The sequence below is a fragment of the Gossypium raimondii genome, chromosome 13 (genome assembly GCF_025698545.1).
Source record: "Gossypium raimondii isolate GPD5lz chromosome 13, ASM2569854v1, whole genome shotgun sequence".
In the NCBI taxonomy this organism is placed as follows: domain Eukaryota; kingdom Viridiplantae; phylum Streptophyta; class Magnoliopsida; order Malvales; family Malvaceae; genus Gossypium; species Gossypium raimondii.
The window spans coordinates 45,249,247-45,321,335 of NC_068577.1; the positions used below are offsets into that span (position 1 = coordinate 45,249,247).

Genomic DNA, 72,089 nt, shown 5'->3' on the forward strand with positions numbered 1-72,089 from the left:
TTTGGAGGGGCCGTTACTGTTTGGGTATGTAGTCAAGTGCCAAAAGGTTGATTTTCGATTTTTTGGGTTTTATTGATTGTGGTTGTGGCTAAATTAGTGGCTTAATTTGGCATTTTGTATTAAAAAATTGGTTTTCAATCATCGTTTTAGGTTTTGGTGTTCTCGTTCTTGAGGCTTACAACGAAACTCAATCAAGAGTGTGTTTCTAACCTAAAACGACCGCGTATAATCTAAAAAATCTAAAAAATAATAAAAAAGGAAAAATCAAAAATATTTTGTTTCTCACGGTTGTGTGGCAAACCGTGTGGGGGCACACGGGTATGTGCGATTACACAGGTATATCAGGTAGACCGTGTGGGGCACACAGGCGTGTGTGATTATACAGGCAAGTCAGGTAGGCCGCGTAGGACACACGGGCATGTGAAATCACACGGACGTGTGGCCCATTTTCTTGAAATTTTCATTTAGTCCCAATTTAATCTGTAATTTGTAATTAGACCCTCCATAGGGTCTGGTTTGATTAAAACAGACCCATAGTGAGGTGTATGTTTTGATACGTTCAGTAAGTGAGTTACATGTATATTGTATGTGTCAATAAATTTTGAAAACATGACTATTTTGTAAATCATCTATAACATTCGTATTCTGTTATCTGTTTTGGTATGATATCTGATTCAACTATGAGATATGTACATATGTTATTATGATTTTGCATAAGGATTGGGGTGGGTTTGGATAATGAAGTGTTTTCAGACAGTATTGCTACAATTTTGGCGGTTAAACCACATTATATGTTTGGCAGCTCAGTTGCATATCTAATAGTGGTATACCACCACTTTTCTGTATGATTGGATGGACGGACTCATATAGTCTAAACTGGTGTGATTAGTTGGTTGGAGATGGTGTGTAGCAGATGGGAGTAGGATTTATTCTGATCTGATATGTTATTTACATACGTGAGTACTACAAGTAAAACTCTATTTTGATATTTGCAATTGTGCATGTGTAGTAAGAAAATTCTATACGTGTGTTAAGTCATACAATGAGATTCTAGCCCACTCGTTAGTTTAATATATTTCATGTAACCATCTAACATTGGACCGGTGACGTGCGGGAGCTCGAATTGCTTTCTCAGTTAATTAAAATATAGTGATTTTCGTAATTATCTATTTTGGAATTTTGGGACTGTAATCTGTTTTTGGGTTTTATTTTGGTTTTAGTTTAATTCGTTGGCAATTGATATTTATGAACGTGATACTGCAAAATCACACAAGTTAACAAAATAGATTTAGGTTTACAAAACTAAAACTCTGAAAATTTTTCGCTACGAAAAAATTAAGTAATTTCTTAAGTGCTTTTTAGTAAACGAATAAATAGCTTTTTACGAATGTTTGCTATATTTATATTTCCTAGACACTAACTGAAATCAAAAGTTTTCAAACGAGAACAAGTTTAAGAGCTATTCTATAAAACAAATAAGATTTGTGTGTAATTTCCAAAATGACATGTAAGTGTTTTACTAAAAACATTACTTTCAGAATTCTCGGTTTCTTAAGTTAAGATTTAACTTCTGGGGTTTTTTTTAACAAATTAATGTAATTTCTCCAGATTTGGCCATAACGTCCAGGTCGAGATTGGAGTGTTACACACACGACCATGTGGCATCAATGGTCTAGTATTTCGGCTTTCTGTTGATTGCGATTTTTCAAGTTTTCGTTGCACACCTGAGTATTTTCTGAGACGAATTCAATCTCGAGATTTCTAAACTTTAAAACAACATTTACCCAACTAATTAGCAACGAATTACTAAGTTCCAACTAACTCTTTCGATAAAAAAATGCTACATACGCATCACTAAACCGAAAATCAACCCCGTTTTTTGGGTGTTCAATCACTTACCCATACAAAACACCCACCACACGCACTTAATTTGTTGGAGAATTAACCACTCCCTGACCGTCACCTAACAAATTTATCAAATCAATTAGAACATGGATTATCATATTACTAACCTCACCCACCTTGTATGTGAAAACAATAATACAAATCAATAGAAAATGTACAAACCAAAAACTTACACTATCCTTCCTTGCTCACGAATACGACACCACAGAATTGATGAAAAAACAGAGGTAGAATGATGATTAACAAACAAAACATAAAAAAAGGGACAATCACCAAAGAAATATGATAAAAATCATGCAAAGTTAGAATAGAAAAGTAACATAGAAAATAAAAGAGGAAAATGTCAAGAAATTTTGGGGAAACAGAGAAAAAAATTAGATGATGGAAGTAGTTGGGTGTCAGAAAAATAAGGAGATTTTTGGGGAAATTTTTATTACAAAATTATTATTTTAGTGAAAAATAAATCTGATAGGATTCTATCTCAACCAACTACCTAACCACTTATCAGCTTATCAGACTTTGAATTTAGCCCAAACACTACAACATATTGCCAATTTGCTCACGACGTAAGGACTCGAACACAAAACCAAATGATAAGCTAAAGTTTTACCACTAAACCAATAAACTCATTTTTTTAACAAATGCATACAAATATTTCTAAACCATATACCCAAAGTTAGGGATTTAAAAATTTTGGAAAAATAAAAGGAATAGAGATTTGAACACAGGACCTTAGGCACACAAATGGAGAACTTAACCAGTAAACTAAATCAATTCACCTATCAATTTCTAAAAATTCAAAACTTAAAATTCTTTAAACAATTAATAGATAGTTTTAATACCAATTCACATTTCAAATACCAAGTTATATACAATGAAATGCATTCAACTATTACCCAAAGCATACCATCATTCACTATAAACTAACATATCATCTATCAACATCTAACATACATTTAAAGTATACCAACTTCAAATGTAAATCATACAAAACATAATTACATGTATTATCAAATTCAGTTCAATATTTCAAACATAGAAAGGTATAGGAGTCCACTAGGTACATGCTTTGTTATATACTATCACAATTCATATCCAATTTTGTGTATCAATTAAATTATACAACTTTCTATTCTATTCAATTTAGTCCCTATCTCGATATTCACTTCACCCTTACATTTTCAACTCAATGTCCATTAATAGTTTACCTTAGTGTTATAAAATGTAATATATCATGAATCTACTTTAACTAAAATTAGTTTCGGGTTATAAAAATACAAACCGGAAGCTCGAGCCACTCATCATTGACTTTCGCCTTCCATTTCCCTTTCGATGATCCTGTGTTGCTTTTAGCTACAAATAATAATTTGGTAATGGTATAATATCAAATCCTATTCAAATTACATTCAATTTCAAGGTCATACATATTTTGATAAATTCATACCAATCGATTCTATCAATCGATTCAAATATAAATTCATTAAATATCTCAAATTGCAATTCATCATATTCAATTTATCAATCAATTTATCATTTCTTCATGATTTAGTCCATATTACACCTTTTGTACCAAATTGTAAATAATTCAAATTAAAACCACAAAAACAATTTCTTAATTCAAGAATATGTTAGAATTATATATAGCCATACCATATAAACTTACTTAGTTAAAACAGTAAACAAGTTGAAACTTTAAGAACTATCAACAATTGTCTTCTCTCGATTATTTTCAATTTGGTCCTATTTTTATCTATACAATTATTCCATTCCATTTATCAATTTCACACATCTTATATCATCTTATTATGTGCATGTATTAGTTCAATTTCATTATTGAATGCCCTAAAATCTTGCATTTGATTCAATTTAGTCATTAAAACCAAAACTAACATAACTTTAAATCTACAACTCCAAATTGAAATCAATTTTACTATTAGCCATTAGAGACCTCATATTTTTCATTTCTACGTCAAATTTTAAAATTTATTCAGCTTAATCCCTAATGTTCGAAACTTTCAATTAACTTCACAATTTTGTCCTTTTTCACTTATATACTTAAAACCTATCAATTTAACACCTAAAACTTTATGTAACTTTATGAAACTTTAATAGTTTAACAAATTGAGACATGGATTAGCTAGATTGAGCTCCTACGATCTCAAAAATATAAAAATTACAAGAAAAGAACTAAATTGAATTAACCAAGTGAAGGTTTAAAACTTCAAACCCTTAGGTCGATTCTTTTCTTCTTCTTCTTCTTCTTGCCATTTTCGATGTTGAAGAATGATAAAAACAATGTTTTCTCTTTCTTTCCATTTGATTGTTTTATTTTATATATTTTATATTTCATTTGATAATATTTTATTTTATTTTATTTATAATTTTGTAACATTTTCCTTACACAAACAAAAAGCCACCATCCACTATAAATTCCTAACGGTATAATTTCCACTTTAGTCCTTAATTCATTTTAATTAATAAAAACTATAATAATTAAACTTTTAACACTTTTACAAGTTAGTCATTGTACCTTAATTAATCACTAATTTGACAAAATTACCTATCCAAAATTCAATTCATTTATAACATAATTAGTAAATATTATTATGGGCTTGGTTTATGGAAATGGAGTCCCAAAGCTGCATTTTCTAATACCACTGTCATTAGGATCATTACACTTATACCTCAATTAACTATCAATTAAACAAAATTACTAGAACAAATTTTAATATATTTCTATACTAGCCTCGTAAATATTAATATTTACAAACACGATTTATGAAAATGACATTTTGGAACCGTAATTTCTGACACCACTAGAAGTTGGATCTTTACAAGACCCATCATTAGCGTTATTTCCCCGTGGACAGTTGTAAGGCTTTATCACCAATTAAGTTATTCTAGAACCTTCAGTGCATCTTCCCTTTTATGGAGCGTCTCCATCATGCACAACAGGCAACTTTTGGTATGTCGACCAATTCGCTCCATCATCTTCTAAGAGCACTATCCGTTGAGAATCTATCCAGATGGTCTCGAGGTAGGCCACTTTGTAACTTACCTATTGAACAAGGGGAAATTGTTATAGCCCTACCTTAAGGATGACACGTGGCAGAACGAATGACAACCTGACAAGAGCCCAGGTAGAAATTGTTATACCCCTACCCCAAGGATGACACATGGCGAAACGAATGACGACCTGACAATAACCCAGGTAGGCCCCCTAGTAGGTGCGGCCTATGGGTGACTTTCCATTCCACATCCCTTGCAATTCCATCCAATCATTCATGGCTAACAATCCGTGAATCCCACTCAAGCCAACTGAGAGGCCACTCGCGTCTAGCCACCTGCTACAAGCAACCTACTATAAACCCTTCATGGAGAGTACTAAATGACCATTAAGGCACAACAACCTCGTACAACCTTAACAAGGAGAATATTAGAACAAGACCAAGTAGTACTATATATGGAGATGGTTGACATGCAACGAACCTGCCACTTAGTCGACCACCTAGGCTGGCCTACCATCCATATTGTTAGTGACATGAGACTACCAAACAAAGGACCTCTCTTATATATACCTTGGAGCATGAGGAGTTGAGGGCCGATATGGGATTTGCCTAGGGTGTTAAAGTATACCCAACGCACCAGCTTTCGGTTCCTTATTTACTTAAACTCAAGTTTTTACTTAAATCAAAGTGTACGAGTCACGCATACATAGTCCGTCATCCATTTATGATTTAGGTATGCCACATTATAAACATCACAAGTGAATAAACCCATAAACTAATTCAGGATCTAACAATGGCTTTTTATCTTGTCATTCATGGTCAGCCATCCGTGAATCCCACTCAAGCCAACTGATAGGCCACTCGCTTCTAGCCACCTACTACAAGCAACTTACTACGAACACTCCATGGAGAGCACTGAAGGACCACTAAGGCGTAACAACCTTGTACAACCTCGACAAGAAGAATGTCAAAACAAGACCACATAGTACTGTATATGGAGATAATTGACATACAACGAACCTACCACTTGGTCGACCACCTAGGTTGGCCTACCATCCATTTTGTTGGTGACATGGGACTACCAGATAGAAGATCTCCCCTATATATACCTTGGAGCACAAGGAGTTGAGGGTCGATCCCTCTACCTCTCCAAGAAAATCACAAGTTCCCCATCATTCTCTTTTCTTTCCACTCTTTCCTCTTTAACTTCATACTCCGACTCTCCGCCTGTCACAACCGAACTAACCCTCCAATCAACAATGTCAAATGAGAAAAATACAACATGACACTAATAATAACATGATCAGACATAAAAACACTAATTTATATAAACTCGATACAAATTTAAGAGTTATTTGACCAATCCAATTAGAATTCACAAATATCATATTTGAAATAATTATGACATTAAAAATATCAAAAATAAGTTACAACATGAAAAATAACACTAAAATGATACAAATGTATTAAAACTTATATAATAAGAATAATTAATGTCTCAAGTTTATATAGGTGATTCATTAAAAACAATTATAACACACACAAAAAAAATACAAACATTAATATATGTGTTGTTTTTTCCCTTCTCTTTCGTTTCTTTCTTCCTTCTTTTCTTTCATTATGATAACTTTAAATCTAGATATGTAGTATTGAATCCTCTTATATAGAGTTCGACTTTACTCGATCTAAGTATGTAGAACAATTTTTTAAGTTTAGACCTGACCAGCTCGAAAAATGGGCTTACTTTTTGTCTAAGCCAGCTCAATTTAAGAAAGGGTAAATTTGAGCTCAAACCACTCATATTTGATATTTCTTTAGATTAATTGTTATTTAAAAATAATTTATTAAAAAATATAATACATTAAATGCATTAAAAAATGCTAAAATACACTATCATAAATATAATAAATATTTTATTATATTAGAAATACAAATAAATATAATAATTATTTTATTATATTAAATATAATTTTAAAATTTATTTTTTGGTTGGGTTATTTAGTTGGGTAAATTTTTTTAGGTTTTGAATAACGAGTTTAACTTTTTATTGAGTTAGTGATTTAATATAAATATAAAAATATATAGTATCATTTAACATATATAGTTAATATAATATTTTTATAACATAATATATTCAGTTCGACTCATGTTGAGCTTGAGCTAAAATTTTTTTATAAAACATTTGACTCATATAAAAATTAGCCTTAAATTTCACCTAAACTCATTTTTATCCAAATTTTCTCATATTTTGAACGAAATAAATTTAGTTTAACTCCCATGTTCCATTATTTTATTATTAATAATAAATATAATGTAATTATAACAAACAACAAAACACGTATTCATATATGTATCTATATTGTTTTAGTTTTTATTATTTTATTATTTTTCTATTTCGTTTCCGTTTTTTCTTTTTGAAAATGCAAGAAAAAAAACTAGAAAAGAAACATATTTTAAAACCAAAAATATCGTTGTGGCCGCAAAAGCAAAGCAAAATGATCGTTGAATTCAAGCTGATGATGATGATGATATATAATTTTCTTTCAAAAGTTACAAAAAATTTGAAAGGAAAACCAAATTTAACAAAACTTAAAACCGTAATTAAAAGTTGTTTCTAAAGCCATAATTATAGAATTCTAAATTGAGAAGCTTTGTTTGGGAAACAACTTACCCTTACAAAAATTTAAGCATTAATTAATAAGATTCTTAATTTGCATTTAACTCATTGTTTTGATATTATTGAAGAAGATAGACTCAATTCATCGAATTGTTTCAACCAATAATAGATAGTTTGTAAAATCTTGTATTGATTTCGGAATCATGGATTGAACCCAAAAAATAAAATAAAATAACCCATAAAAATCGATTTTAGATTTTTTTTTTCAATTTTTAATAAAGGGGAGGGGTCTACTTAGATCCGCTCATAACTTAGTCTTGGTTCCAGAAAAGTTCATGTTCAGTCTTGTTTTCGAACTGGTCAAACTTGTCCAAAAAACTCATTTTATTGTTTAAAAATAATAAAATATTAAAAAATATTTTTTATTATTTAATTAGAATTCGGGTTAGACCAGCTTGAGATTCTAAAATCTTTGTCCAAGTCCGGCCCAAGTTGAGTTAAGCGGGCTACTCAAGCTTTAGACAGCTCAACATTGATGGAAAACTATTTAATTTTACACCCTTAAATATCCAATCGCCCATCAAAATCCACCTTAAATTATATTGGATTTGTGCTTATGAAAAATTATATGAAGTATAGATAGAATTTTATCAACTATGTTTAATTAATATTTTAAAAAAATAAAAATAATTTATATGATGCCATTTAACTATAACTTATTGAATTGAGAAGAAATACATGTAAACTCTGGAGAAAAATATGATCTAAATAACAATTTAGGCATTAATTAAAGAGATCCTTAATTTAGTTCATTGATTTGGGTTGTTTTGATACTACTGAAAACAAGAATCAGTTGATGGAGTTTGTTGAAACCATAATAGATACTTTGTTCAATCTTGTATATATTATGAAACCATATCCACTCAACTATCCAAGAACACCCATAAGAATTGATTTTATACCTTTTTTTTTCTTTTGATAATTTACAATACGTATTAGATTTTAACTTTTCATCCCTTTTATATTATTTATTTAAATTTGAAGTGACTAAACTCTGAAACGTAATGATTTTATGTGGAAATCTCAAATGTGCAAAATATTTTAAAATTCAGATTAATTTGACCTAAATCAACTTGTAGCAATATATTAACAGTGTAATTTATATGTTGTATAATGTTTAATTAACAATTGAAACTTGGCAATTTGGAGTCTAAACTTTTTTTGTTCTTTGGGGTATAAACCTTTTTTTTCTCCAAATTAGTCTTTAAACTAAATATTTTAAAAAATTAAATATTAGATGTTATGATTTTTAAAAATAATTTTAAATAATAAATAAGTCTAATGATTAATTTTGATCTCAACATTTATATCTTTTGGTCATTATTTTTTCTTTTGAGTTAAATTTTACCTCAACGTTTTAAAAGGGTCAAATTATCTTTTTAATGAAATATTGATTAAAACATTTTTTATGATATTGGCGTGGCAGTTGACATGTACTTTATATTGGTATGATACTATTTATCTTATATGTCACATCAATAAATGTTTTAAAATCATAAAGAAATTAAAATTAAAAAAATTTAACGTAAAGTGTATGTCGATTGGCATGTGGGTTGTCTTGTCTAAAATTTAATATCTAAGTTAGTGTTTCGATAAAAACAATAATTTGACCTTTCTTCTTTTGAAAGATTGGTGGTAAATTTTAACTATTTTTAAAATATAGAGAGCCAAATTTAACTAAAAAGAAATAAATATCAAATTGATAGAATATATAAATATTGAACGCTAATTCTTACATTATTTTTAATCAATGATAAAAATTAAAAAATTTTATCCTATATAACACTAAATGAAATTTGCACATGTCAACCAATAAAGCTATCCATACAAGCGTACATTGTTATAATATATATTAGATTACCATAATTGTCCCTCTCCATTTTCTCTTTTACTAAACCTACGTGTCTCTTAGTGCATGCTCGTAAATCTCAAATTCAGCATGGGCCCAGTTTTAGAGCAGTCTGGTTTGGCACGGAGGTGCGGAATAGAATTAGGATAAGCGTTTTATATTAAAAATTTCAAGTTAATCGACTTGACGAATTTTATTTTATTATCTTAACTCGATCTGAAATTTTTTTGAATCGAATCGAGTCAAGTTAAGTAAGATGGGATTCGAATCGAATATATTTATTTGAGTTAAATTAAAAAAATGATTTTAGGTCCTTGTAATCACTGTCAACTATTATAATCAAATTTGTTATTAACGTTAATTCCCTCATAATTTATTTATTAATCTTTTATATCTGAGTTAGTTTCTTTGCTTGCTTAGTTGCTTAGTTTCTTTGTTTGCTTAGTTGCTTCAATTATCTTCTAATTCTGTCATCATATATTTTGAAATTAAAAATATATTAAATGTAAAATTGTGATTTTTTAACAAAATTTATTGTAAATATAAAATGTGAAATTTATATCAACAGATAAACTTGGCAATTGTTCCCACATTAGGGTCAAAAAAATTTGGTATAACATTTTTTAAGGAAATATTAGGGACCAACTTTGACCAAAAATAAGTTCAATCCCCAAGGTAAGAATAAATGTCAAGTTCAAGGATTAACTTAGACAAAAAAAATTAAGTCCTAAATGGAAATAGTTGTCAACTTCAAGCCTCAAATAGTGCGATAACCCTAATTTGTAATTTGTATATTGTACCAAATTAGAAAAAAAGTGTTAAATTTAGGTACTAAATTGCTAAAATAATTTTATATTTTTATTTCAATATACTTTTTATGAAACTATTTTAAATTTAAGTTTTAAGATAAAATGTTATTAATATAATTTGAAATTCAATAAATTTTTATTTGAAAATTACTAAATATTTAAAAAGTTAAGCGAAGGTAAAATTTTTAAACATTAGATGTTATGATTTTCTAAAAAATAATTTTAAATGATAAATAAGTCTATTGTTAAATTTAATTCTCAATATTTATATCTTTTGTCAAATTGATTTTTATTTTTTAGCTAAATTTAACCTCAACCTTTCAAAAAGAGGTAAATTGCTTCTTCTTTTAGCAGAAATATTGACTAAAACATTTTTTACAATGTTAGCATGGCAGTCGGCGTGTGCTTTAAGTTAGTATAACACTATTTATCTTATATGCCACATCAACAAATAATTTAAAAATTATAAAAAAAATTAGCATAAAGTGCACGTGGGTTGCCATTTGGGTTGTTTTGTCTAAAATTTAACATCTCAGATAGTATTTCCAATAAAAGCGATAATTTGACTTTTTTTCGAAAGGTTAATAGTCAATTTCAACTCTTTTAAAATATTAAAAGTCAAATTTAACTAAAAATATCAAATTAACAAAATATGTAAATATTGAAAGTTAAATTTGACATTATAACTAATGAATAAATTAAAAATTATGGTATATAACACTAAAAGATATTTGCACATGTAAACTAATAAAGCTATCCATACAAGCGTACATTGTTATAATATATGCGTGACAAAGAGAGAGCAGAGAATTATGTGTAAAATAATGTGCACTGCCAAAAGCTTCAAAGAAATGCCATATATTTATTATCTAAGTTTGACATAGGAAACATATTTGTTAATTAATATATTTAATAAGTGTAAAAAAGGCTGCTCTCAGAGATCACTAATGCTGCCTGCTTATTGGCAAATGTATACAAAATTTCTCTATACTAGTTATGATTTTTGAAGAAATAAAGTTTTCAGGTACTTGAAAATTATTAGCTTCTCATTTTCTTTATATATGTTTTGATTTTATATTTAACCGTTGGTAAAAAGAAAATGAAATAAGACTTTTCTTTTTTATGTAGTAGAAGGTAATGCAAACGACGTGGCTTTATGTTGTTGTAAAATTCATTCATGGAATCAATGATAATCTTATCATTGTTTGCTCAAATAGAAAGCATTTGCTCTTTTCCCCGAGTTAAACTGTCAGTGTCCTTCAGGTTCCTATTATAAGAAAAAAATAAACTACACATATCCTCATATAACTATAAAAGGTTTTTATTTTAAGCATTCAAAATAAAAATTTTGCACTTTAACCACTCATGTTATATAGTTCGGTCATTATGGTCATACCGTTAAAATCGCAAATGACAAGTTAACGTGGCAGTTAAAAAATAGGTACGATAAAAAATTTAGCCATCACCTTTTACATATTATATCAGTTTAGTCATAATTTTAAAAAATTAAATCTCAAAATTTACAAATGATCTCAATTTGATCCCAATTCTAAAAAATTCAAAGAAATATATAATTATATTTCAAGCCAAACTATGTTTCTTATACAAGTCCACACACACACAAAAAGGAAACAAAAATTTTCGATTAATTGTATGGATAGGAGGATGAAATAATTAATATGATACCACGAGTCTGATGATGTAATCTTCCTCCTTGTCGATGGAGAAGAATCAATATGATACACGAAAATGACTTAATTGAACATATCAATTGAAGGATAGAGTAAATTGAAGCTTCGGAACCCTTTTCTTTCTTTTTGTGTCGGTGGAGAAGAAGACGAGTAGAAATAACTTTATTTTTCCTTAATTTTTAACTTATATACTTAAATTAAGTTAATTAATAAAAATTTATTTAATTAAGCCTTAATTAATTAAATCTTAATTACAATTAACCAAAGTTAGTGTAGAATAGCATCATTCTCCACTATTTGATGATGCTAAATGGTGTAATTACCATTTTATCCTTTTGCAATTTAAAAATCTATAATGATAAGAATTTTACTATTTAGCCCATGTATCTTAATTAAACAACTAATAGATAAAATTGAAGGACTAAACTTTAATAAACTATTATACCAACTAAGTAAATATTTTAATTTAATATTTACAGACCCATTTTACGAAAATGGGGTTTCAAAACCATCTTTTTTTACACCACTGAAAATCAAGCTGTTACAAATCTCCCCTCTTAAGAAGTTTCTTCTGGCTCCCATGTAGCCTCTTCTATATGGTGACGATGCCATAATACTTTAACTAGTGCCACCCATTTATTTCTTAATTATTTTACCTCTCAAGCCAAAATCTTAAATGGTTCTTCTGTAACACCCCTTGCCCAACCTGACCACCAAGTCCGAACTACAGGATGCCACATCCATTGTTGGATTAATTACTGTCAAATATAAAATAAATATATTATTCAAACATACATTCATGTCTTAAATACCTTCATAATATGATACACAAATAAAACCAAGTTTTAATCGAATTTACAAAAACTCTTTTATTGACTTGAGCATAAAATAGGATCAAAGTAGTAAAGTTTTAAAAATTTAGGGTCGACGTCATGGCGTCACCTCCTTCACATGGTGGCATTGTTGTAACACCCCTCACCTATCTTTGTCGCCAGAATTGAGTTACGAGATGATGTAGTAAATAACAGAACCTGAACATGCAATTTAATCCAAGTATTTTTTTCAAAACGATATTAAATCATCAATTCATCAAACAAATCATGTCTAGCATACAAATTTGAACTTAATTTGAGCTTACAAAAGCTCTAAAATTAATTCTTAAACAAATAGGGACTCATTTAGAACATTTTAGAAAAGATAGGGTAAAAGTGTAAAATAGGGTCACACGGTTGTGTGGCCAGGCCATATAAAGTAGGGTCACATGGCTATGTCGCCAGGTCATGTCAGAGACTGAAACCCTGTTTACCCAAAACCGCCTTAACCATACAAAGCACACGACCATGTTACATGCCCTTGTGTTAGCCCATGTGTGTCAAAATGTGCCTTATGAATTAAGTTACACAATCAATTGTTTACTTATGCCATAAGCATGCCATTAACCATTCAATAAACATATTCAAGATAAACCAAAAGTAAACTAAAATATATCATTTTCCCAATTCTAACCAATATGCTATAAGGCACCATCATAAACATGAAACAACACCAAATTTCAATTCAATTCATGCCAAGGTAAGAGGTAACCATTCATACTCCCATTACACAAGCAAAACACAACTTTTGATCATCCAAGATGACTATCAAGTCTATAACTTCCAAGTTTGATACCAAAACTAATTAACATGTCAAGCTTTGAAAATCCCAAACCATACCAAAATTTTAACTCCATTTCTTACCAAAACTAAAATTAAGTCATACATGTGTTTAACATGCAATTCAAGCTTCAAACTATTATGCCATATACTCTAACAAAATCTCACATATTCAATCAATTCATAACATAACTAAATCATGCCAACCATTCATATAAATCTCTCATTTTTCCCATGCTTAACAACCATGTTCAAAATCAACATTCCAAACCATAACCAAACATATCAAAAGGCTATCTAACACACATATTATATACATCACAAATTACACTTTGCTTTTACAAAACATTTATATACAAGTTAACCCTTATTGCATGCCACATAACCATAATAGACGATTAAAAACCTACCAAATAGAGGCTAGATAATGTGATTTTCAAGTTGATCCAATCGTCGAGTTCTACAAAACGTTAACTACAAGAAATAGGAAAACGAAATAGAGTAAGCTTCATTTGAGCTTAGTACGTTCATATGAAAATTAACAATTTAAGTATTTGAACTCAAAAACACAACATGACATATTCTTGGCATCCTTACTTATTCGTATACAACTGCACAAATCAACCAATAAGTTAGTATGTCACCTAAAAAGATCATAACATTTTAATACATATACATGTATAATTAAACTATTTTACATCACACCATTCAACCTTGTTCGGCGTGTAAGCATATAAATGGAAACCACTTATGAGTCATGTTCATTTTGCAATGTGATGATGAAATTTATGTTAAATCCTTCAAATCATTTTGTTTCTATTTATTTAACATTTTCATTCGAAGAACTATAGTAATTTAACTTCAGATACAAAGAATTACTTTGCTTCCATGAGCTATAGATTTGATTTATTTAAACAAGGTTTATTCAATGTTGCTCACTCAAGCTGTCGAGTATCTGCAACACGTGCAAGATCTCAGCCATTGATAAAGTATAATGCGATGCTGCTCACTCAAGCTATCGACAATCTGCAATGTAATGCCTAAATTTCTAATTACCCAGAAATTTGAAATAATTAGAGGACTAAATTGGAAGAGACCGCAAGTTGGCAACCCCTATTGAATGAAACAAGAAAGTTGGAAACTAAATTGGACATAGTTGAAAACTAAACCTGGTTCGGTTAGGATGGAACCCACTGATTCTATAGTGGGAGACATAATAATTAGCAATACACGGTTCTCATGAGATTGGTAATAGCGCGTGAATGGCTGTAAATAGCTGGGAGATGGCTCCCAGGGATGATTTTTTTCCCAACTCTATTTCATTTTCTCTTGTTCATCATCTTCTTTAATAGCTCGAAGGAGTAGCCATGGAAAGTTCTACATAGAGCAGACTCCATGAGAATGAAGATGGAAAAGTAAGGAAACCAGCAACATGGTAATTGGTTGTAAGATGCTGCCAGGTGAATGGAAGCTCTAGTGTTCGAGAGAAGGAATAAGCTATGGAAACGTCGAAGTTTCAAATAAATTCCAGACACCAAACCCGCAATTACGATCTATGTTGTTTGAATATGCCATGTTTGCATAAACATGAAATGGTCGTAGTATAGCGTACATTATGTAGCCATGAAATATGATGATATGAGCATGCATTGGATTGCTAGGGAAAAACCTTAATGGGATAGCTAAAGTTAAAAATGGAAATAGGGAGAGAATTTGTTAGTTACTGCATCAGGCAAAGCTCCAAGCCTTGCAAAGGGAACATTGTCGTGTTTGAGCATCAAGGTTAGGTGATGTTCGAAGAAAGAGTTAATGAATCCACGAGTTAGATTCTCCGAAGAATAAGAATAAAAATAAAACTAAATTACAAATGGAAATCCTAAATACAAAAGAAACTAAAAATTAAAAATTAAAAGAAAGTTGCAACCTAAACTAGAATGAAAGATTAAAGGTACATAAGAAAAGATAATTATGAAGTGTTCAGTGAAGCCTATTTATAGATTTAGGGTTGGTCATCGTCCATTGACCTAATTCAGTTGATGTTTTCATGTTAAAGTTTGTTGTGCAAACCAAAACATCCTCAGCTCATTAATCCTTCACGTCAATGTGGTGTCGCAACATCCTCTGCCCTATGTCACGACACTGATGGCAATTTACAGGCTCATGCTTGGATTCAGGGTTGTGCCGCGACACCCTCTTGTTATGTCACGACACTAAAGGTAACTTTTCTCTTTTGGTACTTTGCTCACTATGTTACGACGTCGACCCTTCGTGTTGCAACATGATGACCAGTCTCGTGTTCTCGTGCCTCCGAATGATGTCCAGCACACTCACCAAGTACGTTATCCTTCCTTTAGGCCTCTTTTGGCCCCTAAGGCCATATAATTGGCTCAAATCACACTTTTTTATTCATTACTACCTAGTAGTGAAAAACTAAGTAAAACATAATGAAATTGCTTTTATACAAGCTCCTTAAGTACAAAAAATGGCATAATCTACTACAACAAATTGCGGCGGATCAATACCCAAAGGATTGCAGATTAGAGAAATTAATATTAAATTAATATTAAATTAATTATAGAAAATAATTACTAATCTAATCGAGTCACAAATTAGACGTGTTAATTAAAATAAAAATATTTTAATTAAACTAATTAAATTAACTAACCTAAATTAACCTAATGAACTTTCCTATTCCTAGTGTCAACAACGCGAGCCTCTAGTCTATGATTGATTAAATCCCTAATTAATAAAAGGAAGAATAACTAATTTCAAAACTCAGGTTTTAAACCACATGTCTTATGGTTGATTTCATATATATATGAATAAGTGTACTAACTTGTGAATTTGATGATGTTATATAGGCTTATGCCAAGCTTATGGTTTGGTTGATTTTATACTTATGTTTTATATTATGCAAATGAAATGGTAAGTTAAGTTTTGGTTTATATGAGCTTACTAAGCATTGATTGCTTACACAGTTGTTTTTCTTATGTTTTATAGATTATCAGAAGCTCAATTTGGTTGGAAGCTCGTCGAAGATCTACCACACTATCCAATAGTTAATTTGGTAGTTTTTTAGAATTTTGGCAAAGGTTTATAATGGCATGTATAGCATGTTATGTAATGGTGATTTGAATGTTTATATTTTTAAGTTTATGTTGATTTGGTAATTTGCAATGTCTTAACAAAGTATGTCATTTTGGTCACTTATAAGTGCATGTATATAAGGTTCTTTTGGTATGTTTGTAATGGCTTGATAATGGTCTTTTATGGTTTGTTTTGAATGTTTTGGAAATGGCTAGATGAGGTACGCATGGAATTAGGCATATGAACATGTTTAGGTAAGTAATGTTTGGATGCTAATTGTGGTACCTTTGAATGACATATTTGTTAGTTGAATTAGGGTCTTGGAAATGACAATTATATGTGTGTTTGGAATATGTTTTGGTCCTTTGAAGGTGTGCACAATTGAATTGAATGTTTATGCATGAAATGAATTGAAATGGTTTGATTTTAGGTAAATTTTGGGTTCACATGGCTTGAGACACGGCCGTGTGTCATCTGATGATTTCCATAAGGTGCAAGTCAATGAGTTACTCGGCCTAACACACGGCTTAGCACACGGGTGCATGGGGTAACTCAAAGAGTTACACGGCCTGGCACACGAGTGTGTGACTCTATTCAGAGTGTTACACGGGTGAGGACACAGACTGAGACACAGCTATGTGTCCCTTATTTGAAAGTTACACGGCCTGGGGTGATTCTACACATCCTGGCCACACGGCTGTGTGTCCCCTGTTTTGAATTTTTGTAACTTTTTTCCTAAACTTTCTGAATTGTTTCAAATTGGTCCCAAATTGCTTCTAAGCTATTTTAAAGGCCTCGAGGGCTCGATTTAGGGACAATATGCATGTGTTTGAATGGTTTATGATACATTTAAATTATGGAATGATAAAATGTTTAATTTTTTTATTGTACAGTAATGCTCGGTAACCCTAATCCGATAACGGAGATGGGTTAGGGGTGTTACAATAAACGTGTTATCGTTTATAATATAAATATCACACCAAAAATATATATAATTAAATCGATGAGGTCCACAAGCATACGAGTCAAATTGTAATATAGGTTTGTGTTACAACGGAACACCGATAATTATTCCAAGAGTCATACCCAAGGGATTGTGGATTGGAGAAACTACTTTTAATTTAATTATAGGAAATGATTACTAATCTAATCAAGTCACGAATTAGTAGTGTGAATTCAAATTAATATTTTAATTAGACTAATTAAATTAATAAACCTCAATTAACCTAATGGAATTTCCTATTCCTAGTGTCAGCAATGCGAGCCTTTAGCCTATTATCGATTAAATCCCTAATTATCTAATTAAATAATTAATTATCCTAAATTAAGTTATTTATCACCCTTAGTTAATAATACCCTTTCGGTCTCATCTACACTAAGGATTACCACCTAAGACACCCTTCTGGTTTCTTCTTAGGCATATGGATACCTTCTCGGGCTCACCGCTTGGCACAAATTATACACGACAGAATACCTTTCAATTTTATCTGTCTAGATATTCTATTATGAACGTTATTCCCTAATATACTAAGTACTCTTTAAAAAAACAATTTCAAATAAATAATCACTTAACAGACCTGAATTGGTATCCTACACACTTTTAGATAGCTCATTAATCACTCACGAGGCCCAAGTCGGTCTTACGGGTCATCAAAGTAGCAAAAATTGCATAAAAATGTTTATTTTTTTAATATTTAGTTCTTAACCTACTAATACAAAAAATGTAATAATTAATTATAAAATGCCTAGAAAACAAGCTCCCTGAGTGTCAAAATATGTAATAATTAATTATAAACATTGTCGATTTTTTATGGGTAACTAATATATATTGGGTTTGTCAATCAAGAATTGATGCTCTATGCTTACTAAACGAAATTGAAAGAATTATTAGGTTTAGCAGTGTAGAAATCAATCATAGTTGGGCAGTTAAGTAAATGAGATGATGCAGAGGAGTGGTTTTGTATTAGTTTCTTTATGCTTTTTAAGTTTGGATTTTAAATACTTTTTGTACATAAAAAAAGGTAAAATTATTCATGTTTAGTGACAAAAGATTCTAGTAACACTACAGAAATATAGGTTTTTAACGGCATTTTTTTGGTCCTATAAGCACTACTAAAACAATTTGCGGCGTTTTGATATGCGCAGCAAAAAAATGCCGCTAAAGATGACGTCGCTAAATTTTGCGACGTTTATGTGGAAAAACGCCACTAAAGAACATGATTTTTAGCGCACTTTTCCTACAAACACTGCTAAAGATCATATTCTTTAGCAAGTTTGTAGCAAAAGCACCACCAAAGATCATGTTCTTTAGCGGCGTTAGTAGAAAAAACGCTGCTAAATACCATGACTTTTAGCAGCATTTGTGAGAGAAAACACCAATACCTTTAGCAGAATTTACGAGCACGTTTTATTTCATATAGAACCCAAATTTTCAATATATTTTCCTGTAACATCAAATCCAACCAAAAACTTCAAATATAAATGATAATATCATGAAACATAGACAATGCCATTTTATTTCATATGATCTAAATTAATAAATGAAATAACAAATTATATTCAAAAGTTATATATTCTCACAATAAGAAAACAAAAGTCTAAGATGGCGAATTCTATGATTGATTCTGCTGAAACATATTCATATTTTGAAGCTGTAGCTGGAGTTCGTCATATTTTCTTATTGCCTCTACTTCCCTTGTTGTTGCCTCTGCTTTAAGTTGTAGCTGGAGTTCATCATACTTTCTTTGAGCCTCTACTTCTCTCAATGCTGCCTTCACTTTAAGTTGAGCAATTTGCTCAATTGTCCTCACTTGTATCTGAGTCATCTGGTCTCTAAACCTCTGAACTTCAGCTTGAGCTTGATTCATCGAAGGCATGCATTGCTGCGAGCTGGATCCAAAATAATTGGTTGGGTTAACAAAAGATCCTTGAATTCGAACCCGACCATATATTTCAAGACCCAAAACTTCAGTAATAATTCGGTTATCAATTTCGTCCAGATTAACAGAACTATCACTTGAAGTGATCGATTCATACTCCGCCCTTTTATCTTTTAGTTTCTCCTAATAAATCAATGAAAGAGTTAGAAACGAAATATATAATCAAAAAATGCAACATAACTTGGCATTATTTGCATTACAAACGACAAATTAAACCATTATAACTAAACATGATAAATATTTAAAATAATTCAAATTTTATTCAGTAAATATACCATAATTTCTACAGCTTCAGTAGTCATAGGAGATCCATCTTTCTTTCTATGTATAATGTCAAAAAGTTCAAGGCGTTCAACTTTTTGACCAGACAACAGTTCCTACAATATAGTAGCAAAAATATTATTTAGTAGAAAGTAATTAATATGTGACACAATTAATAAATTCAAAATACCTATTCATCAGCTACACAAGTAAAACTTTTTGACCCAGCTGTGTGCGTAAATTTTTATTTTTGCCTACTTCTAGTTCCAAGTCGCTCACGATCCTATATTATGAAATTATTATTACGTATATATTAAATACTATAAACTGAAATAATTATAAGAGTTTGGAAGTACGTAACACCTCTCCTTTCTTTGAATTTCATAATCTAACTACATCTTCCCATTAGTACCTCAGCATTCCCAGCGAGACATTTTGCAATTTTTCTTCAAGGCTTATATTTTCTTAGAATATTCCTTCTTTAAATTACTTTTATGGTCTCTCCATTTCTTTCCTAATACTTTCTTCACATAATTATTCGAGACCTCTAAAGAAAATCTCTCCTACAAATAACACAAGTTTATAAAGTAAATATAAATGAAAATTAAACTAAAGTATTATAAATTACATTCACGTTATTACCTTAATATTATCGAGAGCTTGATTTTTGTTACTATCAAGCATATGATGCCATGACTCGTAGTTGATTAGCAACAGATTGGCATTTTGTGCTATGATGCCCAAGTATCCTGCTAAAAGTCGAGCTTCTGATCTAGTAGGCTGACCATGATTGTTTCTAGATACTTTGACACACTCCACAGAATTTAGATCATATAAATCATTTAAAAGCGTACGTCCTCGAGTTTTATGCCTCCTACCACTTTCAGCTAAAAAATGGTATATGATAATATAATAATTTTAAACAAAAATCAATAATAAAAGTCAACATGCTTGTAAATTAAAGTTTGTCGTTCACTGTATTTGGAACATTCGAAGACCCAATAGTAGTTTGTTGTTCACTATTTGTTTATTCTGAATTTGGAAGATTTTGAATAATACTTAGATCTCGCAATCTTCTTCTAGGTATATTATCTACAATACACATAAAATAGTTGAAATATTAGTAACTAATTACAACAATAATAGTACATATAAAATAGTTGAAATATTTAACAAGATCAAGATTTAAATTATAATATTACATATAATTAAAAAATCGTAAAATCTTACTATATCATAATTCGTGAATATCTTCATCCACATACTGGCGAACCCATTGAAATTGTGTACTAGTACTAGGGATGGTTTCATTTAAGTTTTGTTTTGGAAAAAACAAAGTTTCTGATATTTCGTCGATGTCATCTCTACTTCCATTGCCCATTTCAAACAAGTCTCTAGGGGTGTTATGGAGTACAACATAGCAACCCTCATTAGTTGGATCTTTCGAATAAAAATTTGTTTGACTTGAGAAGAAAATGCATACGACTCAACGGTATGTAAGGATGAGGATTAATTGGGCAGGTGACCCTGTTAGTCCATTCTTTGCAAGCGTCGAAGCATAATCTTTTTGCTTTTTAAATAGGATTTTCCCCGCTTAATGACAAGCATTTTCTACCAATGGGGAATTTTTTCTCATCTTAAATTCCAAGATTGGATTTGCGCCAATGGAAACCATAAATTTCATACACAATAGAAGGTTATAGTAGATCTATCATTTTTAGAAAGTGAACAGACAAACCCCATTCTATTCACTGGCACGGATCATTGATACTAAAAAAGTTGTTTCTTTTTTCGTCTATAAATTGTTGTCCAGTTTGAATTACTCGAGAGAAGTTCACCATTGTAAAATCAAATTGATCTTTTGTAATTCCGCGAGCAATATTAGCATAAGCCCAATCACATTGAAATAAGATAACTTTCCGTTTGCCATAGTAATCCAACTCAATAATGTTCATAAGAAGCCCATAATATTCCACATTTCCCTCAACAAGATTACTATCCCTAACACTAGCATAACTTGTAATTGAAGAATTAACAACTATTCCACAATTTTGAGTCCTCCTCAATCTTTTTCGAGATTTTGTATAAAACCCAAATCCATTAATGAGGAAGGCAGCATATCTTTTTACTACTCTATTCGGACCTTGGGAAAGCCATTTAACTTCTTCATTGACGTCCTTTCTACTCCAAACCTATTGAATTGAAAGTAAATTGATTACTTATAATGTTATACGAAAACATTATTATTTGTCATTGAAAGCTTCAGTTGCATACTGTCTACCCTAACCATTCATGAAAAGATTCTATGAATAACTTATTAAAAGATTCATGAAAAGATTCTATGAATAACTTATGAACAAGATCTCAAGACTTGTTTGTACTCACTATGTTAAAAAGTGGATTACTTGGTTAGAAGATAAAGAAATTAAAAAGAAATATTTATCAAATTCTAAAACTTACTTGCGTAATGGTTCAATTGAATCGTGGTGAAAAAGAATATATCATATGCTTGTACCCAAGATATATCATCTAAGTATGCAATTTCAACTTTACCGATTGGTTGTCCCTAACTTCGAAATAGATAAGTTTCAGCTAAGTTATGATTAGTGAGCCCAACATTTCTACTTGGTCTATTCAGTCTTATTTCAACATCTTCTAAATATCTAAAGCAAAAAGTTATAAACTCCTCTGCTAAGTAACCTTCAGCAATGGATAACGCCTATTATGACAATAAGACTTCAATTTGCATGGGAACCTAAACATGATATACAACATTACCAAAAGTAGTAATTAAAGGTATATTCATGAACGAATGAAAACTTTGCAAATAAATTAGCACCTTTCTATAGGATACATCCACTGATAGAAAATTGGTCCACCAAGTTTTACTTCATGAGGGAGATGGATTTGCAAGTGCGTCATAATAATAAAGAATGAAGGTGGAAAGATCTTCTCCAAGTTACTTAAAGTCAAAGCAGCTCGATCTTTTACTTTCTCAAGTTCTTCAACAATTAACACTTTGCAACAAATAACTTTCAATATATTGGATAGTTCAATTATACAAGACGTCACCTTTTTTGACATACAGCATTGTAAAGCAACTGGCAGTAAATCTTGCATCAAGATGTGGTAATCATGTGACTTTAAGAAATATAATCTTTGATCTTTAAGACTTGCACATCAAGATATATTTGATGCATACGCATCTGGGACCTTTATACCCTTCAACACAGTGCAGAACACTTCTTTTTATTTCTTCAACATTGCAAAAATAGAATGCAGCAACCGAGATTTTCCATTCGGAAGTAATTGGGGATGAAGGTCACGTCGAATTCCCATGTCAACTAGATCAAGTCAAATTTAAAGATTGTCTTTCAATTTTCTATCGACATTTAGAATTGTCCCAATGATGTTCTCGCAAGCATTCTTTTCAATATGCATGACATCAAGATTGTGTCGCAAAATGTGATGCTCTTAATAAGATAACTCAAAAAAAACTTTTTTTTCCACAAGTCACATCGAATTCCCATGTCAACTAGATCAAGTCAACTCTAAAGATTGTCTTTCAATTTTCTATCGACATTTAGAATTGTCCCGATGATGTTCTTGCAAACATTCTTTTCAATATGCATGACATCAAGATTGTGTCGTAAAATGTGATGCTTCTAATAAGGTAACTAAAAAAATACTTCTTTTTTTCCACAAGTCTGCCTCATTAGGATCATCCTCTTTATCAGATTCAACATCATTCTGCCGGTCAACATCGCCAACATACACCTCCCTAGGTCTTCTCTTTGTTTGCGTGTTGGGTGGTTGATTTATCTTCCCATAACTGAAATTGATATCTTTTAACATGAACAAGATTTCAGATCCAATGGTCTACTCAAGAGCTTCTCTAAACTCTTCAGTACCATCAAATAGAGTCATCTAAAATCTAAATCTATGATTTCCATCTAACCACTGATGATGCCCCATATAAAAGAACTTCCCATTATATAACCACTTCAAACATGTTTGTACCGCACAACAAGGACAAGAAAAACGTCCTTTGGTACTCTAACCAGATAAATCGATATAAACTGGGAAATCATTAATAGTCCACAACAAAGTTGCACGTAAATAAAAGTCCTCCTTTCTCAAGACATCATATGTTTCAACACCCGCCCATAATTATTTCAACTCTTCAATAAGTGGCTACATATAAATGTCAGTATCATTCCCGATACCTTTCTTTCTAGGGATAATCATAGATAAGATAAAAGAAAATTGCTTCATGCAAATCCACGGAGGCAAATTGTAAGGAATAAGCACTACAGGCCAAGTACTGTACGAAGTACTCATGATTTTAAAAGGATTAAATCCATCAGATGTTAGCCCAATCCTCACATTCAAGGATCGCTTACAAAGTTTAGAAATTTATGGTCAAATGATTTTCAAGCTAAAGAATTCCCAGGATGCCTTAATAAGCCATCATCGGTTCATTGATCATGATGCCACCTTACAGACTCGGCTGTCTTTAACGACATGAAAAGCCTTTGAAGCCTTGGTATTAGTGGAAAATATTGGAAAATCTTTACTGGCTTCTTTCTTGGCTGTGCCTCACCTTCATCCTCATTCACATCTTCTGCATTCCTATTCATCCAATGAGATTTACCGCAAACATGACAAGACTGTTGGTTTTTTATCACCCCAATACAACATCCAGTGATTTGGGCAACTATGAATTTTACCGTACCCAAGGCCTAAATCATTTATTAGTTTCTTCATATATCTGCATGAATGAGGGATTTTTACAAACGGAAACATATCTCTCAAAAACTCTAACAGCAATGTAAAAGAGTTTCCGGTCTACCCTCTTAAACATTTTAAGCAAAAAAGACGAATGCAGAATGACAGTTTTGAAAATTTCGATCCCTCATAAATTTCTTCATTCATTTTATTAAGTAACTTGTAGAACATTGCTGCTTCTCCATTTGGCTATTCATCAGGTGCACTTCTTCCCGTTTCGGTAAAATCATTTCCACCAATATCACAATCATCGGATGCAATAATTTCTGGTGTGTAATAGGTCCAATTTGCTCGGCCCATTAGTGAAATAAACCAAATAAAAAAAAAGAAAACCAAAATTTTAAATAGGCCAGAGTCCAAATTACAGTGGGCTCAAGCAGCCCGAGCACAAAATACCCAAAATGATACCTAAACTACATTTAGCCCAATTATCGTGGCCCAATGCAGCCCAACACAACCAGAAACCCTAGCAGCAAAGGTGAGCCTCTAGCGCCACAGCCACCAGGGTTCTCCGTACACTCCAGCTGGCCTTCGTACCTGCAACAAACAGAGGCAGACAAAACAACAACTAAGAATAGTAAGAAATGACAGCAAAAATAATGCGAGATTTTTTCTGTAATTGTTTTTTTTATTTTATTCTATTTTTCGGCCATATAAAGCCATTTTTCCAGAATTCGTAAGGGGACACACAATATCAATACACAAAAAAGAATCAAAAAAAGAATAGACTGAGTTTTGAAGGTGTTCTTTTCGTCTTTTTCTCTCTGCGTTTTTTTTCTTTTCTGTTTTTTCTTTATTATTAATCTTGTGTAATAGAAAAGAAAGAGGAAAAGGGACTTACCTAGTGGTCCGTGGACTCCTCGTAGGCTCAAATCGTTGTCTGTGGCGGAGCTACGGCGGAGGAGTAGCGGGCCAGCGGTGGCAGGAGAATGGGTTTCAAAACCCTAACAGAGGAGCAGCAAATTTTTTTTAAATGTATAAGCTGCATATTTTTCTTTTTAAAAATTTTAGTTTCAATAATGACATAATACGGCGCCATTTTGAGCTAGGGTTCCTAGCGCCCAAATGACACCGTTTAGTGACCATACCCGATGGCCCGATCCAACCGCAGCTAGATCCGCGCGTTTTGGTATGGGGAGGGATAATTGCGCGCTCAGTCCTTCTTACTTTGCACTGTGTTCCAATTCGATCCTTTAAGTTTCTTTAATGTATTATATCTTTAAAAAGATTGGTTAATAATTCGTTTAATTTTGGAATGTTGTATGATGTGAGACGATTGCTATTACGCGTATTGTGTTACTTGTTCATATTATTTGATTATTTGTATTCATTAGTGTATATTTTGGTCCATGAATTATCATTTCGCGTTACATTATCATTCCGTCATTTTTTAAAAAAAAGGATTACATTTTATTCGAGCATTAAAATCGTTTTATTCGTAAATAATGCAAATACTCAACATTTGGAATCTTCGAGAAGATTGAGCCCTAACGTATTGGTTTCCAATTTTCTTCGTCAATTCTAAATAATCGAGAATATTCTTTAACCAAAACGCATGAATAAGAAACTCATTCTCGGGAATTCGATACGTTTCGTCCTAACGCATTCGACCTGACATGTCGTTTTCTCAAGATGAGGATTTTTTCTAAATAAAAATAAAGGCACTATTCGATATTTAGGAATTTTGTGAAATCGAACCCTGACTTACTGGATTTTGATTTTCTCATTTGACCCAAATAATCAGATATCCTTTTCAAAATGCATAGGTTTTAAAAGTCAAAAGATAAACTTAATTTTGAAGATTTAGAATGTTGCACTCTAACTTACTGATTGTGATAATTTATTTCTTTGAAATAAGCGAGTCTCATCATCTAATTCATTTTATTCAAATTTTCTTTTTAAAGGATCGTATTTTAAAATCTTTTCAAATTCTTGACACTAAGACATTAAACAATCAATTCGGTACCAATTCTAGGTGTTACGAGGGTGCTAACCCTTCCTCGTGCATAACCTACTCCCGAACCTACTTTCAAGGTGACCAATCACACCTCATTAAAAGATCAGTGGTAGAAATATGACTTTTCCTCAATCCTCTTTTATCACAATTCAAGGATATAGGATCTTAATCTTTCTGGTCCTCTTACACCATTTCCTGGGTGTCGTACCAAAGACTCATACACAAATGGAGGCTCTCTTCTCAGAGGTAACCTCTTCCTATTGCTTGGTGATCATTGCTTGCTTGTTTATGGCATCTTGTCAATCAATGCATTTGACAATAAAATCCAAAGAGACAATCTAAATTTAGACTCTTCCTTCTCAAATTTTCAACCTTTAAATTTGGTGTGTTCTAAACAATAGTCCTGTTTCAAGTTCCTGTATTATTTAGAAACTTTTCAGAGTAATATGCAAAACTTCCTTTGTGAAATTTTTATTAGTCCATTGATTATTATTCCAATGCAACATGCTTGCAAAAAGGGTCATGATAATGGATAAGAATAAAGTTGGTTCTAAGCATAGCTCAAAATGAATAAATTATCAAAAACAGTAAAGAAGGATAATAAAGAAATTGATTGGGAATGTATATCTTGGAAAAGAAAAAGTATTCCAAGAATAACAAATTTAATATCAATAATATGAGAATTGGGTACCCTAGATATCGTAGCTTGAACTTCTCTGTACAAACTTTCTGAAGACCATTTTGAGTTTGACATGTGTTTAGGAGATCTACAATACTTTGTCGATGAGATCTACAATACTTTGTCGATGCCCCAAGATGTCGCCTACCATTTCCTGTTGATTTCGGTATAACAAGATTACCACATGCACCAATCTGAATAAGATTCGAATCGCTCTGATCACTTCATGCCCCCATTCCAATCAATATTTGAGCTGCCCTTTTCAGGTTTTCAACTCAAATCCCCTTTGGCCTAAAGTGCCCTTTGCGGGTTTTCCCCTTAGCCTCTCCATTTTTACTTTCATTTTTCATTTTCATTTTTTCATTTTTCACTTTTTTTTGAAGAATCAAGGCACCCTTTGCAGGTTTTCACCTTGGTCCCTTCTCCTTCTTATAGTGAAGTAATGCTTGACTGAATCTGAGTTTGCAGGATTTGACGAGTTTTTACCATCTATCCTACTCAAGATCAGAGCTCCTCTGGAAAAGGCCTTTGGTGTCCATTTTCCTCAAGATCCTTTTGTGTAAGAAGGATCTTTCTCAACATTAGGTTTCCCTTATAGAATTCTCTAAGGCGAACCTTTTGGTTGTAGGCTCACGTCATTCGCCTTTGATACATTTGACTGTGCTCCATAACTTTTAGCCTTTTCCTTCTGATCAGATTGGATTCATTTTGCCTCATCCAACTCTTAGCTCAACTAACACCTGGAGAGAAAAGATTTCTACTCTAATGGGTAGCACTACCTCCATCCCTCAAACCAAAGAGAATGATGTTACTCTGGTAGGAGTCTTGATAGATGTTCAACCAACAAGGAGGGAAAATGGCAATTTCTCATGCATGTCCTTGTAAGTCTCAGTCATTTTTGCAATTCATTGTCTTGCAATATAGTGACAAACCGTGGTGTCTAATTTTGAATTGATTACAGCTCTCAGCTATCGCGTTATCATTCAAGTTCAATGCATTTTCCAATACCATCGACATATGATGACATTGACGCATGCAGTAGCCTCTATCCATTTGATGAAGTAATTAATGATCTCAATAGTGAAGAAATGCCCATTAGAAGTCTTCGATAATGGTGATGTCCATGCCCTATTTTGCTCAAAATTTGAGTCGCCCTTTTCAGGTTTTCAACTCAAAACCTCATTTGGTCACAAAGCGCCCTTTGCGGGTTTTCGCCTTGGCCTCTCATTTTCTTTTTCCTTTTTCCTTTTCTCTTCTCTCTTTTTCATTTTCATTTTGACTTTGATTTTGATTTTGATTTTTCTTCTTTTTTTATTTTTGATCTTGATTTTGCTTTTTTTTTTGTGCTTGAATCTGAACCTATAGGATTAGGCAAGTCCTTGTTATCCCTTTTGACCAAAATCAATGTTTTTATAGATAAAGTCCTCCACCTAAGATCTTTCACTTTCATCTTGTATGCAAAAAACTTTCTTTGGTATCAGATTTCTTTCATAGAGCCTTTTGGGGCGCAACTACGACAGAAAACTTCAGATCTTCCTCTTTAATTAAAGTAAAATCTAACAACATCTTGAAGGGATGGAAACTCAACTTCAAATGGGCAAAGCTATGCTGAGTCAACGAGAGAGGCATTGCCCCGGTAAAGAATTGCATCGTTCATACTGCAAATTTCTGACATCGCACTGTTGTAGAGATTTTCATTATCAGCGGTTAACCCGGGCATATCCTGGTATGACCATACAAAGACATCTTTAAACTCTAGAGGTGACTCGACAAGGACTTGCTTCATCCTTGCGGTCAAGTTAATTCTAATCTTCACCAAGCTCACAATTTCTAATGATTCCTTGTGAGGTATGATCTTTCTATCTTCTTGTTCTACCCTCCTCACCAAGTCCAAAGATAAGCTACGATCTCTATCATTTTCAAATCTATGAGATCCCTCTAAACACATGCCTCGCTCAAAAGGAGAATCTGGGTTCGTAGCAGAGTCATTCACATAATTGATATCTAGGGACCCATAATAAGTACCAAAGAATATACAAAAGAATGTATAAATTCATGAATAATTATTTGTACCATATGATTATGAATGAATGAATAATTTAGAAGAAAATCCAAAAGAATGAAAGAATCTAGAATTGTTTGTAAAGAATGAAAATATTGGCTCAGTAATAATTGCAAAGATGTATTTCATTAAAATAACAACGTTCAGACATGAGTCTATTTCACAAAGGAATTTCTATCATTTCTAGGCTAAAAACAACAAAAATGTTCTGAACATTACTCTAGATAAGCTCTAAAAACTACAGGGATTTCTTCCGCAGTCTAATTGCTTAGAACACTCCCAGGATTATAAGGGCGGATATCTAATAAGGTCCCTTTTCATTTGTGTCTTCAAATATGTCATTGATGTGAACACTTCCCAACTCTGTGCGTATGTTTTCCTCCTCTTTAATTTCCTCACAAATCTTCATCTCCTTGTCATCCATCATGCCCAAGGTCTTGAATTTCACGCTCTCCTAGGTCTTGTACCCCTTCTCGTGATGGAACTTACAATGGTTCCTTGTCTTTCCATGGTTTCCTCTTGAATCAGAAATAACTAATCCCCTTCCTACTCTCACGTCTACCCCATTATCATCATGATCGGGTAGTGGATTTTCTACGCTAGACGAGTCATCAAATCTGACAACACCCATGTTAATGAGTTTTTCAACCAGTTTCTTGAAGGCAATGCAATTATATATTGAATGCCCAGTAATTCTCGTATGGTATTCGCATTATGCGTTCACGTCATACCATTTAGGGTACGGGGGTTGCACAGGTTTTAAGTAGAAAGGGGCCACCACATATGCATTAAATAGGCTTTGATATAGCTCTTTATATGATATCGGAATTGGTGTGAACTGGAGCTTCTCAGTACCTGGTTTCACTCCAAATTCTTGTCTCAATGAGCCTTGTTGATTAGCAACCACCTTCCTTGGTTGGTTCACTGTAATTGACTTGTTGTATGTACTCACATGGTTTACTTCATTCTCTTTTTTCCTTGGGACTGACCTTCTATTATCCTCCTTATTCCCCTTCCTCCTTGGGGCCTTTGTAATACCTGGGTACTCCATCCTCGACTGCTTTGTTTCAGTTGGGTTATCAAGAGCAACAGGAAAATTGTTCCTCAAATTGGATCTTAAGCCTGTCAAACAATTCACTGGTGTCGATGTACCAGTCTGATAATGTTGGGATTTGATAGTAAAGAGTGCCCCGTGTGAACGCCCATCTGGCTGGATCTGTGCACTTATCGGAGTACAATATAGGGAATAGGCAAGATCCTCAGTATTAACCCCAAAGTGGACCACTGGTCTTTCCTTTTTTCTAACTCTCCAGTTAACAGTCGGTTGAACTGGCTCATCTTAGTGCTCTATAATTCTAGCATCTGATCTTTCATTTTCTGTTGAAATTCAGTTAATTGCTCATGCATCTGTATCTGCATTTGCTCTAATTTTTCCAACCTTTGTTCCATTTCTCTAGTCTTTGCTTGGATACCGTAAGGGTGTTAGGTTAACTAGCTGAAATAAACTTACTCAATTAGACTCTTTTAATGGATTTTAATGCATGTAATGTCATGTAATGCAAATGCATGAAATGAATGCCTAAAGAGATATTGATTCTGATTCAATTACATTTAGAAAACTTCACTAGAAGGTAAATTCCTTTACATAAAGCAGAGGCATGTACGACTTTTCCCTTATATTCCAAGAGACGACATCGATCTTTTTCTTCATTCGCATGCTTGAAATAATCTAGCCGATAGATGCCATTACTAGCTCCTTTTCTTGATCTTGGTCTCGATCCATCATCTGCCCATCTTCATAAGGCTCGTCAGCTTCTTTAAGGGAGTTGGAACGTTGAAGGCTCTTAAACAATCACCTTGAATCCTTAAGCCACAAAGCAAGGTCACGAACTCTTCCATCGCTCTTCTTGTGTCTCTCAGAATATATTCAGGCAGCCGTACTATTTTCCACTTTATCAAGGAATTCGTATCCCATGACAAGTTTTCTAATTTAGTAATCGAACTTGAATCAATATCTCTTTCCTAAGATGCAAATGCAATGCAATCAAAACACAACAAGAGGGGTTAGTACAAAATAGAAGCAAACAAGGAAAACAAAAGTACCTAGTCGGGTAACCACTAGGGATTTGGAGGGGCTCTACCTAGGATGGGTTCCTAAGGTCTTCTACATGCAGTTCGGTTCTAAAGTTGAGGTACCCGAACCAACAGATTCCTTGATCTTCACCCATTATAGGCTCATACAGACCGAGTTCGGTTCAGGGGAATACATTTCCCTATGGCTACACAGAGATAAAGATCTCACGAAGACATAGGTACGGATGTATCCCGAAAGTGATCCACTATCCTGCACGGAGGTGAAAACCTCACGAAGGAGTATCTTCTCACTCCCACTTAAAAGGATAAGACTAAATAGTCTTTATGCAATATGATGACAAAATATAGAGCTTAATTTAGAGTAATCATGCAAACAAATGCAAAGAGAAGATCGTACATTTTCAAATCAAATTTTAAATTTTCGACAATAAGAAAAAAACAATCAATTTTACGGCCTGACTCTCTTACTCTCCCCAGTGGAGTCGCCAAGCTGTCGAAACCATTTTTAATTTTGAAAAACGGGGATCGACTTTTGAAAATAAAATGGGGAGTCACCACCGATCTTTTATTGAGGTGTGATCGGTTCACCATTAAAAATGATTACGCACGAGGAAGTTCGGGAGTCGGTTACGCACGACAACTAAATATTTGTTTTTTCAAAAAAGTGGTTTCGACGAGGTGGAAATGATTGCAAACCATGACTGTACATATTAAATGCATCTCGCAACATTCCTTCCATATCATCTTCTTTAACAGACTGGTGGTAAGCATTATGAGGATATGTTGGATTAATCGTTGAAAAGGTTCTACGAGGTGTACACTTTCCATGAAAAATTTATTTTTATACCCCCGAATAAAGCCATCAACGATTAGATGTTCGTAGAAAACTTCACGAAAATGCCAATTGATGTTGCCACACTTCTTACACAAACAAAGAATCATATTCTCTTGGCTTGCATTTTGAAATGCAAAATTTAGAAAAGTTTGTACTCCATTTCGATAGTCGTTGCTTACCCTTGAAAAATCCATCCAACTCTTATCCATTTTGTAGTTGTTGAAGTCTAAAGTTGACAATAAATTACAGTCCCCAAATAAAATATATATATATTAGTGACAACATTTTACGTTGGATACTCCAAATTTGCTATAAAAAATTTACCTTGAAGATTTAATGCATTGTATTTTAATGGGTGTAAACTAATTCGTAAGTTGTTTATTTATAAGAATAATTAAGAGTAGGGAAAAATAATAGTGTTGCCCTAATTTACGTGATTTTTATATATTTTGATCCAAAGTTTTATGTAAGTTATGATATGATATATATTTTTATATTCTCTAAATGTTAGAAATTGTATTTTTTATATTCTTTAAATGTTTATGTAAGTTATGATTATCATTATTATGAAATATGATTATTTATTTAATTAATCGAAAATTAATTAATTATTCATAAAATTATTATGAAATATGATTATTTATTTAATTAATTAAAATTAATTAATTATTCGTATAATTATTATGAAATATGACCCAGCTTTTTGGGTCAACCCATGTGACATTATCATCTCTACAAGTAACCCACACATTTAACTTGGTTTCATTATATAATAAGGCAATGGATTATCACTATCATTAGGAATGATTGAATTTGAGAAATACATAAAATATTTTTTGTCCTTTTGATAAAGTACAATTCCCTCAACTATCAATGCACTTCAGACATTATCAATTCACAAGTCATTCACTTATGTGTAAGTAGGAATTAGGGTTTCAAATCCACTATTGCCAACAGAAGGATAAAGATAACTGTAAATGTCAGATAAACCAGGGAACGCAGTTGTCAAGAATTGACATTTATCTACAAAAAGGAAATAACATCCGAACATTCTCCCAACTTTCATTGAACCAAAATTTAAAGTTTAGGTCCAATGCCACCTAGCATAATGTTTTCACAAATGAATATACAGAAAGATATAATAACCTGGTTTACTTAGATCTCTCTTGACCGGTTTATGAAGGTGGTTGGGCTTCACAAAGCAAATTATTTAGCTTTTCTAAGTGTGCGTATCTTTTTTACCTTCTTGTTCTTCAGAAACCAATAATATCAAAACATTGACAAGACTGATAAAATCATTACACTTCAATAATCTTTCTTTGCTTCTTGAAATTAAAGTATGAAGAATACATGAATGGCTTCAATTTTTACGATTTCACAAAAATTCAATTCATCTGGAAAATCCGCATCAAGTCACAAACCTTAGTGCTCTTATTTAGCAAGAAGATATTAAGAATCTTAAATAGTTGCTACTTGCTACACGTATATATGTAGAGAAACCTATTTCACCGAATAGGTATTTATATTTGAGTAAAAGTGTTATATTAAACTTATTCAAGACGCTCAATGTACGAAGGTAACATAGTTGTTAGTATAAAATGGAAAGAAAATAAGTAGTCGTAAAGAAACTAACAATACAATATATATATATATACTACAGCAAGAATTGTCTACCTATGGTTCAGCAATCGACTTCCTCACAGGTTCTTTCAATAGATAGTGCACCTAAAGATCAAAGCACATGGCATTCAACACTAAGAATAAGAGTCATATAAGAATTTCACCTTTAGCAAACTTAGGAAAGAATCAATAGAATTTGACCAATTCGAAAGTTTAAAAATTTATCTGCTACACAGAACTAAAATTAACCAATTCGAAAAGAGTAATAAATAAAATTGTTAAAATTAAAATATAAGAACTAAATTCATAACTTACACAGAACTAATAACAAAATTTTAACCTACAAATAATGATTTTATGCTCAATTCACAGCTCTAAAATATGAACAATCCTTAAATGAATACAACTGTAAAACAATTGGCTTTGGCTACAACATTTTAGTCTTCCCCAGACAAGAATCTAACCCAACTACTCAAGAGGTTGGCAACATTTCATCAAAGGATAAAAAAATAATAATAAGTCAAAAAACAAATAGCAAAGTGATTGTTACACGCATACCACAAAGAGGGAAAATTAAATATTGGTAATGACCTATAAACGCCCTATGGCCTATCGGGACATTACCTACCGATAGAGTGGTGACTGGAACTTAAAGTTCACAAGAAAGTAAAGGCTGAAAGTTCCTGGGACTGGTCCAGGAATGAATTCCCAAATGTCTATCAAATGATCGAAAAGGCTACTTTCTGATGCAGTTATTGCAAAAACAGTATACAGGGTCAGATCATCAGTAAGGGAAAGAATTAAATTCGTGGGGAAAAAAAAGATCAAAGCTATTAACAAGATTATCCTAGAAGAACTAACACCTATAAACATAAATTTATTTGTCCGTCTATACACATTGGCAACTAATTCCTATCCTGCCTATAAACAACTAACACCTTGCATACTGAACATGTTTCAGTAAGACTTAACTCACAAGAAGTGGTTTGAATAGAAAAGAGTTTGAAAATGTTAAAGGTTAACTAACATTGAGTTCTGGAATTGCAGCTTTAAAACAACTCCACGGCACATGAATATCCAAATATACATTATATCAACAATATCTATGAGATATTGCATCAGTCCACATGAGATCACTTGGACATTTTAGCAAAACCCGCTAATTAGAACATGATAAAAAAAAAGAATATAGCTGAAGATGTATTAACATAAACACACACCATGTGAATGCACTATAAGTCTCAAATTCATCTTCATTGACCCATGCACAAAAAGAAAATGGACCAAAAATTGCAAAAGATAAAAGCACAAATTACAGAAGAATAAAAATATTGTATGATAGAAGCCAAGCTTTTACTACTTACCAATGAGCATAAACAATATTTCCATAAATGATTGCATTCAGAGGTGTATGTCTCTCTTTCGCCTCCTCAAACCAATAATCTGCAGCTTTTCCAAAATGACACAGGATATTAGTTCAAGATGAAGCAAATTTACCCATTTTGGCCATTGACCATTTCATAGCCCCATAATGGCCATAAAATTCACCAAACAAACTTTAACTAGTCTACCCCAATTTTCCAAACAAATTTTTTTTTTTTTTTAAAAGCAAAAGCAAGATGCTCAAGAAACATAGTACTTTAACCAGATAAGTCCATTCAAACACATGAGAACATTGAACTTGTGAAAATTTTGCATCCTCTTGGTCCCTTAGTGATGAGCATCCAATTTAAAACCATTTGGTAATAAGTAGAGGACTTTAACTTGAATATAAAGAGTACAAAAAAATCAAAAGACTTAATAGATGTGCGATGACACCTTTTAACACTTATCAAATAAGAAATAACCTCCAAAGAAATGATCAGTTTTGCATTTTCATTTTACACCAAAAGACTTTTGAATCATGAGAGCACGCCTAATGACATTCAATGTTGTCAAATATATTATACATGCGTCAGAGGAAATTAAGTGATATCTTAGAGGCTATAGATGAGTCACGACTGGTCATAGTAAAAGACGTGCATAGGCACTACATTATCCTTTGGCTGTTCCCTACCCCCATCATAAAACTGGAAACTTTTTGTTAGATTTCTATCAACCTCCAAACAATAATACTAAATGCATAAAAGTTGATGTAGCCGGAGAAATCGTTAATGTGAACATTCTTTCAATGGAATACTAGAAGAGGTTCTGAACAATCCAAACAGAAAAAATAACATATTGCTACAGAAATCTCGGTACCTGGAAGAGAAGGTGTTTATTCAAATCAACGGTGACTTTGTGTGCAACCATCTTCGCAACTGCTTCAAAGAAAATTTTTGTTTAGCAAAGGATTAATAAATTACTAAATCCAAAATCCGAATTCCAAGTCAGTTAATGAATAAAGCACATATGAACTACCCAAATTAAAATGTAATAGAAGATAAATTTTCCTAGAACTCATGGAAGCTGGCGAGTGAGTTCGATTGCTCGGTTACAGCCTCTAAGGAAAGGGGGCAAATTGGATGTTTAAGGCTTCTGGAAATCAAATAATGTGGATAGGGAGAGTAATATATTTGTAGAGCAAAACTGAGAGCTGTAAAAATTAAATAAATTAGCGGCGTTTATGGGGAAAACGCTGTTATTGCTTTACCTTTTGCGGTGTTTATCACAAAAAAACTTTTATTCCTCTACCTTTTGCGGCATTTATGTGAAAAACGCCACTATTGCTTTATATTTTGCGGCGTTTATAAGAAAAATGCCACTAGTGGTGTATATTTGCGGTATTTTCAGTCAAAAGCTACTAAAAACACCGCTAAAAGCTTAATTTGTTCTAGTGTAATTAAAGTCTATATTATTTTTAAATTTTAAAGAGTTTCTATTTTATTCTCATGATTTTTGAATATTTTAAAATTATATATTTTTAATTTTTTGGAAATATAAAAAATTAATTTTTAAAATTTTAGACTTTTTATGTATTTATAAAGAGTAAGGGTTAAATTTACAAAAACTATAAATATTAAGGGCTATAAAAGTTATTTTTCCTTTTCCTTTAAATGGCCTCATCAACAAGTAACCTTAAAATTAGATGGAAGTTAGCTCAAGGGCCAAGGTTTGTTAAATACAAAAAAAATACAGAGATTCAATGTCTCAAAATTAAAGTATATAAATTAAATTTTAAATTTCAAAAAATACAGGACCCTCAAAATATTTAAACCTATTGATCTTATCGAGTTTCTTAGCCAGCAACATGGCAAATCTCAAGTCTTCGGTTGACCATGACCTTGAACTTTTCTTTATATTCGAATTAAAATGCCTTGTAAGACATAAACTATGGAGTATAGCTCGCATTTCAGCATAAACAATGCGTGACATTGCAATGTGGAGGAGTTCTTTGTCCCAGCAAGCATCCAACATCAAGATTCTAGTAATTAAATTCTATATTTTCTTTAAATTTTAAAGAGTTTTTACTTTTTCATAATTTTTTCATATTTTAAAATTATATATTTTTTAATTTTTAGACTTTTTATGTATTTATAAAGAGTAAGGGTTAAATTGACAAAACCTATAAATATCAAAGGCTATAAAACTTATTTTGCCTTTTCCTTTAAATGTCCTCGTCAACTAATAACAATAAAATTGGATTAAAAAATATAGGGATTCAGTGTATCAATATTAAAGTACATGGATTAAATTTTAAATTTCAAATTAAAATATTTTTGAATGGTAAATAAAATTCTATTTTTAATTTTTATGATAAAAAGTTGGAAATAAAATTAAAAATATTTAAATTAAAATTGATATTAAAAAACAAGAAAAAGCTTTTAAATTTTAAATTGAAATTTCAATTATAAATGACAAAAGCTGAAATAAAAAATGGACTATAAAGTATAGTAGAGAATGTAAAAAAAAATGAATATCAATAAAAAAATAAATCACAACATTATATATAAATTTTAATTTAATGCTTAATTATATAAGCAATTACCATTAATTCATATTATTTTATAATTAATTTATTGTTAATAATTAACTAAAAGAAATAAAAAGAAGGCGGCGAAGAGACCTTAATTAGTTCCTCTAGATTGTTTTCCTAATCCCACAAGAACTGGAACTCTGAACGTAAATAAATTCCCCCACCAGCTTGAGCTAACTTGCGTCTAAACAACTAGTTCAGGGTTTCTCAAATCTTGTTTTTTGGGTTCAATTCTTCTTTCTTTTTTTATCAGATACAATCCCATGGCCATCAAAAGAAAACAAGGTTCCGCTAATGCTGAAAACCTAAAAACCAGGTATGTTTTGTCTGCTTTTCTTTTTTACTTTGCCAACAAGTAACCTCAATTGAGCTCATCTCCGTCTGTTTTTTTGTTTTATGTTAGGGACGTAAAAGCCAGAAGAATAGACGAGGAAGACCTAGCCGACAGACTCAGTGAGTTGCCGGACCATGTTATTTTGCACATCATGTCTTTTCTTCCGATTAAAGAAGCAGTTCGAACATGCCTTCTGTCAACCAGATGGAAGGATCTTTTTACTTCCATATCCAATATTGAGCTTGATGGAGTTCTAAGGAATAAGGCTTTACGTAATAGATTCATGAAATTTTCGGATGGATTTCTGTCCTTGCGTAAGGATATCAGCGTGGATAGATTTCGCCTCTGCTGTGGACCCGGAATTGATCATCGCAAGATCAATGAATGGATACTGTACGCAGTAAGGCATGGCGTTAGAGAACTTGACTTGATCTTTCAAAGTAGGTCCTTCGAAACAAGACACTTCACTGAGCTGGAATTCACGGTTTTCACTTGTAAAACACTGCTCACATTGAGATTATTCAACCTTCCAAGTCTCGTCCTGACTATTCCCACCCATTGTTGTCTACCGAAACTCAAAGTTCTCCATCTTACTTTTCTGAAGTTCTCTGATGATGAATCCATTAGAAGGCTACTTTCCAGCTGCAATTCGCTGGAGGAATTGCTTGTTCAATCATGTGAACTCAGCAACCTAAACAAACTCAGTGTTTGCCATCCTACACTGAAGAGGCTAACCATAAATGGTGGTCATATTGACCCTATTTGTGAACTGGAGATTAACACCCCGAATCTGGTCTGCTTTGATTTCGGCTACTTCTACTGTGAAGAAACAAGGCTCTCACTCATAAACCTAAACTCTCTTTCAGAAGCACGCATTTGGATTGGATTTATAGCTAAGATGTTTTCAAACTTCTGCAATGACACTGCTTCGGCATTTGATTTGATGAGAGCACTCAGTTGTGTTCAATCATTTCATTTAACCGGTATTTGCTTAGAAGTACAAAAAAAATCCTTCTGGATTTCATCTTCTAGTAAAAAAAGAAATAACAGTGACTAAGTGACTTTAACTATAACCGACCTTCCTTTTTCAGATTCAAGCTATGCTACAGAGCCCCAGTCTGATTCCCGAATTTCCAAACTTGACTTCTTTGAAGATGGGTGCCTGCTATGCTGGATGGGAAAACATGCTTGTTAGATGTCCATGTCTTGAAACCCTTGCTTTTGAATTGGAGGTACGAATTAAGGAATGAAATTGCATATTTACATACTATTGCAGTCTTGAACTAGTTTCATTGTAGCTATATATGTTTTGGTCTTGTTTTTCAGGACTTTGGTCCCGTAGATTGGCATACACCGAAGAAAGATCCCTCTTGTTTACAGCATCATATCAAGGCAATCAAGATTTTTGCATTGAAAAGAAAGCATGTAGAGTTTCAATTGATCGGGTATCTTTTGAAGAAGGCAGGGGTTTTAGAGAGTTTGACGGTAGAGATCAAAAGCGTGACAAAGAGAGAGCAGAGAATGATGAGTAAAAATATATGTGCACTGCCAAAAGCTTCAAAGAAATGCCATATACTTATTATCTAAGTTGACATAGTAACTATACTTGTTGATTAATATCTTTAAATTTCAACTGTATTGTAGAAAAGGCTGCTATTAGAGTTCACTGATGTTGCCTGCTCATTGGCAAATGTATACGAAATTTCTCTGTACCAGTTTTGATTTTTGAAGAAATAAAATCTGGTTCGAAGGCACTTGAAAATCATTAGCTTCTGATTTTTTATATTTAGTTGTTGATGTCATGCACAGAATGACTCCTTCGAATATTGTAAAGTTTGAGGGAAGCTGTTACAAATGGCTCTGAATTTCATCCAGATGCTACACACTAAGTTGTCTACTCAAAGATTGCCACCGAATAACCTGGAAAAAATTTTGACCATGAAAGTTGTTAGCTGTCTTACAAATAAAGAAATGCGGTTGATGAGGTGAAAAATGCATGAAAGTAAGTTCCATTTATAACTGATGAATATCATGTGGTGGTTGAAAGTTTTGGTGCAATAGGCTATAATGCAGCAAGATCTGGTTTGCTACAGAAGAATTGGTTAGTTGTTGTCCAGTCCTCTCATGAAGTCCATCTTACTCTGTCCAACCACTTTCCTTTTACATTTTTTTCTTTTTATTACTTTTCACTTAATTAATGTTTAGGTGGTTTAAGGATAATAGAAAGTTTCTGGGCAAGAGTTGAGATATTAGGTTTTACAAGTTTACAAATTTGTTTGTGGTTACTCTCTATTTCTCCAAATTTACTGGCAAATGGTGTATGTGGTAATGAGTTTGTATCCAAGACCTTCCTTTTTTTCACTTAATCCTTTACCTTGTGCATCATGCCATTGCAAACACTGTTTCTTGGGATACTGATGCTAATATACTAAAGTTTACCGCAGATAATTATTTAAACAATAAATTTTAATAAAATATTGGATTTATTACTTTCAGACCAAATTGTGGGTATATTTTTGGCGATTATTTTCTTTTTTTAGTACTGCTAAAGTTAATTGGGGTTGGGGTGTGTGATCCGTAGTCAGGGTAGTTTGGATTACATGGAGCAATGCTTGTATACTGCAAAATCTTTGGGCAGCATGGATAAATGCTTATTTACTTTAAGGGTGAAATGGAAGGTTATTTGACTAATGGGAGGACTTGTAAGGCTTGGGAAAGTAATCAGGCATAAAGTAAAAAGGCATAAACATCCTCATGTTGGTGGTTGGCAGGGCATAGAGTTTTTTCGGCAATTCAAGACATGGTTTTTGTTGATACATAAGAAGTACCAACTGTTCATGGATTGAGCTACTCGATCAAGTCCGAAGGCTCGTTCGAAATTTGAGAGAGTTTGGGCAAAAATTTTAGGCCCTTTTAAAATATGAGTTGGGCTTGGGCTTGAACATTCAAGGCTCGAGTTTGGCCTAGTCCGGCCCATTTTAAGTTTATAATACTTTATATTATGTAATTTAGAACACATTAAAAAATAAATCTATACTAAATATATAATACTACTCTAATGTAAACAATAAAATAATATTAAAGATGACTATATAAAAAATTTCAATGAATAAAAAATGTATAATATTTTTAAATTTTAATATAATTTAATATAATTTTTTTTAAAAAAATTTAAAAAATAATATAGGCTAGCCTAAAATGGGCTTGGGTTAGTTTTTTGCAAATATGGGTGAGTTTGGGTAAAATTTTAGACCCAGATTTCAGGCCAGGCTTGGACAAGCATAAAATATATTAATATCATCCTTAGACTCAATCCAAACTCGGCCTCGCCCAACCCATGAGCACATCTAATTAGAAGGCAAGGAAAAATTATGTGGATGTTTATGTGATAGAAGCAATGACCATAACTTTAGGCACTATTTCATTGTTGTATTTGTCTATTTTCAAAATAAGCAAATTTTAGAACAAAAGTATTGGACTATTTGTTTTGAAAATATTTGGACAAGTCAGTGGCCGATTAAGTTCAAATTGATGATTTCATTACTAGTTCTTCAGGATCAAATTTGATTACATGCGGATCAAGTAAAGCCACTTTCTATAGTTGAAGACATTGGATTACATCAAAACTCTTATGGAATTATTATCCTATGCTAATTTTTAGCTTTTCTTTATAGAAAAGTGATTGGACTATAACTCTTATGTAAGCAAAACTTAAGTAGTATATAAACTTAAGTTTTTTTTTAGTTTAAAATATACCAAAAGATTGAGAAAGCACAAATTTGTCAATTCAAGAATGTTTTATGCGTGCATTGATTTGGTAAGCAATCAAGAGAATCTCTTGTATTGCAAAATTAAGCTTTCAAGGGAAAAGTTTAGTGGGAGAGTGATATAGTCTTTGTACAACAGTGAGGTGGCTAAATCGATGAGAGTTAGCTTAATGTTAGAACTTAAATCATTAATTGCATTATGAGAAAGATAGTGAATCATTGCTCTGCATAAAGCCTCATAGGCATAGACTGAAGCCGAACTGTGTAAACAATCTCGATGTTTATCTTTATGTTTCGCATGTTTGATTTCATGGTTGAAACTGTGACCACAATTTCTATTTGTAAAGCAAATACCTTCATTAGTTTTATTATTTATTTGCCTCAAGCCAATCTTGACTATGCAATGGGAAACTTAAAGATAGAAGTCATATGTTTGTGTTACTCTAAAGAGTTGTGATGTCAAATTTTAATAAATTTTTGGAGTTTGAGGAACATTCCCAAATTGGCAGGAGGGTAGAGGAAAAGTCTTCAATATTGTTTCGAATACCTTCTTTTATGTTATTTGGCAGGAGAGCAATTGAAGAGTACATGGGGATTCAGGTCCCATCCTTTGAGATCTGATAAACAATCTTGAAGTGATAGATTAAAAGGGTTGGTTTATTCTGTTAGTAGCAATCAACACTTGTGTAGGGTGTGTGGAGTTTCATTGATGTTTACTAGGAAGATTTTGCTTTCTTTTTTTATGAAATGAAACTACTTAAAAAGTTGTTGGTTTTTGAAAATAAAATGTGCTTCAACTTAAAGTTTCACATTGCACTCATTACTTTTTCATAAAATCGAATTTAAAATTTTATGTATAATATTTAACTCATATATGATAAATAATATTTTAAATAAATGAAAAATAACAAAACTTAATATAAATATGTATAAAATATTAAAATCTAAAAAAATACACCACACAAACAATGAATTTTTTCTTTAAATTGAACTAGTATAATAAATTATGAAAAAAAACGGGTGAAATGAACTAAGACATAACACGATACAAACACATTTTATTTTCTAAATTATACAAAATATGATACAAAAATATACAAAATAACGCATGATATATAAACATTTCAATCTTATATAAAACGGTAAAAATAATATAAATGCTCTTTTATTAGAAGTTAGATTGAATTTTGTCCCAAACTCAAAAAATAGGTGAATTTGTCCTTATACATTAGATCAAAGAACAAGTTAATTCTTTTGTTAAAAATTCATCTATTTATATTTTTACAAACTAATGTGGCTAACAGAATAACTAGCGTACAATAACCAACTTTTAACAATAAAAATGGATAATTTTTTTAATAGAACGATCAATTTGATCTTTGATCGAACGTACCAAAACTAATTTACCAGTTTTTTAAGTTGAGAGGGCAAAATGCAATCTAACTCTTAATACAAGAAACTCCATCATATTTTTACCTATATAAAACAAATAAGTACAGATTCCTATCGCAATTCACTATCTAAAATTGCCAAAAAAAAAGAAGAAAAAAAAACATTTGGTAAAAGACATACATTACTAAGTGATAGCCCAAATTTTAGAATCAAAACATTCGGGGACAACTTAGAAAGGAATACATTTCTTTAACATTGATATACAAATACTGTAATACGCGGACCATTGCAATATGTATCATCAAATATTATGTGTTTGACGAAGGAAATCTAGATGATGCGATGGGTTTCCACGATGAAGAAGATCCAATGAGAATCTCAAATTCCTTTTGAGCCTCTAAATTGAGTTGAATACCAGCAGTATTTTCCATGTTTTCTAATGCATCCTGAGCAGCTTACCGTTTCTTTTTCAACTCAATTTTTGCCTTCATTTTCGTTGCTGCACTACTACTTCCAGAAGTCTTTGCGTTTTCCTCAAGTTGCCTTTTTTCTAAATATCTTTTCTTTTCGTTGTGAATCTTCATTGGACTAACGTTTTTAGCACTGTTAACTACTACTGTCTTGATCGTGTCTTGAGCCAGCATCGCAGAATCAGCTACTACTGTTGAGGAAGTTGTAAGGTCAGAATTAATTGCTCTTTCCCGTTGCTCTTTCAACTCAGCATTTGCAGCTTCCGTCTTTTCCTTGTCTTGGAGCTGTGCCCTTTTTTCCAATATTTGCTTTTCTTGTTTCATCTTCATTGGATCATCTTTCAGTACCTTCGTCTTCTGCTGTGCCCTGCTAATGGTGTCTGCAAAACGGCTTTTCAGCATTGTAGCACGCCCAGCCTTGTTTGAATTAGTTGAAAATCCAGCCGCATCTGTTGCAGGATTTCAAAGCTTAGTTACAAATTAACATAAACATTCTCATTCTCTATCATATATAATATTAAATTACGATCCCCAATTTTTTCGCAACATATTATTATTACGTAAGTTGACATTTGAATATCATTCTTTTAATCTTATTAGCTTTCAGCCATGAACGCCACTCGCTTCTAAGATTACGTGAAAATAATATTTAATCCCCGTTTTATCATCTTTAATTATATCCAAATCCAAGGGTTTCTTTTTTCTGTAAAATAATCAAAAGGATCCAAAAGTTATAGGAAACCCTACCTAGAGTTGGATGTTTCATCAGTTCTTTCAGTATTGTCGAACACTGCGGATTCAAGGTATCGTTCGCCGGTGTCTTCGGCCTCTTCTTCTGCGGCGAATCATCTTGTAGAACCACCGTCTCTGGTTCGGGCTTGAAACCTACTAAACCCTGTTTACAAAGTGGAACAGACCGGAACTGGGAAGGTTGTGTTTCAGAAAGTGCTTTAATTTTATCCCTGTTCTGCATGGTTAGTAACTCTCGAAAGCTTGTGCTTAAGGGAGAGTCTCAATCTTTCTATGTATTATTAATGATTAAATTTCGGTGATAGTATAGATTTATGCTTATTCGTAGTAGAAGAAACAAGAGAAAATAACCTATTTTAGGTTCAATTCGTCATAATATTATATGCACAAGTCATGTGCAACTTTTCTTTTAAGTGTAATGAAAAATAATATTTTTATTTAATATTGATAATTATATATATATTCATACCATTCCTAAAATAAATGCCCTCAAACAAGTTAAAAGTTGTAAAGTCCTTCATATTATGAATTTTTAATTCAGTACCTTTGTTATGATTTAATTACTTAATATTTTATTTTTTCTAAATGTTTATTTTATTTCAATTTTAATACTATCAAATAATTAAATGGATTTATGTTTAAAATGTCATTGTGTCACATTTATTCTATCATTTTGTCCTTCCTTGGATGCAATTATATTAATAAATGCTTAAATTTATCACTCTATTGAAGCTCTATTTTGATTTTTTTTAGATTTTAATTTTGTATATTAAGTGTGTTAATTAGCACCAACTCGGTTAAGAAATGTCCTTATGTAATTAAAACAAGTTAAATTGTTAGAAGGTGTTTTAGTCTTTTCATTTTAAGAAAAATCAATATGGCATATGGTAAGATTTGAACTCATGCCAATTGAATTAGTAAAACCTTAAATTTACCCCTAGTTATTTTAATATGCACAAGTTATTATTTCCATTAATTGTATATATTAATAATGTTGTTGATTGAATTGGTGTCACAAGTCAACTTGACACTAACTCACAAATGTTGACAAAACCATGATAAATAATTTATCCGGTGTATTTATGTGTTCAAATTTCATTTTACTTACTATTCAATCTATTTTTTTTATTTTAATATCGTACATATTTCATGAGTTATTATGATTAATTAGTTTCAAACCATATGTTTCAGTATTTATTGTATGTTATTTTTGCTCTAAATCTATAGTTTCCACACGCATACACGTGTGATAAGGATTTTTAGTTTTTATTTAGGTCCCTGACCGAGTTAGTGTCATGAGTCAATCGGGTACCAACTCTGTTAAGGAAATTACAGAAATGTTCCATAATTAAACTAAGTTACATTATTTAAGGGTACTTTAATCTACTTATTTATAAAAAGATTTTAAAAAAATCAATAGAGAGATTTAAACTCACATCAATTGCATAAGAAAAGGCTTAAATTGACAGGTAATTGGATCCAATTGAACATTGATGGCGCTATTCGGGCGAATTCAAGTTCTACTGTTGAAAGGGGAGTTGTGTGACCGGAGTGAGAAATGGATTTTAGGATACAATCGGTTTTGGGGGGTTTGTTCAGTCTTGGAGGCTGAATTATAGGATTTTTTTGATGACTTGGCTCTTCTATTGGATCGGGGCCATGACAGAGTGTTGATTAATATGGATAGTATGGAGGTTGTTCAGACTATTCAAGGTAATCCCTCTAGGGACTCGAACTTAGCTTTGTCAAACGAATCCACCCGTTGTTGGCAAGGGTAGTGCAATGGCGTATCCAACATGTTTCCAAAAAAGACAATAAAGTTGCTGATTATCTTACAAAAATGGTTCGTAACAATGAGGACGCTTTACAATTGTTTCAACAACCTCCAAGAGGGGTTTTAGTTTAAGATTCTTTGATTTGTATGTTATGTTTTCTTATCACCAAAAAAACCATTATACTATAAATTATACAAACACTCCTGGGATCAATGATTATTATAGGTAAAAAAATCTAAGAAGAACACATAGCCCACAAGAATTTAATCTTTGTTATGAACTCCCACTGAATTACAATGATTTTAGCATCATTGACATTCCATTTGAATGGATTTGATTACATCATTGTAGAGCAATATGTGAATGTTCAATCTGCTGATGAACAATGTACCAAAGAATCCAGCAGTAAGTGCTGCTGCTCTATGATTTGGGATACCGTTCCAATGTGACTTACTATACATCAACGGTGTTCCATGATTACAAAATGACCAAAAAAACCAAACATAATATGATATTTTTATGATTGAGTGAAACATTGAATATCAATGACAGAAGAAAAATCAAAACTACAAAATAATAATGATCCTATTATCATGCAAAGCAGCTGCTGCTATCTGAACCCAACAATAAGGGCTACTCAAAATCAAACCCACTACATTCAACGAACAGTTCTAACACTGTTACATAAACCAAAAATGGAAGAGAGAAATACAGAAATAGCAGACAATGAATAATTCTAACCATAACACCATATCGCATTTAATTTCTCCAAAGTGCCACACAAAACCAAACAGTTCCAATCATAACATAAGAAATACTAGTGTACGGCGACTTCACATTTCTTTGAATTCCTTGGTAACCTCAATAGTTTTTTCAAGATGCACAATTCATCTTTTCCAAGCAGGTTAATCATTTTTAATATGAGCTTCTCCAGAACCATTGCATGGTTCAAGAAATAACTAATCATTTCAAACGCATATTTGCTTCCATCAACTCCTGAAATTTTGATCTCCTTGACATGAAATAACAAACAAGAAGGTATAGGTAGTGATCTCAATCCTTCTTCACCATCAGCCTAAACTCCCACACCGAATAAAAAAAGAAATGTTAGTTGGTTTGTATGCTGCAATTTTGGATGTAATTATCGCTAAACAAATAAGAGCACTTAGAGAACTCTTCATACCAGATCCAGAATAAGGGTCTTTAGATTAGGCACATTATGTAGAAACTCCACAAGCCGCACTCCTTTCCGATAACAATAGTAAGAATGAAATTCCAATTCAACAAGATTGTGAAATACAAGCTTTGGATCAAGATGCGTTCGAAAAAACTGCACACCAAAACTTGGAACTATTATATAATCTTAAAAGACAAGTTCGATATTCAATAACAGTTTACTAACCGTTTCATTAAAAGCTTCAATGGCTAAATGTAGAGACTGTACATTGCAGGTTCCCTGAAGAAGCTGAGTAGCACTTCGTTCACTATGCACTTCATGGAAATGAGAGATACTAATCTCAGGTTTTACTAGAGACTTCATGTTACTTAAAGTATAGCCTTTGCCTACTATGCCAGTATATTCGAAATAGACAAGACTTGGAGCATCAATCGCCATCACATAATCATAATCTCTTACACAAACGTGTTCAAAACATAAAATCAGTCTCCTAAGCAAAAGATTATGAATATTGAGCTCACTTATGCTATGAAAACAACAATCATAGATAGTCAAATCTTCTAAGACATGGCAACTGGAAATTAACTTGAGAATTGAATAACCATCTTCGAATGCTAAGTTTGTAAGGCATAGGTTCTTGAGATTTGGTAAACAAGCATTAGTTGGAATCTTCATGTCATCTTTGATGTGCAAGAACAGTGTGAGAGTCACCAGTGAGTGAGAAGTAAATAGAAGAGTGGGCAAAACTGGAACCTTCTCGTTTATGAAATTAATGCCAATATTCTTAAGACCACGAGACAGTGCAGTAGATATCCAACCATAAAGGGGTAAATAATCATCCTCATCATCCACAAAATAGTCATTCACCCGAAAGGATTCTAAATGGACCCGGTCTCTGGGATTAAAAAGTAATGTATCAACAAAATTCATGAAGTTGTTAACATCTTCCTCATACAGATTTTTTAAGCAATGTTCAAAATCAAGGATAGATATAGAGGAAGCAAAGAGATACTTCCACCTGGTTGAAAGAATAGAAGTTCGAACTGCTTCTTTATTGGGAAGGAAGGACAAAATGTGTGAAAGAATAGAGTCAGGCAAATTATTGATCCTATCTAAGACACCCACAGTTTCTGGTTGCTGTCGCCTCCCCATCCTCCTCCCACCCGACACCACTTTTCTTGCTTCGTCTTTTACTCCTCCGTTTTATCCCTAAAATTTTCTGCTCTGCTTCTTTGCGATTCCCACATAATTCTGTAATTTTCCCTCCCAATTACTGTCAACCCGAATCTCTGCGGCGTTAGAGTGTAGTTTGGGGTCTAAATTCTTTAGATCAAATCAGTGTCACGTTGGCCCAATCCTTTTGGGTTTCAAGGGATTCCGGCTAGGTTGATAAACTCAAAACATGAAAAAAATAAGTGTTTTTTTACCTAAATAATATAAAATAATTAATTAATTACTGAAATAGAATAGAAAAAATTTATTTACGAAAGCATTCCCTACAGTAATCCACCCGCTTCTCCCAATCATTGTGGCATGATTAGTTTTTAGAAAAGATTAGATTAGATTTGATAAGGCTTATCTTGTAAAGGCTGACTTAGGCGAGTTTGGAGCAAACCGATCGCCTAAGGCCGCACGGTTTGCGAGACGAAAGGTCTAGCCCCGTGACAAGTGGTATCCGAGCCAAGGTTTGAACCAAGTAATATTCGAGTTGTTGGTTCAAAGGCACCGTTGAGATGTCAAAAGAAGAGTTCGAACAAAGGTGGGCGAGGAAGTCTTTGAGGGAGACATTATCGGCAGTAGAGGAACGTGTGGGAAAACTCGAGGGATCCATGGAGGATGTAAAGGAGGCACTCGATGGGGTCGAGGATCGCATAGAAAACTGGAAGGAGCAGTCTAGAGACTATGTAAAGATGTCTCTTGGTTCCACCATGGATAAGGTAAACGAGTTGTTTAATTCACACAGGGATAAGCTGTCGAACAGGAATGATGCTCTCGAGGCCATGATGATGGCTTTGAAGGAGGAAACAATGGCCACGACGAGGGCTCTGAGCACAAGAATAGAGGAGCTCGAGGGAGAGCTGGCCTTGTGTCGAGCAGCCGTGGGGAAAGGAGTGGCAAATGCAGCACTCAGTAACGAGGATGTCCCAAAGCCGAAAGAGTTTGTGGGGACAAGGTCTGCATGTGAGGTGGACAATTTCTTGTGGAGGATGGAAAACTACTTCCGTGCCAAAGGCATCATGGAGGATGCGGTTAAGGTAAACACTGCTTCAATGTTTCTTACTGACATTGCGCTTTTATGGTGGCGAGGTAGGACCACAGATAAAAGGCATGGTGAGATTGGGACGTGGCAAGAGTTCCAATGCGAATTGAAGGGACAGTTTTACCCAGAGTTTGCCGAGGAAGAAGCTCGGGCAAAGTTGCAAGGGATAATGCAACGGGGCACAGTGGGGGAGCATGTTCGAGAGTTCAAGGAACTCATGCTCCAAGTTTCAGATGTGACCGATGAAGAAGCATTGCTTGCTTTTCAAAAGGGATTGAAGCCGTGGGTCAGACAGGATGTGGAACAAAGAGGTGTCCAAAAGCTGTCGGAAGCCATGACGGTAGTTGAGTCCGTGGGTAAGCTTGGTCTAGGGAAAGACAAGCTTGGGTCTTCCAAGTCCGAGGAAAGGGGCGTATGTGAAAGGGATCACAAGGAAGATAGAGTTGATGGCAATGGCAACGGTGACAATGGTGGTAATGGGAAACCACGAGTTGGGAAGAAGAAACCCAAGAGGAAAATGGACAAGCTGAAATGCTTTCTCTGCGACGGTCCACACTTGTTAAAGAAATGTCCGAAGAAATGCGCGCTTAAGGAGAAGCTGGTGGGTAAGGCCTTGGTACTTGGTTCGAGCGCAAAGGGTGTCGAAGCCAATGAGGCCAAAAGCGAGAAGAAGCCAGTGGAGTGCTTTTTGTGTCATGGTCCGCATAGGTTGCGGAAGTGTCCGAGGAAGTCTGTCATCGAGGGGAACGATGGAGCAGACAAGGAGCCCAAGAAGCTTGGTTCGAGTAAGGGAAAAGCCGAAGCCAAGAGGGCAAAGAGGAGCAAAAAGAAGCGAGTAAAGTTCTTCTTGTGCCGTGGTCCGCATGAGTTGCGGAACTGTCCAAAGCAAGCCGGAGTCAAAAGAAAGGCAATGTCTGAGCTTGGTGAGTCGTCGGAGGGGCTTCCACCCAAGGAAGAGGTGAGTTTGTCATCGAACTTAGTGGAAAAGGTTGCGATGAAAACAGTGAAGCTGAGACCAATGAGGCTCAAGTTGAGTGAAGTGTCAGAGTTGGCCGAGTCACTGACAAGGCTTCCACCTATGGGAGAGGTGGGTGGTGCATCAGACTTCAAGAAAAAGGAAGGGATGCATGTGGGACAGTTGACCAGAGTAAATGCAGCAAGTAGGACGGCTCGAGTTAAGAAGCGACGTAAGCCGAGGCAAGAGTCCCGAAGGAAGGGAAAGGCTAAGGCGTCGAGACGAGACTGGGGCGAATCAAGTCAATGCCATTCAGAAGTCGCAACGAGGACGTTGCGAGAATGGGTGGGGGAGAATGTCACGGGCCGCAGTTCAAAGCCCGTGACCAGCGCACCAAATGCATCCAATGGAGGTCTGTTGCTCAGATGGGGATCATTTGGCCCACAAGAACTGGCCCGATTCAAAGAGATATTGGAGAAGCCTGTCAGAGTAAAGCCTGGTTGGCCCGATAGTGAAGAGATGGCAACTTAGGCTAATATGGTAACTAATCTTAGAAGATAGAGGGAATCATATCTTGTAAAGATTAGATTAGATTTGATAAGGCTTATCTTGTAAATCCCTAAAATTAAGGGATATGGTTAAATCTCATCCGTCGATGTAATTGTATCTTGACCGTCGGTTTTGGGAGAGCTCAGCTATAAATAGAGAGCCTCCCCCTCATTTGTACTCACTCCTGAATTGTTTCATTATTCTTTGTGAATAAGAATTGAGAGTATTTACTCAAACACTTTGCGAGCGCTCTTTCTGTTGTTCTTTGGCTTGCTTAGCTTCTTTTGGCACAATCGCTTCCGCTATACAAGTTGGTGCCTTGGAGGAATTCTAAGGAATCCTCACTTTTGGTGTGTATTTTCTAGAAAATACCCATATTTCTTTGAGTATTTTGAAGTAATTTTTTTAATGCTGTCGCCAATGTGTCAGATGCCACCAGAAATATTTTTTTTTTAAAAAAAATTTAACAATTGAAAATTTTGAAAAAGGAGAAAAAGAAAGTGAAATAAAAAAAAAAGCTTCAAAAGTCAAAAAAGATGTAATGCCCGTGGCTAACTGGTTACATCGATTGCAGACCATCAGATCGGTGCTGTCTGGCTGTTATTATAATTTGACAAGTGGAAACACATTTGCTACTTCAAGTATTTGTTTATGGGTTAAAATGTAAATTTTACACCGAAATATTAGTAAAATTCACACTCAACTTTTAAAGTTTGACCATTAAATTTTAAATTTTATTGAATATTTCCACCAACTTTGATCTTTTAACTAAAGTTTATCAAACAATGTTAATTTTGATGATTTGAAAATAATTTTTTAATAAAAAATAAATATTTCAATATTTTATTTCAGTAATTAAAAAGAAGTCGCTGTATGCATTTTGGCACGTGGTTTTTGTTTTCTTTGTCCTTTGTTCGATTTGTTTGTTTTCAGATCAGTTTTTTATGTTTTTGCGCAGTAACAGTGGTTTATTTTCGCTGAGCTCATCAATGGAAGATGATATTACAGGCTTGTCCCTTCGTGATGATGAAGATGAAGCATGGCCAGTGGTCCTTAGGGGTTCTCATAGCGAGTCTAGGTTTAAGTTTTCTCTTGTTGGTTGTTTCCTCACGACGAGCGTAATACGTTTTGAAGCAAAGCGAATGACGATGGCAAACCTATGGCACCCACTTAGGGGTATTACAATTTCCGATTTGGGCAAAAATGGTTTCTATTTCGTTTTTATGCGGAAGTGGATATGTAACACCCCTAACTCGTACCCGTCGATAAAATAGGATTTCGGAGCATTACCGAATAAACGTTACTTAAATCATTCATTTCAAAACATTTCAATAATCACAACATAATCCATCATTAATCATGCATATCGTCCCTTATTCAAGCCCTCGAGACCTTAGAATCACTTTAGAAATGATTCGGGACTAAATTGGGAACATTTGAAAATTTGAGAAAAAGGTTAGAAAAATTTAACTACAGGGGTCACACGGCCGTATGGCCAGGCTGTGTGACTCACACGGCTAAGACACACACCCGTGTAACTTTCGAAATAGGGACACGCGGCCATGTCCCAACCCGTGTCCGTGCCCGTGAAACTTTCTAACTTGGGTCACACGACCAAGCCACACGCTTGTGTGTCAGGCCGTGTAACTCTCAAAATGGCCTCACACTCTTGTATGCCAGCTGTGTATCTCACACGGCCAAGTCACATGCCTGTGTGTCTGGCCGTGTGAACCTAAATTGTACCTTAAACAACAAGTTTACCATTTCCTACTTAGTTGGACATTAAGCAACTAAAAGACCATTCATTTAACCTATTCAAAACACGATCAAGCATACTCAAAATACGTCAAAACAATCATCCTAGGTACCTAACCAATGTACCCTCATTAGTACAACATTTATATCATCAAAACATATCATCAATGCATCATTCAAATCAATATTTTAAGCACACCAATTCATTCACTTTAACCTAACTTATAACTACCTAAAATATCAAGCTTAAGTTCACATACACTTCACAAGCAATGGTTCCAAAGTAACATGCCAATTTATGGCTTCAAACACAAACATAGATTTATATACTCAAAGCAACATTATACTTATAACTCCATTTACAATCCATTCATAAAATAACTATCAATTAAGACATCCTAGGTACATGCCATCACAAAAAGTAAACATAACCACATTTGAGATTGGAACCGTTTTTGGATGCTGAGCCGACGATCAAAAGAAAAGTACCTAACTTGTGCATGGAAAACAAAACTGTACGCTGAGTAAAACCCAGTGATTTCTATAATCTGAACAATTAAAGACATAAGGATACAAGAATGCATAACTTGAATTATACAAACATATTATTGTATAAGCTTACCATTACAATATACCATCATTTAAAGTTCATGCATATTACCATATCATTTCATACTATACTCAATTTTCACATACTATCATATTTGATTTGTTAAACAAATATCTCAATTCACATCACTTGCTATATAAATAGTTTTTCACATATCAATCCACATTTCATTTAATCAATGGCATTATACGTTCCATATTTAATTCATGAGTACAAAACTCATATATTCCATTTGTTCACAACATATTTCACATTTCATTTTCAATCTACTATCTCATTTCCATTTCACGTGCCATGCCATTTCAATATCAATTATAGAACTTTATTATTTATTTACCCCTATTAACACGACTCAGACTCAGACGGATACACCGATCCAACCAACACACCAGTTTGGCACCCAGTGCCTCATCGACTCAAAGTCGAAGAAATCCCTGAACTCTTCCTATCCTATGGCATGCCATCTATATCCGACTCAGCCCGATACAGTTAATAGGGTTTCATTTGACTTTTCAAATACAACCAATATCCAATACTTATATTTGCACATTATCATATTTACACATATATTCATTTCAATTCAAATAATCACTACATTCATAATGTATATACCAATTCAATCCATTTCAATCAACTATAATTTCAATTCACTATCAAAGTGCCAAAATACTCACCTCAACCACTTACCATATGCACTAAATCAAAATACAACAATTAACAACTAGGTACGGATTATAGAAATACAAACTGTGGATTTCAAACTATTCGACGTCAATTTTATCCTTCCCCATTTTAGTCGAGGATTCCAGTACGACTTAGCTACGAAATTAAAACAATTAAAATGCATTAATACTACACAATTCAATTCCACATTGAATATTTCAATTTTACTCAAAATTTTCTTAAATTCCAATTTAGTCCCTAAACCAAGACTAATTTTTATTCTTCACATTTAATCCCATATTTTTATACTAATTTCACTTTAAACTAAATTTAGCTCCTTGTTTTCAATTAAACCCTTAAATTTCAAAATTTTTATAATTTAGTCCCTATTACTCAAAATTTACAATTTGTTCTACAATTTAATCATTTTCATTTCTAGCTTAAAAATCTATCAATTAAATCACTAGTACTAAAACTATTCAACAATAGAAATATCTAAAATCTTAATCAATTTTAAAATTTAGACATGGGTCGAGTAGTACTTAACACCTGAAATTCCAAAAATATAAAAATTACAAGAAAAGAACTAAATTGACTAACCAATTTTAAATTTGAACCCTAAAGTCCCTATAGTTGTGTGTCTTTCTCCTCTTTTCTTTCTTTCTCTTTTCTTTCTTTTCTTTCCTATTTAATTTGCATGTTCTCTTACTTTCTTTTGTTTTGTTTTATTATAATAATAATTATCATTATTATATAATACATATATACATATCAATTTCATTTTATTAATTATAATATATAACTTATATATATTAAAATATTATATATGCATATATGCCCCATTAATGCCGTCCACTACATAATATAAAGGTATATTTACCATTTTAATCCCTCAATTGATTTTATAAATATAATTCAACTTTTACTCTAAACGTGATTTAGTCCTTATACTATAATAACTCTTAATTCATGATCTAAATCGAATTAACTACACAAATAACTTCGTAAATATTTTTAAAAATTATTTACTAGTTCGATTTACAGGAACCGAGTCCCGGGAATGCACTTCCCGACACCCTTGACTATAGGATCGTTATAGGATATTGCTCGAGTTCTCCAGGGTAGTCCTTGGACTTTTAATAATCATTTACTTGTGTTCCATCATTTGTTACCAGGGGAGGACCGTCTTCAAGTGCCCTTGTGTTTCATTGATTTTTGGGTGCAGGTTCATCATGTCCTTCTTGGTTACTATTCTGAAGATAGGCTAAGCAATTTGGGAATTTCCTTGGGACTTTTTTAGTATTTAATTCTACCAATTTTACTTTTGGATCTCATAATTCCTTGCGGGTTCGTGTGAAGATGGATGTCCGACTTCTTCTAAGGCACAAGAAATGTCTTATTTTGTCTTCTCAACAGAAAGTCTATGTACAATTTCAATATGAACGATTGCCGTTTTTTTGTTTCCTATGTGGGAAATTGGGACACAATGAAAGCTTCTGCCATGTTCGATTGACTATTGGCATTAAAGATGTTCCTTTGGGTTGGGATATTTCTTTACGTGCACAACAACGTTGTCGACAGCCTCAACCTAGTGTTTGGTTGCATCTTGCACCAGAGAAACGGGGATTGAGTTTGGGCGGGCATTCTAGTGTGCATGGTTCACATCTTCCACATATTTCTACTTCGACCTTTGTGCAAGAAGTTAGCAATAACTTGGGTCTTACCTTAGACAAGTCCCAGCCTAAAGGAATTTCGATTGGGTCTACGGATGCAGATAATTGATTTATCGTCATAATTGAATTTACACAACAACATTCCTTAACTACGGTTGGTTTAAGTGGCAAGAAATGGACTCGGTTCTCTTTTATAGTCTCTGTTGTTTCTACAAGTTTGGATTTGACACAGACTCCTTTGACTTCTGATGCGGCTGGCTCAACTACGCAGGGTAGCCGATCATTATGAATCTGATCAGTTGGAATATCCGTAGTTTGGGGAATCCACGAACGTTCATTGTGTGCAGAATATGCTGCATAAATACAATCCTCAAGTTTTCTCTCTTATAGAGATGAAACTTGACGCTCAGTGGATGGATCGGGTGCGTCACTAGTTTGGTTTTCTCTGTGGCATTGATATTTCAACTTCTGGTAGTAGGGGTAGACTTTCGCTGGGTTGGAAACTGGGCTGTCAGGTTCAGGTTCAGGTTCAGTTTTAGAGTTATTCGGGTCACCATATCAATGTGGTTGTTGTTGATGATGTTACTAGGTCAAGTTGGAGATTCACAGGATTTTATAGGTCTCCCATAAAATAGGATAGATTTGACTCTTGGCGTTTACCTTGGGATTTAGGCAGACATTCTGGTTTTCTATGGCTGGTGGCTGGTGATTTCAATGAGATTGCTTATACCTTTGAGAAGTGATAGGGGCACCTTCGCTCTGATCAACAGATGGAGGCCTTTCATTCAGTTTTGGGTAGTTGTGAGCTTCATGATCTAGATTTTGAGGGACGTTGGTTCACTTGGGAATGAGGTCAGATTTCAGACACTAATATTCAGGAATGATTGGATCGTTGTGTTGTTACTCTTCCGTGAAGGGATTGTTTTCCTGCTTCGAGGGTTTTTCATGCTCCCCACTCTGTTTTTGATCATTGTTCTTTGGTCATTATAGTTGTGGCTTTGCTTTCAAGGTTTGTTTCTAGACAGTTGGAAACAGTGTTTCATTTTGAGTCTCGTTGGGTTTTCGAGCCTTCTTGTGAAAATGAGATCCGAAGTGTGTGGACTTCAAGTACAGGGTCAGTCCCTATTCAATTGGGTTTGTTGGGGGTTGCTTTGTCTACTTGGGGATGAACACTTCATAGACATAGGAGCCAGTTTGTTTGACAGGCTACGGCTCAGTTGGAACGATTACATCAAGTCGATTCCTCCGATGACATCTTGGCTGAGAGCACCAAGGTCAAATTGGCTCTCAATATAGGGGCTGATAAAGAGGAATTGTTCTAAGGCCAACGGGCACGGGTGAATTGGCTGCGTTATGGAGATCGAAATACATCGTTCTACCATAAATTTGCCACTTTTTAGAAGCATATGAATTCAATAACTTCTTTTAAACACAAGTTACATGAGGTAGTTGGTTCTTTTGCACGTAAGCTTGACATGAGCAAGGCCTATGATCAAGTCGAGTAGGATTTTTTAGAGGCTACCATGTTATGTATGGGATTCGATTCGAATTGGGTTTCCTTAATCATGGCCTGTATTCATACGTTTCTTATTTGGTGGTTCTCAATGGCCATTCGGGAGAATCTTTTCAGTCGATGCGAGGTCTTCGTCAAGAAAATCCTTTGAGTCATTTCCTCTTTCTGTTGTGTGGAGAGAACTTTTTACTTTTTTCTGATTGGCCTTACGGAAGGGTTCTTTTCGGGGTGTGCGTATTGGTTGTACAGGTAATCATCTGACACATCTTTTTGCAAAAGATTGTATGATTTTCGGACCATCATCTACTAAGAGTACTACCACGGTCCACTCTATTTTGCAAGGATATGGGCGATGCACTGGACAGGTGGTGAATTTTGATAAATCGGCTATTTCTTTCAACATGAATCTGGAACATTTTATCAGTTCTAGCATCATGCCAGTTTTGGGTGTACGTACCATTTATCAGATGGATAAATATTTGGGACTTCCCCTAATGGTTGGAAGGAGTAAGCGGGAGACTTTCCAGCATTATAAGGATCACTTTCATAGGTGTGTTGATAGTTAGAACCTACGTTACTTATCTCATAGTTGTAAGGGTGTTTTTATACATTTTATTTTGTAAGAAATCCCAACGTTTGCAATGTAATGTCTTTTTTTCCCTTCATTCCTTTGTAGGGCACTTGAAGGTATTATGAGTAGGTTCTGGTGACATAAATCAGGGAGTCAACGGGAAAGTCATTCATATTCTTGGTCTACGTTGAGTGCATCTAAGTGTGATGGGGGTATGGGCTTTTGAGATTTGGCTCAGTTTAATATTGCACTCTTGGCTAAGCAGGGTTGACACTTATTAATAGATCTGGATTATTTTATGAGTTGGGTTTTCAAAGCGTATTACTTTTCTACTGTTGATTTTTTTAGAGCAGGTTTAGGGTCTCGCCTTTCTTATATCTGATGTAGTATCTGGTGCTCTCGGGGTTTGTTAGAAAAGGGTCTCAATTGGCGGGTGGACAATGGTCTCTCCATCTCCATATGGAACGATTATTGGCTCCCATGCATTGTTTCCGGTCGTATCGTACACTCATTTGTTACTACTAATGTTACTTGGGTGGGTGATTTGATGTTACAGGATTTGGCTCAATGGAATCATACCTTGGTCCGTGTGTTGTTTTCGACCGTTAAGACAGATCGCATTCTAAGCATTCCCCTCTCTCGTTCGGCTGGTGATGATTTGGTGCTCTAGATAGGTGATCTGATAGGTTTTTACTCCAATCGTAGTGGTTATAGGTTACTTTATTGGCCTATGCAACAAATCTCTATTCCCTATAGTCCCTCTAACCCACTCAGTTCACGTGATTTGTTTACAAATATTTGGAAGGTTCGGGTCCCTCCTAAAGTTCATATAACAGTTTGGAGATTCCTTTGCAATTATGTACCCATGTTACACAACCTTTACAATCGATACATCACTACCACACAATTCTGCCCTAGATGCCTAAATATACCTAAAACGTCTATTCATGTGTTTCGGGACTGCCTTTTCGCCATTTCAGTTTGGAAACGACTGCTCATATCCTAGGTTGGTACCTACAATGATTTGGATCTTTTGAGTTGGTTGGGTTTTCTTTGTCAACCACTTACTTGGGTCAAGTTAGCACTTATCCTTACCACGATTTGGGCACTATGGTGGTCGCGCAACAGGTACTATCACGAGGGCCTTGGTTAGACGTCTCTTGAGTTGGTCTCTTTTATTTGTTGGTGCTGGCCGTGCCAAGAGTGGTTCTGGGGATTTTACGTACTGCACGCTGGCATCGTCTGACCACACCTCTGGTTAAGGCCAACTTCGATACTGCGTACAGAGAGGGGTCACACTCTTCTTGCTCGAGGCTGGTGGTGCAAAATGCCCAGGGCCTGGTTTTTGGCGCTTGCACTAGGATCCATGGTCATGCCTCGTTGGCTTTTGCTGCAGAAGCGTTGGCTCTCTTATTGGCATTGGAATTCACTCGGGACCTTGGTCTATCTCGGGTCTTGTTTGAAGGGGACTCTCTGCATATGATTCACAAACTCAATAACACACAAGCTGACTGTTCAGAGATTCGAGCACTTGTTACAAAAGGGAAGTTGCGATTAATTACCTTTTTTTGAAATGGCTACAGTTTACTATTATTTCAGATAGCAGAATTGGGTTACTCACCAACTCACGGCGTTGGGATTTTGCTGGACATCGGACCGTTTCTGGGTTAAGGAGGTTCTGTTTCAGGTGGAAGGTGCGATGGCTATGGACAAAGGGTCGAATGCTCATCTGCCTTAATTTCGCCGCATGCCTTGGGCTGGAACCGTCGCATCTCTCTACTTGTCCTTGTTGTGTCTTATTTTCTCTCTATTGTCGTACCTGCAAGCTTATCAGATTTGGATTTGGGATTTTCGGCTTCCATCAACTGCTTATGGTGTAGCCTTTCGCGTTTCTTTTTCTTTAGTATTTTATTGTTTGTATTAGGACATAATGCAGTTTGTTGCTTTTGTCTTTGGACTTGGACCTCACCTATGCAGGTTTATTTTTCTCTAATACTCTATGGAAGCCATTTTCAAAAAAAAAAAACTTCATCACTTTACCTTTACTTTATTAAAAATTTTCTTTGAAATTTGATTTTAATTTAATTTTCCTATTAAATTTTAATTTAAAAAAATTTGAAGAGAAATCAATAAAAAAATATACTTGATTTTACTATTTAATAGTAATAAGATAGTTAATATAATATTAAAATTAAAAATGGTTATTTTATTAAAACTTTTATAAAATTAAAGGACGAAAGTAAAGAACAAAGAGAATGAGAAAGCAAAGAGAAAGTGTATTTTATTGATCAATCGGAATATTTACAAAGCTTCTTCAAAGTCTCTATTTATAGGCATAAACAATATAAATGAAGTAGAGATCTACTTCTAATGACTATTAGAATTTACAATACATCAAAACTAATCTTGATCTTGATGGACATCCACTTAATAAGATATTCATAACACTCCCCCTTGGACGTCCATTGGTAGATAATGTGTCCTGTTAAAACCTTACTAAGATAATAACCCTGTGGGAAAAAAAATTCCTAGTGAAGGAAAAAGAGTACAAATAACTTTAATACACGTAATATACCACCTCATTAAAAATCTCACCAAGAAAGCCTAATGGAACAAAACCTCGGTTAAGGGAAAAAGAGTACAACGCGTATTTACTCCCACTCATGAAAACATCACATCCTTTCTCGTATTCTACGTATTCAATCTTGAATACTAGTCTTTCGAAGGACTATTTGAATGTATCTACTAAGCATTTATATCACCATTCTTTTGAAATTCATGAGTGAGGGAAAATTTTGGGGGAAATATATTTTGATCTCTTCAGGAGTTTCAACAATAATCATAGCAAACTTTAATCATGATTCTTCTATTAAAACACAAATAGGTATTTTGAATCATTTTATAATCCTCTTCCAACTACTGTTCACTAAATCGAATTTATCATTTATATTAAAATTATTTCAATTCACATAAATGAACAATTTTTGAGAATTTCAATATGCTTCTAGCATCCTAAATCTTTCAAGGATTTTAATATAAACTTTCTTGTATAGTGATTCATAAAAGGTTGTGACAATAACCATTAGACGCAAGTTAAATATTTTATGAATTGTCAATTTAATAATATATCTTAAGGTTATTGTATCCACCACAAAAGAATATTATATCTTTTCATAATCAATGCCAGAGCTTAACGAAAAACTTCATATTTTTATTCCGCTTTTGCAAAACTACTTCCTTTGTACCTTTACCGGCTTTATAACTTTAGATATTTGGACTACTGGTCCAAAAACTCCACGAATTTAATTGTACTTGAGTTGCATTTTTCTATTTAGAATAATTTATTAAAAATAGATTTATTCAAGATTCTCCTTTTATTTCATTATTTCAACATTAATATTGCATGCAAAACCATTGTCGACTACTTTTATTATCGGTTCCACATTTTCTCGAATTGACATAACGTATCGAGAATTCTTTATATTCACTATTTTAATCTTCAGTTTCAGGTACCTGAATCTCTTCTGGAGTTTTACTTATTAATTATGTCTTGGGTCACTTCTGGAGCACCCGCCTCCACTATATGACCATATAAAAGAATTTTCATCTTTGGAACCGATCAAGCTATTATTTATTCAAACTTATTGTCCTACTGGGAGTTTGATTCAAATTAAAATATTAGGTGATATAGAAAATTTGGTTATTCTCATTAAGTTTGTAAATATATCTGATAGTTAACTTGTAATGAGTTATCCTTGTTGAACTTCTGGTTCAAATTACTCTCCCTCTAACTCATTACAAGTTATTATTTCTCTCCCCCTAATGTCGGGAAAACTATCAAATCAAAGTGGTAATCACAAATCATGTCATAATTTAATCTCCTATACATTGAAAACTTCTAATAATACAAAGAGACCTATAATTAATAAATATTCTCAATTTGAGGATTCACTCACCTTTATGTGTTGTGGTGGAGCAATTGGAACATATATGTACATACAAAAATTCAAATATGAGAAATATTTAACTCTTGATCAAGAACCAATTGTAATTGGGAGTATTTATAACTTATTGGCTTGATGCGTAACACGTAAATTAACATAATCTCATGTTGAAATATGAAGTTTAGTTCTCATAAGTAATGATTTATAAATTAATCAAATGTGTTCAATCAATAATTTCTCTAAACTATTATACGCATAAATAACAAACTTTTACAAAAGTATTTCAAACTTAATCAATAAATGATTGAGATATAAACTCATTAGTAGTAGCAAGGTGAATTGTCATAATTGCATGATTTGAAATTAATTATTTAAAGAAGCAATCTTGCAAACGACAGGTTGCAAGTTAATAACACATATGTGATTATTTTGTAGATGCATCTAACCAAATCGTATAATATCAAAATCATCCACATGGTGGATGAATGTGCCCATATTCATTTTAGAAATACAAGACATTAAATCTTAACTTTAGCTAGTGAGTTTCTAACAATCAATTTTCATTGAGAATAAGCAACAAACGAGAATTATTTAAATTAAAGAATCTTCTAGTTCTTTAATGAATGTCCATATGAATTCTCAATTAATTTTCGCATCATATATAATCCAGGATGGTCTAACTTGTCACACCAAGTAGTAAATGCATTTATATCAGTAAACTTCTACTTTACTTTAGCATGTGTTACAATTGTACTAAATTGTAACAAATTGATAATTTTACTATCATTCATTTTACTTTGTATGTAACACCTCAAACCCGGCCTAGACGTTATGGTTGAATCTGGCGATGTCACATGGAAAGGGATTTGAAGATAAGATTATCGAGTTTAAAAACCATCACAGTAAGTTAGCTTTTATTTAATTCGAAAAAAAAAACTAGTTGATTTGCTTTAAAACTTGTCTCTTAGCGGAAGCTTTTGTAACCAATTAATTTAGGGAAAATCGTTTCTATTTTTGAAAAACCTTAGCTTTTAGAAAAAAAACCCGTGTTTTGTGGAGTTGTAGTTTAAAAAAAATCCATAAAAATTAGTTTAAAGTCCCAAATTTAAAGCCAACCAATCCATAGTCCAGAAGATACATCAAAAATCCCAAATAAGTAATAAATTCTAGGCATTAACGGAAAATAGTCTAAAATTTACGTGTGGCCACCGTCGAGTCCTCCGCTGCACCGACTTGTCAAGTCTACAGATTACTTGTACAGATTAAAGAGAGAAATGGTGAGTTTTCGCAAACTCAGTCTGTAATCTTCACAGAAAACATGCATACAGATAATCAATAGAATTCAGTTAGATACAGTATGGGGCCCGTGCCCATCACAGAATCAGTTTGGGCCTTAGCCCATTTAGATACAGTCTCAAAAATACATTAGGGCCTTGGCCCATATCAGATACAGAATGTAGATACAGTAAATCAGAATCCTACCCACCAGCCTCTACACAACATCTCCGTCCAACCCTACACACCATATAGGGATTAAATCAACCCACCCATCCCTACACACCATGCTATACCGAAATACGGTACATAATCAGAAGGTTGCAGCTGAGCTGCCAAATAACAGGCTTAATAGCTTTTCAGACACTTCATCCAAATATCATCAACCCACCCCGATGCAATGCAACATACAAAATATGTCATGTCATTATGAAATTAATAGTACATACATTAAGATATCATAAGTCATGTTCGGTATAGAAATCAGACAGACAGATCACACATATAGGGGTCTAAGTAAAGCTTATCGACCCTACAGTAGGTCCACAGTCGACTTGGATGACCCGTGCAACCTTACAAAACTTTTCAGAAAAATGGGTTCACACGCCCATGTGGCCCACTCGGCCCAAATTGGCCTTCGCCACGTGATCCATTTTTAATGTAACTCGTGCTAATTAATTATTCATATATGTTTTCACTATTTACTTATATGTTCCTTTAAAGTTGCCTACTTGAGTCACTGTTACTAAATTATTTATATCTTGAGCTAAAAAATTCCGAATTAAGATTTGCTTAATATCTTTAAAACTAGACTCAAACATACCCCTGTTCTGCTATCTGACAGCTTCATCCCTTCTTTGCTAAAAATTAATTATCTCTTAGTATAAAATTTGGATGATGTTTCCATTTGTTTCTATTGAAACTCATTAATAATTTAAACATGTAAACTTTAACCCCTAATTATTTTTATCCAATTTTTGATGATTTTCCAAAGTTAGAACAGGGGAACCCGAATTCAATCTGACCTTGTCTCACAAAGTGTATTATACCTCAGGATTTACAATTCCATTACTTACACCGTTTATTCTATGAGAAACTAGACTCAATAAGCTTTAATTCCATAATTTTTTCATCCTCTAATTTGATTTCCATAATCTATGGTGATTTTTCAAAATTATCCTACTGCTGCTGTCCAAACAACAAGCAATTTCTGCTTTTCGCTCAATCCCTTTCTTTCTGTGTTTCAGGTACACACCTGGTTTTGTTTAATGCTAAAATAGTCCCCGAGCACTCCAAAGCCTATAATCAAGACACTCAACATCAATTTAACGAATTTACAAGCGAATTGACAACCAAGAACGAACCGAAACCCAACTTACCTCCAACGATAACCCTCCGTTTAACTATTGTTAAGATGAGAACACTAAATTCACCAGTCCGAGCCTCCCCCTATGCCCAAATTGTAGATAAAAAACATTTCCACTGCAGTCATTAAGAGATTCATGACAGAAATGAAAAGAAACACTTACCGAAACTAAGCGAGCACTAACCGCGTGCGAAAACGAAAGAAAATAAATGGATGAGGGAAACATCAAGAAGAAGAAAAAGAAGAGAAAGATGGAAAAACTCAGAGAATTTCGACAAGAGGAGAGGGAGAACAATAGACGGCGAAATTTTTTTTGAAAAAGAGAGTCAAAATTCGGTTATGGGAAAAAAATAAAATAAAATCTCAATAACCCCCAAAATCCCTTAATCTTCTCCCCTAATCCCCACTACACATCCACTACTCAGAATCTCCCTATTGCACAACTCTATCCCGAAATCTGAGCAAAAAAAATAATACCCTTGCCTGCATAAGGATTCGAACACAAGACCTCCACCATAATAACACACCATTTAACCACCAGACCAACAGGCCCATTCTAATGTAATTTACCCAACAATCAAATAAAATCCTACTAAACAAGAGTAAAGCCTAATTCATTCAAAATACCAAAATTTACCCAAGCGAAGGCTTGTACTTGGGACCTCTCAAACACTCCCAGAACACATAACCACTAAAGCTGACAAATATTTGTGTCATATTTTCACAATAGCGAAATTAGAAATTTTAGGGTGTTACATTGTATACACATATAAGTACTATTGTGACATTTACTACAAGAAATATCTAAATCAATGTGAAGTCTATGATGTTACCAAGTCAAGAAAATAAATATAAATTCCAAACAATTATATGCAATATTCACTTGGGAATATGTCAAAATCTTCAAATATAAAAAAATTATATTAGCCATCACAAATTTTGTGCTTTTTAGATATTGATATATTAGCTCTTGTGGAGTTTTCAACTAATTATGTACTATCAAATATTTGAATAATATTTGTTTATTTCACTAAATAAGATAAATATTTTCTATTTGTAATGATAGAATTCATTACTACATTCTCATTTCCTTCCTCAAAGAATATAAATAGAAACAAAATATTTTGCCATATGCCACATATGTAGCCGATAATCTTTCATATCACATTGATAACATAAGTTATCTTTACCCTTTGAAGAGTTATCTTGAGAACTCTCATTGTTCTCTTATTTATTACAATATTCCCACTTTTAGTGGTCCATGATTATATCTTTTATTTTCTTTATGTTTGCATTCACTTCAAGGATGTAACAAATCTGGTAGGACAAACTTCTAAACGCCTCTATTGATTCTTTATTTCATAATCATCATCGTAAACATGTGTGGATTTTAAATCAAAATCTATCCATTCATATTGTGATGATTATTCTCCAATTATAATAAACATGATATAATAAATAAAAATAGTAAAATATACCTAAAGATCTTTAACATCGTCGTCATCACATTGACGATTATCACGAAAGCACTATTACAAGTAATAAAATAACTTTGTTTTCATAATAACGTTATAATACAATAGTAAAAATCATTTAAACAATCAAAATTTTTGTATACGATGCTTGAAAAATTATCCGATCCACATTGTACCAAATTTCAATACCACATATATATTATAAAATCTTATATTGCTCTAATCAAATATTTAGAAATTCAATTTAAAAGATATCATACAATCATTCAACATTTGCAAGCTAATAAGACTCAATAGATCCTATCAAATTTCCCTTTTAATCAACAATAGTAGGTTAATAACACTTTTCACCATAATTTTAATCAAATTTCATGAATATTTAATAACAAGAATTTAATAATAAAATTTTTAAACATCTAAATATTATGCATAATATAACTTAATTAAAAAAACTTCAAAAGAATGATTTACTAAAAAAAGTAATAGAGAAAATGTATCATAGTAATAGCAAACATATCTAATCAACAATTATGTCTTTTACATAAAAAATTAACTTAGAAAGGCAAAATAAAATACCATCGAATGTAAACTTTATATCAAATAAAAATTAATAGTAGTCATACATTAATTGAAAAAGAAAATATGGTCGAAATATAAAAGTTTCTTACCAAATTTATGCTTTACCCATGCTTGTACAGTTATAAATCAAAGATCGAGAATAAGAACCATGATCCATTCTAAGATTGAATATTTTAACATCCTGAAGATGAAGTTGTAATGGTGAAAATTTAAGGTGAAAGAGGAATTGGATTTGTGGGACAACTTTAAAAGATTTTGAAAGCAAAAAAAAAAATAGAGAATCATCGTGTTAATAATGTATTATAAAATAAAAGGATAGAAAGTAAAGTACAATGAGAATGAGAAAGCAAAGAGAAAGTGTATTTTATTGATCAATCGGAATATTTACAAAATTTTCCAAAGTCCCTATTTATAGGCATAAAAGTATAAATGAAGTAGAGATCTACTTCTAATGACTATTAAATTTAAAATGCATCAAAATTTATCTTGATCTTGATGGACATCCAGTTAATAAGATATTCATAACAAAAACAAACATTTTTTTGTTCTTTTTTTATATAATTTTATTATTAAAGTATTTATTTTATTAAATAAAAATCTAAGTTAATTTATTAATTTATAATATTTGATAAACAAATTGTTATTAATTACCTTTAGTTTAATATAGAGTTAAAGTGTAACTGCAGTTTTACCTTTAGGGCACATTTGGTTCGCTGTATTGGAATAGAGGCGTAATGGAATAGAGGCGTAATGGAATAGAGACGTAATAGCAAATCAATTGTTTGGTTGAATATAATGGAATAGAGGCGTAATAGTATTCTTGTGTTTGGTTGAATGGAATAGAGGTGTAATAGCATAATGGAAAAAACTGAAATAACTAGAATACCCTTAGCATAAGTTTGTTTGGGTAAATGATTATTGTTATTGTTATTTAAAATTTAATAAGATTATTAATATCAATAATAAATAACTTAATCATATTTAAACATAATTATTATTAAATATATTATAATTAAAATATATAATTTAATAAAATTCTTAATAATCAATATTCTTATATGAATTTACTCAAATCATAATATATGATACTATAAAATATAATTTAACATAATAATTATTAAATATATTATAATTAAAATATATAATTTAATAAAATTCTTAATAATTAATATTCTTATATGAATTTACTCAAATCATAATATATGATACTATAAAATATAATTTAACATAATTATTATTAAATATATTATAATTAAAATATATAATTTAATAAAAGTCTTAATAATCAATATTCTTATATGAATTTACTAAAGTCATAATATATGATATTATAAAATATAATTTAAAATAATTAATATTAAATATATTTTAATTAATATTAAATAGTTAATGTTGACAAATGTTTGTTCTCATCTTGGTTACCATCAACATGCCCTTCATCTTCTAACTAATTGCCAGAATACCACTATAAACAATAATTGCAATCCTTCAATTCAGAAATGAAAATTTCTCCAGCCAAAGTGTCCAAATTGATGATAACAGGAATTCTTTACTAGTTGTGCAATAAAACAAATACATGAATCCGATATCCAAGGAAAGCTAAATCCCGCAAAAATTTTACATGTCTCTCTCAATTCTCAAGATCCTTCTCATTTTATATGTATAAATACAGTGGTTGTATAAGATAAATGATTTCCTCCCATGTATACTTTCTTTCTTTTTTTTTATCTGCAAAATTCATGGTGGGTAAACTCTATACATTGTTTTTTCTGGGTTTCTGAACATGGCTTTTCCAACTATAGCACTCGGATTTTGCATCTCCATCATCTTCTATGCTCTCACACCCTGTACTGGAGGTCCCTCCGGTGTTTGTGGCTAACTGGAGAGGACCTTGAGGGGAACCCGACTGCGACCTGCTCCCTTTCGAGGATTCTCCAAACTGATCTTGACACATCCATGCATGACCACCACCCAAAACAAGGCCTGATTGATTTGCAGGGGTTGTTGTTGTTGTGGTAGCTGGAAGTCTTCGTGTGTGTAGCCAGTATTTCTGGAAATCAAGAAAGTTCTTACATCAATACTCGATATCAAAACTTGAAAAGAAAACCATTAATAACAAGAAAGAACCCTCACCTGCAAATGACTCTGAACTTGATCATTGGTTAAGCCATCTACTTGCATAAGTTCCCTAATCTGCTTTGGAGTAGCCACTGCAAAAAAATTTCAAAGATTTTTGACTTAGAAACTTTAAACTAAAAGGACCAATGAATGAATTGTCACAGAACAATACAATCCTATGATCTCAATTCCCAACAGATCTATGGAATCCCAGTTTCGAATATATTATCATCTATGGTCTCAAACAAAACTAGTTATACATGTATAATTCAAACACATATTGAAAAACATTTGCTGGACTCTAATCTATATTTTCCATCAGATCAAGTGCAAATCCAGTCTTCTCATTGACCAAACTTATTAATTCTAATCTAGCAGGATAATAAACAATCCAAGAACAGCAAAATCAAATTCGAAACCAGCTAAGTATATGTCTAACTCTCATTCTGGAAATCATGATGTGTGATTACATTACAATAACTAAGGAACAGAACACAAGGCCATGCGTTCAAAATGGACTCTAGGTGAAGTATATAGTAAGCATGAAAAATAATTTTTGATGATTGAACTGGATGATGCTTGTCTTTCAGTCAAGCTCTATGAGTAACCATCAAATGCTTAAGAGTAAACTATTTTTAACTTTTATCCATAACGTCCTCCAAAGATATATCAGTATCCTTAGAAGCAAGTTAGAAATAGCTCGGTTTAAACCAATCAACCCATTCACATCCTATTACAGTATATTTTGTAGATAATCATGATTTCCCATTTGCTAAACCAAAGTTGAAATGATGGCTTTTGGCAAGTAGCAAAGGACACAAACAAGAGAAGTGAGCAACTTACCTTCCTTAGGACCTTCTTATGGTATCGATAGCCCTAATCACACAAGAAAGAAATTTGTTACCAAATTAAACTATCAGCTAATAGCACTAAATCAAAGAGAAAAAAAAGTAACCATGCATTGCTTGATTACCTTGTCGGTGCCATAGATATAATCACAATAAGTAAAAACTGAAGCAAAGTTGCTCTGGCTTTGTTCTCCAACATAATAATGGTAATCATGGTAATCAGCACCACCATAAAATGGGATAAACCTTGTGGGTGCCCAGGGGAAATCATATCTGCATTACACAATTTATAACTAAGCTAGGCTTCCAAGCATGAAAGTCATATGTTACTTCTTTCATCACTCAAAACCACTTGCAGCAATTATTCTTAAGGAAGCTTTATGAGATAATATATTAACAAACGGCGAATTTTGTACACTTAATAACCATAAAAGAAATCATACATAAAACTACAGTAGCATATTTTTCAAGATGTTGTTCCTTCAAAACCTGCCCTCTATGACAGCAAGAGTCAACTTATACACAGGAAAAGATGAAAAGGAAAATATTTGCAAGTTTTTGAGACATCTTCAAACTCGTATCCGGAGATATACCAAAAAAAGGCAAGCCATGAATACTTCAGGAAAAGAAATAAAAGTTGCAAGTCTAGACACTGAAAAAAAGATCATATAGCTAAACAATAACATAATGTAATTTTGCTAACCTCAAAACCAAGCATTTTAGTGACTGTCAACAAAAGAATCTAAAGTTGCTGCCATCTTCTAAACTCACAAACTTAAAGAGATGCAGACAATTTGAAACTTCAAACAAAAGAAATGAGAACTTTGCATAACAAAGTAAAGAAACATAAACATCAAAAGCAACAATTTTGCACCAGTTAACACTTTGCATGAATTGATACCGAAAAACGAGTGTTGAATTACAGATATAAAACTACAAATCCTGTTAGGATTAAAAGTTCATTCTTATTCCAGTTTTCATCTGATATTCTCACTCAACAGCAATTATCACCATTTTCTTCTCTACCTTATTGAAGCAAAAACACATAACCAAACAGCAGAACAACCTAACATCAACTCTTCCACCAGAATCCAAACCTCTCAAAATCCTAAACTCTCTGTTTCAATTTCTAAGAGAGAAAAGCTACAAGAATAACTAAAATTAAAGCTACGTCAAAAATGGTATCATGAAAAAGAAAATTAAATATCCGAATTAAGTAAAAAAGAGAGAAAAATCTAAATGAGAGACAAATAAGGGGACAATGTTGAAGATAATATTGAAAAATCTAAATGAGAGAAAAATTAAAACAGAGAAAGCCGAAGGCAATGTTGAAGCAAAGATTCATACCTGAAATCGGCCTCCGATGAAGACAATGTTGAGGATTTGTTATGAAAGCAGAAGAAATGAGGACAGATCTGCAATACCGATGGAAGAAGAAACAGAAATCTATGAGGGCAGAAAAAGGAAACGAAAATAAGAAATGGGTAAGGATTCTCTAATCGGCGCTGGATGGGGGGAATACCTATTACACGACCGGGTGTATTAGGCAAGGAACAGATTTGGGACGTAATGGCAATACAACCAACCAAACAACGGATTAAAGGGTGATTAAGTGGGGCCCACCGATTAGGGGTGTATTGACTATGCCAATACACCCAACCAAACATGGTGTTAGTTTAAAATAGGAGTATAGTAACAAAATTAAATTTCCACTTAAAGTATAGTCGCTTTATTTATTTATTTATTTTAAATTTGTTTTTGCCATCATAATGATAGTTTAGATGTTATAACTTTATGCTTGAAATGTTAGCAATTCTATATATAAATTAGATTACGAGGGTGGAAAAATTATGTAATAAATTTATAAAAAGTAAAATGAACAATAATGCATCTTTGGTTGAACTTGAAATGGTAAATTTGAGATAATGAGAACTAAGATGTCTTAAGTTCAAATGTCATTATTTTCATTATATGTACATATTTCTAGATTTATCAAAATATAAAAGGTATAATTACTTTTAAAATAATATAAATTCCTTTCCAAAATAAATGGGTTTTTGGTAAAAGGTATATTTCTAGATTTATCATAATATAAAAGGTATAAATACTTTCTTGATTTCAAACATATTTTTTTAAATCATTTGTGTAGTTCGTTCAAAACTAATAAAATAGAATGTTAAACTTTATTTTCAAATCCATTTTCCATGAAAATGGCGAAATAATCTTTTGGAATTTTGAAAAGAATATTTTAAATCTCTTGGCTTATCAATTCAAAACAAATGAAGTAAAGTGTTTATCTTAATTTCAAAAACCGTGCAAGTTTCAGAATCAAAATAATTACTATCTCAATCGTAGAAATTCATCTTTTATTCAAAACTATTTGAATTTTCAATCATATTTCT

The 72,089-nt window shown here is 33.0% G+C and overlaps 3 protein-coding genes across 4 annotated transcripts; 1 reads left to right on the forward strand and 2 right to left on the reverse strand.

Annotated features, from left to right (window-relative positions):
* The first annotated feature begins 36,948 nt into the window (after positions 1-36,948).
* Positions 36,949-39,908, forward strand: LOC105783191 (F-box/LRR-repeat protein At3g59190). The gene is made up of 4 exons (XM_052627115.1): positions 36,949-37,004; positions 38,122-38,184; positions 38,239-39,434; positions 39,529-39,908. Exons 1-3 carry the CDS (start codon positions 36,949-36,951, stop codon positions 39,257-39,259), a joined length of 1,140 nt encoding a protein of 379 aa, XP_052483075.1. The 3' UTR covers positions 39,260-39,434; positions 39,529-39,908.
* Positions 39,909-47,010: 7,102 nt separating this feature from the next.
* LOC105783190 (F-box/FBD/LRR-repeat protein At1g78750) lies at positions 47,011-48,714 on the reverse strand. Its single transcript, XM_012608488.2, has 3 exons — positions 47,759-48,714; positions 47,540-47,686; positions 47,011-47,431 (listed from the first exon to the last, which is right to left on the reverse strand). Exons 1-3 carry the CDS (start codon positions 48,683-48,685, stop codon positions 47,174-47,176), a joined length of 1,332 nt encoding a protein of 443 aa, XP_012463942.1. The 5' UTR covers positions 48,686-48,714; the 3' UTR covers positions 47,011-47,173.
* Positions 48,715-68,250: 19,536 nt separating this feature from the next.
* LOC105781615 (transcription factor HHO6-like) lies at positions 68,251-71,294 on the reverse strand. 2 transcript variants are annotated; one of them, XR_008192597.1, is made up of 5 exons: positions 71,035-71,294; positions 69,813-69,960; positions 69,683-69,715; positions 68,855-68,931; positions 68,251-68,771 (listed from the first exon to the last, which is right to left on the reverse strand). XR_008192597.1 is itself a non-coding variant. In XM_052626115.1 (2 exons), exons 1-2 carry the CDS (start codon positions 68,900-68,902, stop codon positions 68,475-68,477), a joined length of 345 nt encoding a protein of 114 aa, XP_052482075.1. In that variant the 5' UTR covers positions 68,903-69,676; the 3' UTR covers positions 68,251-68,474. The 2 variants fall into 2 exon arrangements, 1 of the variants encoding a protein (XP_052482075.1); XM_052626115.1 differs by lacking the exons at positions 69,683-69,715; positions 69,813-69,960; positions 71,035-71,294 and having other exon boundaries at positions 68,855-69,676.
* Positions 71,295-72,089: the final 795 nt, after the last annotated feature.

Bases quoted from the DNA above. Each gene is read 5' to 3' on its own strand.
- LOC105783191 (XM_052627115.1), top strand. From the start codon at position 36,949: ATGGCCTCATCAACAAGTAACCTTAAAATTAGATGGAAGTTAGCTCAA. The intron at 37,005-38,121 runs GTTTGTTAAATA...TTTTTTTATCAG, and splicing joins AAGTTAGCTCAAGGGCCAAG to ATACAATCCCATGGCCATCA. The intron at 38,185-38,238 runs GTATGTTTTGTC...ACCTCAATTGAG, and splicing joins GCTGAAAACCTAAAAACCAG to CTCATCTCCGTCTGTTTTTT.
- LOC105781615 (XM_052626115.1), bottom strand. From the start codon at position 68,902: ATGCAAGTAGATGGCTTAACCAATGATCAAGTTCAGAGTCATTTGCAG. The intron at 68,772-68,854 runs GTGAGGGTTCTT...CTTGATTTCCAG, and splicing joins AAGTTCAGAGTCATTTGCAG to AAATACTGGCTACACACACG.
- LOC105783190 (XM_012608488.2), bottom strand. From the start codon at position 48,685: ATGGGGAGGCGACAGCAACCAGAAACTGTGGGTGTCTTAGATAGGATC. The intron at 47,687-47,758 runs GTTAGTAAACTG...TTTGGTGTGCAG, and splicing joins TTGAAGCTTTTAATGAAACG to TTTTTTCGAACGCATCTTGA. The intron at 47,432-47,539 runs GTATGAAGAGTT...GTGGGAGTTTAG, and splicing joins AGACCCTTATTCTGGATCTG to GCTGATGGTGAAGAAGGATT.